The sequence below is a fragment of the Clarias gariepinus genome, chromosome 8, assembly GCF_024256425.1.
Source record: "Clarias gariepinus isolate MV-2021 ecotype Netherlands chromosome 8, CGAR_prim_01v2, whole genome shotgun sequence".
In the NCBI taxonomy this organism is placed as follows: Eukaryota; Metazoa; Chordata; class Actinopteri; order Siluriformes; family Clariidae; genus Clarias; species Clarias gariepinus.
The window spans coordinates 31544637-31606807 of NC_071107.1; the positions used below are offsets into that span (position 1 = coordinate 31544637).

At 38.1% G+C, this 62171-nt stretch overlaps 5 protein-coding genes across 6 annotated transcripts; 1 reads left to right on the forward strand and 4 right to left on the reverse strand.

The window, feature by feature from the left end:
• Nucleotides 1-3893: 3893 nt before the first annotated feature.
• LOC128529529 (glycine N-acyltransferase-like) lies at nt 3894-9512 on the forward strand. Of its 2 annotated transcripts, none has more exons than XM_053503080.1 (5): nt 3894-4074; nt 5947-6057; nt 6160-6268; nt 8140-8263; nt 8890-9512. In XM_053503080.1, exons 1-5 carry the CDS (start codon nt 4000-4002, stop codon nt 9299-9301), a joined length of 831 nt encoding a protein of 276 aa, XP_053359055.1. In that variant the 5' UTR covers nt 3894-3999; the 3' UTR covers nt 9302-9512. The 2 variants fall into 2 exon arrangements, with proteins under 2 accessions (XP_053359055.1, XP_053359056.1); XM_053503081.1 differs by lacking the exon at nt 3894-4074 and adding an exon at nt 5193-5403.
• Nucleotides 9513-11630: 2118 nt separating this feature from the next.
• Nucleotides 11631-14087, reverse strand: LOC128529534 (cystatin-like). The gene is made up of 3 exons (XM_053503086.1): nt 13784-14087; nt 12179-12289; nt 11631-12076 (listed from the first exon to the last, which is right to left on the reverse strand). Exons 1-3 carry the CDS (start codon nt 13982-13984, stop codon nt 12002-12004), a joined length of 387 nt encoding a protein of 128 aa, XP_053359061.1. The 5' UTR covers nt 13985-14087; the 3' UTR covers nt 11631-12001.
• Nucleotides 14088-20699: 6612 nt separating this feature from the next.
• On the reverse strand, nt 20700-22679 carry LOC128529533 (cystatin-like). Its single transcript, XM_053503084.1, has 3 exons — nt 22372-22679; nt 21175-21285; nt 20700-21081 (listed from the first exon to the last, which is right to left on the reverse strand). Exons 1-3 carry the CDS (start codon nt 22570-22572, stop codon nt 21007-21009), a joined length of 387 nt encoding a protein of 128 aa, XP_053359059.1. The 5' UTR covers nt 22573-22679; the 3' UTR covers nt 20700-21006.
• Nucleotides 22680-30590: 7911 nt separating this feature from the next.
• LOC128529535 (cystatin-like) lies at nt 30591-32047 on the reverse strand. Its single transcript, XM_053503087.1, has 3 exons — nt 31672-32047; nt 30878-30988; nt 30591-30783 (listed from the first exon to the last, which is right to left on the reverse strand). Exons 1-3 carry the CDS (start codon nt 31870-31872, stop codon nt 30709-30711), a joined length of 387 nt encoding a protein of 128 aa, XP_053359062.1. The 5' UTR covers nt 31873-32047; the 3' UTR covers nt 30591-30708.
• Nucleotides 32048-38310: 6263 nt separating this feature from the next.
• LOC128529027 (cystatin-like) lies at nt 38311-40151 on the reverse strand. Its single transcript, XM_053502325.1, has 3 exons — nt 39843-40151; nt 38597-38707; nt 38311-38503 (listed from the first exon to the last, which is right to left on the reverse strand). Exons 1-3 carry the CDS (start codon nt 40041-40043, stop codon nt 38429-38431), a joined length of 387 nt encoding a protein of 128 aa, XP_053358300.1. The 5' UTR covers nt 40044-40151; the 3' UTR covers nt 38311-38428.
• Nucleotides 40152-62171: the final 22020 nt, after the last annotated feature.

The window sequence follows — 62171 nt, forward strand, 5'->3', positions numbered from 1 at the left end:
TTATTATTGTGACACACTTGAATTGAGACAAGATAGTGATCTGAGATAACTTCAGATAGTGGTATTGTGAATAAATTTCTTATACTTAATCCAAATAATATTATTAAATCTAAAGTGTGACCTGCTTTATGAGTGGGTCCTACTACACACTGATTTACTCCTACCGAGTCCAGTATGGACATAAATGCAGTTCTCAGAGGGTCTTCTGGGTTTTCAAAATGAATATTAAAATCTCCAGCAATTAACACTTTGTCTACAGAAACGACTAGATTTGAAAGGAAATCTGCAAATTCACTAAGAAATTCAGAGTACGGCCCTGGAGGTCTGTAAATGACAATTAGCGGGATCGACTGAGCTGACTTAATATAGTTAAATACACTTATGTTACTATAAAGAATTTCAAATGAATTAAATTTGTGTCCGTGTTTTTGTACAATAGTCAAATTATCATTGTGAATAACTGCGACGCCTCCTCCTCTACCAGTTAACCGAGGCTGGTGTATGTAGCTGTATCCAGGAGGACTAGCTTCATTTAGAGCTACATACTCGTCCTGTTTAATCCAGGTTTCTGTTAAACAGAGTATATCAAATTCCTGATCTGTGATAATATCATTAACTATAACTGCTTTAGATGCGAGAGATCTAATATTTAACAGTCCTAGCTTCAGATCAGAGGTGCCGGCTGCGCATTCAGTCTGATCCAAGTTTGTGGTCTTTATGTTAATTAAATTACTAAAACAGACTTTTTGAGTCTTTCTAAATTTGATTTTAGCTCGGGGAACAGACACAGTCTCAATAGAGTGAACCCTGAGTGACGACTCTATGCAGCTAGCAGACGGTTGGTTTAGCCTGTCTGTCTGCTCCCTGGCCTGGGCTCTGGATTGTCACCGATTAACTAGGCCTCTTCTGAGACTATGAGCTATACTACAGGAAATGAGAGCAGCACCTTCCCGAGTGGGATGGACACCGTCCCGCCCTAACAGGCCAGCTTTGCCCTCAAAGGTCTTCCAATTATCAATAAAGCCCACATTGTTTTCGGAGCACCACCTGGACATCCAGCGGTTCAGCGACCATAACCTGCTGTAAGTTATGTCACCACGTCTCATTGGGATGGGACCAGAGCATACTACTCCATCGGACATCGCCTTCGCTAATTTAAACACCTCTATAAAGTTATTCTTACTAACCTCTGACTGACGAAGGCATATCTCGTTATCTCCAGCATGTACTACTATCTTGGAGAACCTGTGCTGTCCTAGAGCCCTAAGATTACCTGCTATGTCCGGTGCTCTGGCTCCCGGGATACACCTAACCACTGCCGCTGGCGCCCCTAAAGGTCTAGCTAATTTCACGTGCCTCAGTATAGAGTTTCCTATAACCAGTATGGCAAGCCGTTTTAACATTTAATGGCAAAATTTTACTATTTGGAATAAACCTTACAGATATCAACAACATATTTTTGACAAGTTGTAATTGCATTCTGACAAGTCAAAATGACAGTTAGAGATATCTGTAATTCAGTTTTGGATAGTCACAATGAAAGTTATGGATATCTGCAATTAAGTTTTTAAGAGTCAAAACTGAATTATGGATATCTGCAATGATATCTGCAGATATCTATAACTGAGTTTTACCTAGGCAGAATTAAAGTTAAAGATATCGTAAACGTCAGCATTCTTGTGTCCGACGTTGCTCGTGAAAGACTTCTCATTGGATATTTGCCCAGCAGACAAATTATTTGAACAGTTAGCAGAAGAAATGGCGGTCACTGTTGTAGACAAATTATTAAGAATGCCATGCCATAGAACTTATATACAATCAAGGAATCTGTGGGGAACAAGAGCTTAGTTGTGGGAAAAATTTACGTCGTATTTGAACAGTAAGCCGCTCTTGCCAATATCAAACCCGTCCCGTCCTCCTATTTGCCGTAACTTGTGACACAATTACAGATATCTGCAACGTTATTTTGCCTAGTCAAAGCTCTATATTCAAGATATCTGTAATTACAATTTGACTAGGCAGAATGAAAGTTAAAGATATCTCTCATTTGAGATATCTCTAATCAAAATTCATTTAAAGATATCTAAAATTTAATAACAGATATCTGATTCTAAATTATGTCTATTCACAATTCCTGTTAAAGATATCTACAATTTCATTCTGACTAGTGACAATACCAGTTCAAGATATCTATAATCCAGTTTTGACTAGTTAAAGTAGATTTTAAGATATCTAAAAAGGACATTATAAATATCTTTAATTGAGGGGAGTTGATGATATCTTGAATTGGAATTGTGACTAGTCAGAATTAAATTGTAGATATCTCTAACAGGAATTATGGATAGTCATAATTTACTTGTAGATATCCACATTTCACAATGTGAATATCTACAACTGAGTTAAAGATATCTGTTAAGGAAAGCTCCATAGACATGAACGGTAAAAGTGACGTCATTCCTCCTAGGAAGAACGACGTTGTGGATATCTGGAATGGTCGTTGTTGATAGGAGGAATGCTATTGTGGATATCTGAAATTTTCATTTTGCCTAGGAAGAACTGAATTACGGATATCTGTAATACATATCCAGACTTGCCATTAAATGTTAAAACGGCTTGCCATAAAACGGCTTGCCATAGCCGAGTCGTCACCCACTCGCCCCGCTGTGAGGGCTTTAATGCCGGAGTCAGGGGGCTGGTTATCTCCGCCTGTGGCACCCAGACTGTTCGCTACAGGAATAACACTGCTCTTGCGCTCTCTAACCCTCTCTAAAGTCTGGATGCGCTCCTCTAACGCTGATATCTTCTCCGTCAGAGTGCTCACTAACACACACCTATCACAAATAAAATTATTACTAACGACGGAGGAAGAATGTCTAAACATCCTGCATTCTACACATTGAACGAGCTGAATGTTAGACATGATAACGTACCTGAGTCGGAGTTGTAGTTGTTTGGAGCTGAATTCCGTTTGTTGTTTTTAGACAAAGAAACTTTAATGTGTTTGATGATCAAAAAACATTTTGTGACAATATATAATATATTGGTCTAACTTCAAATCTTGATAAATGTGACACTTGCTACAAAAACCTGTAACCCCTATACAATATTCCTGTTAAGTCTCAGTGAAATATTTGAATGTAATTATTAGTTGGGTGTGCCAATGTGAGAGTATAATTACATTTTGATCTTGCTGAGGTTAAGAAAAAGTTAAATTCCTTACCCAAATAGACTTATCTTTAAGAGGTAGAGCTCTCCGCATCAAAACTAAGCGCATTTATAGATTAGGTTGCTCTCTCTCTCCTTGCAGATGGACAGTTTAATATGTGCAGATGTTGATCGAATGCTTTTTTGACTTTTTATAGAAACACGAAAGACATTACGTAAAAGAATTTGTCCTAATCAGGACTATTCAACGTTCGTGGTTTTTTTTAAAGGCAACTCTTGATGAAGGGATGGATGAGAAGGTCACCCATCTTTTCTAGGATTTAATCTACGTTGCTAGCTTTTGGAGAAAAATCTGTTTACTCCGAAAAAATGTTACCTCATTTTGTTTGTTTGTTTGTCTTTTTAGGATGTTTTTTTATTTTATAAATGTGACAATAATTAAAAAATAATAACTAATTCCCAATAAATGCATTATGTTTATTTTTCGGCTTAGTTTTTTTTTTTTTTTTTTTACACCTAAGTGTACATTTTAATCAGATTTTTTTTTACTTTTCTTTGAAATCGCTCAAAGCGAAGAAACGTCAGTCTGTCACTCCCGACTACATGTGACGACACATTATTGAAAACGAACGGGGCACGTGCGGCGCGGGCGCGTGTGAATCCAGTCTAAGTCCTCGTGGGTGTGTGTGTGTGTGTGTGTGTAATCTGCTGGCGCTAGCTGTAAATATAACGCCATTAACAAGCATCAATTCGAAGGAGTGAGTGAGTGAGTGAGTGAGTGGATCTTCATCTGAAATTGATTCTTTTGTATTTGGTGGAGCATAAAAAACAGATATGAAGGTGCTGAGCAGGGAAGAGCTGCAGAAAGCTGAGGAAGAGCTCAAGCATTACTTTCCCCAGTCACAGCAGGTTTGAAAACCATCCACTTATGCACTTTAAAAAGTGTTGTTTTTTATTATTTTTTTGTTTGTTTTTACATATGCATCAGTCTGTGGATGTTTAGGAGAAGGACAGATACAATGAAAAGAGGGATCGGGGGGAAATTCCATTTGTCAGTGCAACAAATCATGGGATGATAGCAAATGTACCTGGTCTCTACAGTGTATATAGCAATATCTCCTAACTTTTCTTCTTAATTAGCACCTGATAACTATAAACTTAATTACTGTATTTAAACATTAAGAAGTTTGGCAAAATAATTACACATAACGGTCCTCATATGAGCATTATTTAAGGACATATTGACATTGAAGTTGGAAAAAAAAGGACATATAAGTCCTCATATATGGACATGTGGGTCTCTAGACGATCTAATTTATAGTAATATATGTTGCCTTTGTCCCTCGTAAAACATCTAATCTGTGGAATCAGTATAGTCAGTAACTAACTATATGGAATATAAAGGTCCTGGGCATTTGTACAATAATTTACAAGCCTAATTCTAGTATAATGAGGTCTTTCTGAAGTCTTTTGTGCGAATCACTCTGATACAAAAACAACATGTTATTGGTCACATACACTCACACAGTATGATATGAAGTGAAATGCTTACACATAAATTAAGATGAGAAAAATGAGAGATACGTATAAGAATAGAATATAAAGTGAGAGAGATGAGAAAGAATATAAAGTATGAAATAAGATAATTTTTTACACTTTTGAACAGTTGTTCTCTATGCCCTTTATAAAGAATCGAACTGATTTATGGCAGCAATGTATAGTATTAAGTTTCCTCTAAAAATGTCAGTAGTCACACCATCGTTGATGCTATCATGTGACAGTCAGAAGAGAGCCATATAGTTTTCATGTTGAAGTCTGTATACATTTTTTGACTCCCCTAGATCTAGAAGAGAAAATTAAACAACAGTCAAAATTAAACAAAATGTCAAATTTCTTGTAATTTTTTTCCCTGTGCTGAACTTTGTTTTTCATAGTACTACTTCACTTCTACTACATTATATGATTTTCACTCTCTCATCTTCTATACCGCTGTATTCAGGGTCGCGGGGACCTGGAGCCTATCCCAAGAGGCATAGGGCACGAGGCAGGGTACACCCTGGACAGGGTGCCAATCCATTGCAGTGCACACACATACACAGACTCATTCACACACTACGGGCAATTTGGAAACGCCAATTAGGAAACCGGAGTACCCAGAGGAATCCCATCAAGCACGGGGAGAACATGCAAACTCCATGCACACAGAGACGAGAATCGAGCCTGGCCGAGAATCCTAAAGTTAATTCTAACTTTATACACCGAAAATTAATATACAACTGTTACTGTTCTTACTTCACTTAGCTAAAGTCTCATTAACACAAAGTTCCCTAAATCAGACATAACATAGAAAAACAAAAGTATTAGTTCATTCAAAAGTTTATTCTGTAGGTTAAAGCCATTTAGGTACATGTAGGTATCAGAGATGACTATGCAATTGTTCATTCTGTATTTTAGTTAATAATTGGCAAACTGAAATAAAGAGTGTTTAGTGGATACTCTCAGTGCGATTAATTGAATATTGTGTAAATTGCATTCGTATACAATGGTTTTTATAAATACAAATATCAAATGCTTTTTAGGAGCATCACATGGTCATACAGTACGATGACCATACTTGTAAGATTTGTACATTGAGCTCTGAAATAGCAGGCTGCTCAATAGACGTTCATATTTCATTAAGGAGGATGATGTATATATTTAAAAATCGTAGATAGTTGTAAACTGTGTTCTGTTTGTTTATTGTATTTTGGTAGGACAATAACTCCATAGGTTTGTCTCTAGGTATATGGATATGTTTTTATAATTAACCGAGTAGAAGCTCGCCCCGTGAATGTGCTGGTGGACCAGTGGCCGGATTTTAACATGCTGCTCATCAGACCACAACGCCAGGAGGTATTGGACGACATAACTTGTATAACTGGTATAAATTATCAACAAAAATTAGCTACTTTTTGGATATTTTTTTTTATACTCACCTGCTTCTCTCACCCACAGAAGGCAGACCATTTCAAAGACATGTGCATTTTTACCAAGGACGAAACTTCTCTCATCAGCATACTGATTAGGATGGACATTTTTGACTGGAAGCAGTTTCTTAGCCTAAGTATAAATCGACTTCTCAGTACTGTATTATAAAGGTTTTCTCACATAATCGCCATACAAAATGCCTGTTTTGTATGTAACTGTAGGTCTCTGAACATAAGGCAATCATCAGTAATTCTGTGAAACACCTGTGCACCTCCCTGCTGAGATCTTTCTTTTCAAATTAGTCTTGTACCTTTTCTGTTTGATTCAGTATTCTGCATGAATTCAAAACACATTTTTGTGTTTAATTCACAGCTAACTTGACATCAACAACCATGCCAGGGTGAAAGAGCTGGTTGGGGTGCCCCACTGGGTGGTTTGAAGTCAGTGATATCCTGAATTCCTTTCTATATGCGTCAGGGGTCAGCAGAGTGTCCGAATTCAGTCAGCTGTTTGTGTTTGTGTTTGCAGATTTCCCTTCTCAAATCATCCGTAGCGATGCTGTAGGGCTCCTGTTTTGCACCCACACACATGTTAATGTATTTCAGAAAAGTGTTGGTAGTTGGTATAGATGTTGGTGTGGTGGTTGATGATGATGTTGGTGTCTGCGTTGTCGCCTAAGCAGCAAATTCACTCTAGTCTGTATGTGAGAAATGCTGAGTGGCATCAGCCCATCCCAGCCAGACATTAACAGTTTGATGACTGGAGAGTACTCGGGCATCCAGGGGCAAATACACTGGTATCACAACAACGTATTTGAACTCACATGGTAAATAAAAGAGCCTGCACTCAATAATCAGGTATTCAAGATCAACAGAGAAGTGAGATGAAACAGTGATAGGGGTTTGGTTTAAATAAATGCATAACCTCCCACTTCTGTGTTTACCTGTGGCTCCTGCTTCTCTATCAGCCCTGAAAAAGCTGCGCCCCTCATGCTCCTACAGCCTGTTTGGGTTAAGCCAAGTTTCCGAAAAAATCATAATATTACAGTTTATTATCAGTCTCTGCATGAGGGTTCATGTCCACAGCTACCCAGTTTATATGTCAGGGTCCAACATCGTGTGTCTGATTACATTGGCCCTTACTACAGTTGTAAAACCTTCCATGTAGTTATCATAAATAGAATAAGTAAATCAATAGAATACACAAATTGGCATAGTTTCACCTACAGTTATGCAATAGACGAGGTTCTGTTGAAATAACAAAGAGCTAGGTCTCCCCAAATCAGCAGTACTGATTAGAGTACTGTGGAAGTCAAGGTTGTGTGTACATATTGCCTCCAAATTGGGTCTGCTGATGCTGTTAATTTTTATTTCTACTTGGGAACAGATGGCTGATTAGGTCATCCTTTAAACATAGGATAGTTTTCGATGGTCCACTGTCTTATCCAGCTGTAGATAATAGACTCACTTTATCACTCTACTGATAAGATTCACATCTTACGCAATCTGAATGGATTCTCCCTATGAGAATTAAGCCATTTGGAGGTTAAGGATGCACAATTCTATTTAGAGTTTCCTTGGTGCCATACCTCAACATCTGTTAGAGCAGAACCATACCAGAGAAGTTCAATCACCAGGATTAAGTCTGCCATAAAGTGTGGAGGGACTGCTTAGGGATTGAGGAAGACATGCATCTAGACTCTTTTCTGTTCTCGCACCTAGGTGGTGAAATGAACTTCCTTAAGATGTCCATACAGCTAAATCTTTGGCAATTTTGGCAATTTTTAAACAATGACTTAAGACACATCTGTTTTTTCAGTACTTGCCCTAAATGTAAATATGTGTCATAAAACTGACCTCAGCATGCTTGTACACATGCATGTGGCATACACTTCCCCTGGTAATTAGGAGCGGTGGACTACTAATGTTCTTTCTTCAAAGAATATTACTTCGTGAGGATGTAAAATGTGGTCCTCTAGTCTAATAAACCAATACAAATTCTGTTTAGGTGGTGACCTGTGCCATAAGGAGATGATGAACAGTGTGGCTTTGAACAGAGGGGTGCCAGATATAAAAAATTACGAGTACCACCTGTTGACACTGCAAGATGCATCTAACCTTAAAAGTGAAAGGTAACTGATCTACTATTAGGCTTCTCTGTAAAACCTGTAATGTGTCAACTTGCAATAATAATAATAATAATAATAATAACAACTTTCGGGTTCCTAGTAGCGCAGTGGTAAAGCGCTCACCCTATCATCCAGAGATCGCTAGTTTGATTCCTGGGTGATGCTGTAACCTCTCGCAGTCGGAGGTCTAGCGAGAGCTGATTGGCCGAGCTCTCTCAGAGGGGAGGGATGAAAGGTACTTAGTGCTCCCACATTAATCAGGGCTCTACAGCCAATCAGGCGTTTGTGAGCTTGCGCAAGCGGAAGGAGCGGATAACGCTGTCCTCGGAGTGTGTTACGCCGCCCACAACGGTGCGTGAGCGAGCCGTTCGAAAAGATTCGGTCAGCTGGCTTCACGCGGCTTTAATTATTATAATGTTAATAATAATAACAACTTTCAGTGAGTTTACTTGGGGTCAAAATGATGCATTGTAATTGTTATTAAGCTCTTTCCATGCATGCTATTTGTATTGCAGCAGCCGAAATTAAATGATACACTACAGTATAAATAAACAAATAGTTTCTAATTTTTACATTTACAGTGCAACTTTTGCAAGGTACTTAATCAAACTCCCCTTAACTCTCTACAGGGTATCCTTACAAGTGTCCTCTCTCAATGAGTCTCATATTGCTCTGGTCAATAGCATGTGGAAGTTTGGCATGGGCCAATTCAGTGAAAGCTTCATCAGGGACACTATTATGAATTTCCCATCGTGTTGTGTGCTGGACTCAGAGGGTCAGCCAGTATTATGGATATTGATTGATGCTTCTTGTGCAATAGTCATGCTATACACACTGCCGGAGCACAGACGGAAAGGTTATGCAAAAGCTCTGGTCACGATATTTGCAAAGAAATTACATTCAGAGGGTTATCCAGTGTACTGCTGCATTGAGGAAGAGAACAAAGCATCCTACAGGCTCTTTACCAGTTTAGGCTTCACTGCAGACCCATCTTATAGGGTTAATTGGGTTGTATGTAATCAGGCTAGTATTGGTGCATGATGAATTTGGGACACATATACAAAACGTATGACCTACATAGGCCTGTCCCATGTAAAAAGTATTTTGGATTAATTAATTCAGATTAATTTATTGACTAATTCATGATTTGTTGGATGATCTCACATTAATACCACATTTGTCCCAAGCAATGCTAAAAGATTGTTTAAGAAAGGTCCCTGTTGATATGTGCTGGTTGTCTAGAAACCAGCACATATCAGCATTTTTGTATATGCTATAGTATATCTGCCTACTACAGCAGCACATGGTGTCCACGATGGGGCGGGACACCATGTGCTGCTGCAGTAGGCAGATATACTATAGCATATACAAAAATACCCTATGGTTTTAAAGAGCATGTGTCTATATCAGAGGTTCCCAACTTTTTTTCTTGAAGCCCCCCTGTTTATATCTAAGAAATGCTGTGAAATCCCGGTTCACAAAAAAAGCCTCCCACAGCATATACACAAAACAAATAGATTTAAAAAAAAAATAGTTTTCTATACACTTTCAATGATACTGTGTGTAATTATGGTCTTATTTAACATATGGCCTTACTGCCTCAAAGCACCCTGCGTGATATTTGGCGCCCCCTTGAGGAGGCATATTTATCTTTGGGCTTAATTTATCAACCTGGATACAAACAGATTCATTCTTAAAAATTATGAGCATTTTTTTAATGTAAACCTTGATTATTTAAATTAAATTATGTATTTTAATATATGCTATTAAGCTTAAATCAGATATGAACTCACCATCCTTTTCAATAAGAACACCTGTCCACTGTTTGATTTGAAGATTAACTAAAACTCTTCACATGAGTCTGATTTTTTTCCTATGCTTATTTTCTATGCATTTCTGTGCATGCCAAAATCTTGTCTGTGCTTAAATTTCTTTACTGCCAGCACACTTTAAAGCAAGCTATCTGACTGTTCTGGTAAGCCTCACTGTCTTCAGCACATTCTTTTGTTTTTCTTACACTGTTAGCAGAGTGGTGCAAGTTATTTCTGTCGGATAATTGCCAGGACTCTGGCGATAAAATGTTAAAATTTCATAGTCTTTAAAAAGATATTAGCTTATAGAGCATATTTTTTGCAAGTGTCTAAGCCATTATTTAGATATGCATTTATTTGACTTTACTGTAATGGGGCTCCATATTTTGTCCTTTCTGCTAATACAGTACATTGTTAAAAATCTATTTTTATCACTGAGTATGATGAAAATATTAGGTTTTAAAACTTTTTAATTTTTGTAATCTTGTTTTGTTTATGTCTTCAAATGAATACTTTTATAGATTTATATTCATCTGAATGTAAACAACGGTCCATGTGCCTTACACAGACCGGTTGCAAGTGACTAAAGTAATGTTTGAACATTTTCAACTTGCTTCAAAAAACTCTTGTCAGCACTTTCAAACTATACATTTTATGAGAAAAATGTATGTACGTAAATTTTGAGTGATCAAAGATCTCTTATAATAATAATAATAATAATAATAATAATAATAAATAATACTAAATCATCCATAAACCCAGATACATTTTGTCTCCTTTTTTTGTATTAACAAACAACGTACAGGCAAAGTGTCCGATTGTTACACATATTCTGTAATATGTACATTGCTTGAGAGTCAGTTTAAGGGATTTGTTAAATGTTTGTGAAATGACTGTAGATGCATTAACAGACAGACTTTTGAGGACCTCTGGGAACTGTGTTACCTTGTTAACAAAATAGCAAAATATAGGACCTTTAATCCATAATCTTTGTAATTTAATACTTCAATTTAATAATTTAAATAATTAGACTGACTGAGAGTCATGGAGTAGAAATACACAAAAAGGTCCTAGACCTATATAGAGAGAGGGACAATGACTGATCAGCCATAACGTAGGTTCCTGTTTTGACACCACGGCAGTTCTGGTTTCTCGTATTTTTATTATAATTTATGTTCGTTTACAAAGTATAAATTCACAGTAATTTCTAATATAGGGGTTTTATCAAGCCACACAAAAGATATTCAATCGTTATATGGCTGTTATATGGCAATATCTACATCAAGTGTTTTGTTTTGTTACATATCAATAACATACCAGGGGAAGGAAGTGGTTAAGGTCGTTTTTTTCTTCCTGAATTTCCAGGACTGGTTAAGAATATTAATTTAATACAAATATAACAAAAACTAAACTAAGAACTACAGTGAGTAAATTTTTTATCTATAAAGGTTAAATAAAAAATTATAGTGAGTATATTTTCTTAGTCATAATTCTAGATGACATAACTTTAAGATACAGTAGCGATAAAATGCCTGCAAACAAGACATATTCAAACTGAGTCAAAGTTAATTATTTATTGATGTACAGCATTGTTTTTCAGTGATTAATATGATGCATCATATCATGTGGAAGACATTTTGCATTGTACTGATGACTATACAAAATTAAACGTTTTTCATGCAACATTTTAAATTTAAACATTTATGCAGTACACAGTTTTGATAGATTTAATACTAAAGCATATTTGAATGTTTTAAAGTATGTTTGAAGGTTATTGCATAACCATGTGATAGTGTTAAATCATTCTTGCTAACTGCAGGCAAACTAATACTAATATGTGTGTTCATGCAATGTTAATTACTTTATAAAGAAAAATTATTGCAGTTGTTTAAAAGGCCAATTAAATCTAGGCTTTGTTGTTTAATTTCTACTAGCAGGTGTTCTTTGTAAGTTTGATGAGGCCTGTCCAGGGCTGACTCCACACATTGAGATTGCACTCGTGGGGCTTTAGGGAAGACAAAAAGGCATAAAAGTCAGCTTGCATTAACATCAACAGTATAAATAGTAATCACCATGAAGGAAAGAGAGTGTAATAATACTAACTTACCTTTGCCATTTCTGGGTCTGAATGGGCGGCGCACTCATTCTCAACACCACCTTTTTTGCAGTTAGTTCTGACCATCTCGACATTGAAAATATAGTTAGTACCCGAAACAACCTACAGAATGAGACAAGATGAAATAAATGTAAACAGGCATTTGTCACTGGGTGGGGGAGAAAAGAAGAACCACGTCATTAGGATTACTCATGCAGGACAAGACTTGTCATGTTTTACAGTTGTGTGCATTTTCTGTGGAGCTGTTAAAGCCTGCTTGATGTTTACTGATTATTTTTCAGCCATTATTATGAAGCTCAAATTGTGATTTTGGAAGACTTTCAGTCTATCCACTTTTAGGATTCATGGCCAGTTTTGTAAAAGCACAAAAGTGTGTTGGCACAGGCACATTAGTTGCAGTATAGTGCCAAAAATTCCTTGCTGGAGAACAAGTGGGCTATTATATCCCAAGTTCCAGGAAGAGGTAAGGAGATTCCAAGGCATTATGTTAATCTCTCTCTCTCTTTTATTTCATTTCAAGATGTATACTGGAATATTCTACATGTCCAATGTTCTTAAATTCAGTATGTATATATTAAGTACTCTACAAGTGTCTGCTGCCAAATACCTAAATATAAAGCCACTGTGCCACCTGCTGAAATTTATATTTTAGGAAATATGTTTTTGGTTTGGATCCAGACTTCTGGACAACCATCATCTTCAGTGTTTCAAATGGGTCTGAAATATACTTGCGATGGTAGCCCTCAGAACATTTATAGGGCTTTATAGCATTATAGATGGATACTGTAGATAGATAGATAGATAGATAGATAGATAGATTGTGCACTATACAGGATACAGGATGTGCAGTACAGAGTGGCGTTCCTTTTTTTTTATTCAGCACAACCTAGAGAATATGATAGGGCTAATTGTATTTACTTTTAATATTTTTAATATTTTAATCATTGTAAAAAATCAATAAATAAAATGGGTCGCATAGGCAACAAAATAGCACTGATTCACGTGTTTTTATTGTTGTTTTGGTTGTGTCTGTGACCTAATAATAACAATATTAATATGCGAATTTTTAGTTCTGCATTTTTATGATGTCATTCCCATATTCCTACAGCAGTACAATTTACACGTTTTGAAGGTAATGATAACTTTGGATTTATATGACATATCAGAAGCTCAAATGCACAGTGTGATGTCTGAAGCCTCCCTCCTTAACACACACTTTTTAACGATCGGCAAATTTATTTGGGAGGCCAGCAATATACTCTATGTGTGGTACACACTGTTCTTGATAGATCTCTATAAATACAGACAGACTGACATAAACCATATGACGTAACCCGTAAGTGCAGGCCCATTTGTCTACAGCTATTTCCCAACCCTGGTCTGGACATTTTAGTATATTCTCATCTCCCAGCACACCTGATCGCACTAATCTGTACTGAACAGAAGTGATTGTGGTAGATTTGGGAGAATACTAAAAGGTTCATGGCGAGGAGGGCGGGGCAGGGTGTCCTCCTCTGGGACCAGGGACACGTTTAATATGCAGGATGACCACGGCGTGTTTTGTTGGTGATCTCGGTCCCTCCTCGGTTCTCCTACCTGAGTCTGCGCCTTGATCACTCTTGACACCTGGCTGAGGAACACGTCATTGCTGGCTTTATTGTGCTGAGTGACTGCGAACTTCAAAGCATTCTGCACATCCTCCCGGTTCTCGTCCACCTCTCGCGGGCCTCCCATAATCCCGGTTCTCCCTACGGTCAGGAAGACCGCCAGGAGCAGAGCTACAGCCTTTAGAAACATGTTGTATTTCCCGTTTACTGTTGAATCTACCTCTGCGAAACAGCCGCTGCAATAAAGGAAGGACGAGAAAAACACCGTTATGTAAACAGGGAGCTGGTGGGCGGGACGGGGCGGGGCGTCATCGACTCACGTGACACGATACAAACGGGGTCAGTTTTCCTCAGTCGTGTTGAGAGGGTAAAAAATAATAGTTTTTAAATAAAGCAGTTTGGACTCTATTTTTTTCTATTTATGTTTTCATCTTCTTATTTACTTGGGGAAGTTTTCGATCTACAATATAAAAACAGAACTAAAGCTGAGCAATATCTTATACTTTCAAAAATATGATTAAACACGTAATAATAATCCATAAAAAAAATCCATTAAATACTGAGTGGGGAGAGGTATATACATTTTTGTTAGTGTTACGTTTAAAAACAATGGTTAAGTTTTAAAATGAATGAAAAGAAGGAGAATTGCTTGTTAATTACTGGTGCTCTAACAAACATACAAACATGCACAGACAAACCTGCAACACATAAACACACACACACATATATATATATATATATATATATATATATATATATATACACACACATACACAATGTCTTATACACAATTTTCTTCACAGGCTACTCGTGTGCTTGTTCAGTCCCTTTTTATTTCATGACTGGACAACTGCAACTCACTCCTGGCAGATCTGCCTCTGTCCCTGATTCAGCCTCTGTAACTAATCCAGAATGCAGCAGCACGTCCCATTTTCAACCTTCCCAAGTCCTCCCCACTTCTCCGCTCCCCCCACTGGCTTTCTGTAGCTGCCCGCATTGAATTCAAAACCCTGATGCTTGCCTAAAAAGCTAAAAATGGCCCTCCACCCACTTACCTCTCTGCTCTAATCACACCATGCACTGCACAACGTTCCCTCCGATCCTCCAGCACTGCTCGCCTGTCCCACCATCTTTCAAGGAACAAGGACAACATTCATCCAGACTCTTTTCTGTTCTGACACCTAGGTGGTGGAACGAACTTCCTCTAGATGTCCGTTCAGCAGAGTCTTTGATGATCTTTAAATGACAACACAAGACGTATCTGTTTTACCCCGCAAAAAAAAGAGAATATGTTGTGTTTGACTGATGGCACTTAGTTAGGAACCTAGTAAGTCAGTGTAAGTATCTGTCCAAAGTGTAAACTTCAAAGCACTTTTTGTTAGTCGCTCTGGATAAGAGCGTCTGCCAAATGCCTAAATGTAAATGGAAATATCTAAAGATCTCTGTTTATTATCAGCAAAGAGGGCATATTTAAGCATTTGGCCAGGTGCCATGTCACATACAAGTCCAGCATGAAGAGAACCAGTAATTAACATGTAAGTCATAGAGAAACCTGGAGATAGGAAACACATTTGCATTTTCTGGGTAAACAAAAGAATTCTAGCAGACAAAAGCTGTTTGGATGTATATTTGTCTGAATACAGGTTATAGGAAGTATTACCGCATAAGGAGACAGGAAGCGCAATGAGGGGATTGTTTAATTTGTATAGGAACCTTCTTATCATATTATAATACCTTGCAGTTAGCTAATTTAGAATAATTATGCAAGAGAAAAATGTCTCTTTCCTGTGGGTCCCACCCCATGCTCCAATGAGAGAGAGCAAACGAGTTGGCAAAAGAAGCAACCATAAAGTGCATGTTGAGGTCAATATCAAATTATTAAAGTCAGCGGGGAAATGTATGGTGTGTAGAATAGCAACAAAAGTGGCATAATGAACCAAAAGTAAGACATTTGCATTTAACACAACAAAGTACTGTAGATGTGTTAAGGAGGAAGAAAAAAAAAAAAAAAAGAAGTATTAATTAGCAGACTAAAAATTTGAACACTGCAACCTTTAATAGGTATCCATTTATAGTAGGTAAACACTTAATGGAACATTGCTCATGTGCAGGTAATATATACAGTGAGGTCAATAATATTTGATCACCTTGTGATCACCCAAGTTATCTTACTTAGAAATCATGGAGGGGTCTACAATTTTCAGCATAGGTGCATTTCCACTGTGAGAGACAGAATCTAAAAAGAAAAATCTTGGGGAATCACATTGTATGATTTTTTTAAACAATTTATTTGCGAATTACTGTCTCAAATGAGTATTTGATCATTTGCTTATCAGCCAGATTTCTGACCCTCAATGACCTGTTATTTTGCTTTTAAATAGTCCATTTGCTTCTTACGGAGCCACTCCTTGGTTTTTCTGGCTGTGTGTTTTGGGTCGTTGTCACGTTGGAAGTCCCAGCCACGATCCATCATTAATGCTCTGACTGACGGAAGAAGGTTTTTGCCCAATATGTCACAATACATGGCCCCATTCATCCTCTCCTTAATACAGTGAAGTCGTCCTGTCCCCTGTGCAGAAAAACACCCCCAGAGTATGATGCTTCCAGCCCCATGCTTCACTGTAGGTATGGTATTATTGGGATGATACTCATCATTCTTCTTCCTCTAAACACGGCGAATGGAGTTAAGTCCAAAAAGTTTTACTTTGGTCTCATCTGACCACAGGACTTTCTCCCATGACTCCTCTGGATCATCCAGATGGTCCCTGGCAAACTTCAGACGAGCCTGAAGATGGGCTGACTTAAGCAGGGGAACCTTCCATGACGTCTTAGTGTATTACTGTTAATAGCCTTGGAAACTATGGTCCCAGCTCTCTTCACGGCATTGACCGTGCAGAGTCCTCCCTTGTAGCTCCTCCCTTGTAGTTCTGGGCTGATTCTTCACCATTCTTAGCATTATAAATACCCCATGTATCTACTTAAACTTTTGCTGATTGTGGGGTGCACAGGTGTCTTTATGACAGCTAACGACCTCAAACAGGTGCTACTAATTTAGAATCATGAGCAGAGTGTAGCTGGACTATTTAAAAGCAAAATAACATCTTTGAAGGTCAGAAATCTGGGTGATAAGCAAGTGATCAAATACTTATTTGACACAGTAATTCACAAATAAATTGTAAAAAAATTTTTTTTTTAAATCATACAGTGGAAATGCACCCATGTTGAAAATTGTAGACCCCTCTATGATTTCTAAGTAAGAGAACTTGCAAAATTACAGGGTGATTAAATACTTATTGACTTCACTGTACAAGAAAGGCTAGATGTGGTGGCACGGTTCCAAGAGCTGGGGGGTGTAACTGAGGAGAGAAATGTTGATGAATAGTTCAAGACACAGAACAAGTTAAGACAAGATCAGGGAAAGAAGCATTACATGTTTTTATAGAAGGCTGGTTTTGAAAATCAGATTTGAAGGGCTGAGAAGATGAAGATGTGGGAGAATGAGATCTACAGATGATAGAAATGTAAACTACTGGATTCCAACCACCTTTGAACAACAAAGAAGAAAGAAAAAAAATGAATATATATATATATATATATATATATATATATATATATATATATATATATATAATGAGAGAGTGCAAACGAGTTGGCAAAAAAAGCAACCATGAAGTGCATGTTGAGGTCAATATCAAATTACCAAAGTCAGTGGGGAAATGTATGGTGTGTAGAATAGCAACAGAAGTGGCATAATGAACCAAAAGTGAGACAGTTGCATTTAACACAGAACAAAGTACTGTAGATGTGTTAAGGAGGAAAAACAAAAACAAAAAAGGAGTAAAAATTAGCAGACTAAGAATTTGTACACAGCAACCTTTAATAGTAGGTATCCATTTATAGTAGGTAAACACTCAATGGGACTCTGTGAGGAATGCCATGAAAGTGAGACTGTCAAGTATGCTTTGCTCATGTGCAGGTAATATATACAAGAGAAGCTAGATGTGGTGGCACGGTTTCAAGAGCTGGGGGGTGTAAAAAGCAGTGTCAAGAGTTGTTTAATGTTGTATTTGAGGAAGACTGGCCTGAAAAGTTGGCGTTGAAGGGAACTGAGGAGAGAGGTGTTGATGCAACCTACAGAACTCCAACTAGATGTCGAGTTGTCAAGTACTGAGAGGAAACTTGTCGAAAGGTAAGAGTGTGTGGAAGTAGCAGATAAAGCAGATGAACAGTTCAAGACACAGAACAAGTTAAGACAAGATCTGGGAAAGAAGCATGAGATGTTTTTAAAGAAGGCTGGTTTTAAAAATCAGATTTGAGAGGCTGGAAAAATGTGGGAGAATGAGATCTACAGATGATAGTAATGTAACCTACTGGATTCCAACCACTTTTGAACAACAAAGAAGAAGGAAAAGAAAATGCATAGATTAAAAAAAAAAAATATATATATATATATATATATATATATATATATATATATATATATATATATATATATAATTTGCTGTGATGTATCTACAGTATGGCAAGGTCCTCAAGTTTGAGTAAATCTTTTTTAATTATTTTTTTTTTTTTACAAATTTTATTTATTTATTTTTACATTTTAGAAAAGAAGATCTTTTAACTTTTCTTTCTATTTTTTTTATCAAGAATATAACCATTATAATTATATTATTCTTTAATCAATAAAGACTACAGAGTAGAAAAACAAATCACTAATACAGTATCTGATAAATTCTAATTTAGAAGAAATATGTAACAAAACCCCAAGATTTAAATTTTATAACTGGGTTACACTTTCAATGCTATATAGGTTGTGTTATGTGTTTATATTCCCTGAGCAAACACTTTAATGATGCACTACTTTTAACTTTACTCCCATTTGATAGCATTTTGAATATATAAATGTCTAATCCACACTGGCATGCTACTAATTTTCATCCTTGTCACCTTAGCCTTTAGCATGCCAATGCACTGTCATATGTCTCACAAGTCTTGTACACATTTCCTGACAGCTCACAATGTCAGAGCTCTTTCATCTCCTCTTCTGTGTAACAACCAACAGAGGATTTCTGGAATGCTCTCGATCAGCACTAACAAAAGTATGTTCCAGGCACAGCCAAAAAACTAACCCCATCACACAACTGCAGTAAAAAAGGAAGAAAACAACCTTCCACAGGCCACAATCAACAACTGAATCTACACTGTATGAAGATAATGTGCTGCGGAAATAGTGGTCACTTTTTATTCTGTAAGTCACCTTGGGCCTCTAGTTTACTTAGTGTTCTTAAAATCACCTCCCAGTAAATTATAACTTAAAGTCATGACATTAAGGTTACCATAGAAACATATGATAGTATAACGTTACTATTTCATGATCGTTTAGATAGATGATAGATGGTAGGAGATTTGCCATTAATCATGAGCTGTCTAGGTATTTTTTTTGCAGTCCATGGTGACACTGTATGTGAGTCACCTGCAGTGTAAGTGGGCCAGCACTGCTATCAGGGCCAAGTCATGCTGAATGTATTAATAATCTCATACTTTAATCATGAAGATATTCCAACACTTTTTTAAGAGGATTTAGCAAAGGCATTTAAAGCAAACGTACTTTACTGTAGGTGACAGACCACATTATGCATAGTGTGATGTCTGATTTAAATACATACATGCAGTACATACATATAATTTAATATGGCTTGTATAAGTATTCATCGTCATTCCAGTTGGATTAGGCTAAACTGTATGTACTGAAACTACATAAAAAGGACATTATATTAATATAATAATATATTACAAATAATAATAATAATAATAAAAGCTTTTAAAAAGAGTAATGCTGCATAGGTTAGTACTCATGTTGTAAAACCTGTAAATAAGTTCTTTTGGGAAACGTGTAATGTAGCTCTTATACTTTTGTGAATCTGATTGATGTAATTTAATTGACCATGTTTATCTCATTTAATTGACCTCGTAGCTGGAAGAATCTTTAACTGCAGAATATTATCTCTAAAACCATTTCCCCACTAAAGAAACTCAGTTTTAATAGAGAACACTGTCCAGGTTATGTAGATTTCCATTTTGGGAGGTTTTTTTTTGGAGACACCTGAAGATGTAGATAAAAAAAGTCATTTTATGTGGGTAACAAATGTATTTAGTATGTTTTGGTACCCAGGATGGTGCTTCTTTATGTGCTAACACTTGCTTAAGTTTTCTCTAGACTTTCTCTAGACTTGCTGTATGCTAATGTACAGGAAGCACACAGCTCCATAGCGCTTCCCCCTCTGGATGGATTAGATCACGACCTGTTCACCTCAAGCCCTCATATACCTGCAGTCCAACGGCAACCTGTGATCACCAGAACTGTACAGAGATTGTTACAGAAAGCTACCGAGATCCTACAAGGGTGTTTAGAAGTCGCAAATTGGGATGTTTTCTGTAATACTCATGGGGATATTGATGGTCTTTCAGTTTTTTTCAAGAAGTTTGTTCAAGATTAATGAATTTTTATCTTATCTAATCATGGCTTTAGTGCATTAAGAAACCATTCTACCTTGATGATATCCAAGCACTAGTAAAGTGCTGGGATGAGTGCATTATTGTTTAATTGTTATTGTTAGGAGATTATATAGAGAAATTAAAGGTTGTTTTTACTCTCATAACTGTTTTGCTATTCTGCACAATCAAAAGTCCTTGTTTTAACACTATCAATAATTCACAACCCATCTGTAGCCCGAACTCCAGTAGGCTTCCTCACCGGCTGCATATCTCTGTGCTTATAGTGTAGTTAACTAGTTATTCTTTTTTAAATTGGAAAAACGCATCATAACAATTGCCTAATCCTGATTCTCATCACAGCATTTGGTATCTAACAAAATATGATTCAAGCATGGATTAAAGACTGAAAGTATTCATAAAGTCATTTTATTGAAATGAATATGACAAATGACAGTATTTCATAGCAGAGGCAGGTTACTAAATTTACTTTTAAAGTGTTCATCAGTTTTAATGATAACTGATCTTTCTTAGCAGGTAAAAAAGGTAATGCCATAGATTAGTACTCATATTGTTGTAAAAGCCAGTAAAATATGATTAAAGGAAAGCATTCATAAAATCATTTTATTGAAGTAGAAAAATGACATTATTTGATAGCAAAGGCAGGTTACTAAGTTTACTTTTGAAATGTTTATCAGTTTTGATGGTAACTGATCTCTCTTAGCAGGTATTTTCAACCAGCTCCATGCGGTTCAACCAAGGCTGACTCCACACTGCAAGTTTGCATTTACGAGGCTTGAGGAAAGTGATAAAAGGCAGAGAGGTTAATATGGATAGCAAAACAGAATTAAATATGTACATGAATAAGACAACTTTTGTGTAACTAACTTTTGCAATTGCTGGGTCCGAATGGACGGTACATTTCTTTTTCGCATCAGCTTTTTTGCAGGAAGTCGTGGCCATCTTAACAGTGATGATATACTTAGCACCAGAAACAACCTAAAGCAAGAAAAAACAAATGTGAAATTATCACTAACTTCAGACTACACAATTTAGACTTATACTCATGTATGTTCAGGCCTTAAAGCATATTTATTCATTCATCTTTAGTATTTTTTCTCATCAGGGTTGTGATGCACTCAGACCCTATCTAGGGAATGCATAAAGCTGCTGGAGGGAATTTATTCACACATTTGGGCAATTTTAGAGGAACCAATCCACATAATGGTAAGTATTTGGAAGAGCTCAAATACATGAAATACATGGTTTTACATGTTCATGAGGTGAACATGTAAAACCTGCCACATAGACAGTAACCCAAGTTTGAACTGGATGTTTCCTGCTGTCAAAATACAACTTTAACTCACCCTTAAGAAATAATGCTGGTGTTTTATATTTGGGGCATTTCAGGCCCAGATTTAATCCAAATACCAAATGGCATAAAACGTACAGAACATTACAGTTCCATGGTCTTAACTGCTATGTGCCGTAAATAACACACCCAATGCATATAAAAAAAAAAACAGTTGTGTGAGTAAGTGGTTATGTATGAAGGATCACTTCTTACTTACTCACACAACTGGATGTTGGGTGTGTTGTGCTGGTTTTACTAAAAGAGCCAACAGCATTTGGTTAGAAATTTAAATGTTCAATTCTGCGTATGCGTGTGTGTGTTTGTGTTGTTCAGAAAATTGTTAAAGATAGACTTCATAAATACACAAAAAAATCAAAATGTAACTATTTACACTCAGAGTTATGATATTTTCTGAATTCTAATTTGTTCTTCTTTTTTGTTAATGATAAAGTCAAAATTTTGCGAAAAAAAAATCTCATCTAAACTCAACTATCTTTTAAATGCTCATAATAATCCTCTTCTGCAGACATCAAGTGTCTTTTTCTTTAGATGTTTGTTTGCCCTATTCTTCTGTAAATTCCTGTGTACATTTACACTGTACCTCTGCGAATGGCAAAAAAAAGCTAAATTCACACGCTTCACAGACTCGCACATAGTCAAGAGAACGTTTATTTTTGCCATTACTGTATCTTCAGCTATAATTTTAAGAAATACCCGCAAAAAGGCCTTACCTGTGACTGAGCGCTGATCACCTTAACGACTTTACTGGTGTAAATGCTGTTTGATTTCGTGTTATACTCAGCGACTGCGAATCGCAGGGCCTGCTTGATGCTCGGGTCGTTTATGTCTGCATCCTCTGGGGCTCCGACGAGCTTCTCACTCGTCACCGCCAACACGAGCACCAAGAGTGGGACTACAACCTTAACGAACATGATTCTCTAAGTTAAAGGTTAACCTTTGATATAAGAATGCGAATCTCTCGGATGAACTAAACTGCGACTGTTTGTAGTGTAAATCTGTCTGTCTGTCAGTGGGCGGGGCGTGTCCGAACAACAAAGTGAAACGACGATGGTTACATAGTTGCCAGTTCCGCTTATAATACGCGGTTCTGGGCTTCTTTTTCTTTACACTCATGTTTTTTTTTTGTTTTTTTTTATGGGGGTTGTTTTTAGGTTGGTTGGTTGATTGTCTGCACAGTCCTGCACCAATAATCAGCACTTTAGGGCGTTATATGTGTTTATACATATAACGTGTTTATACGTATAATGCGTTTGTGTGTATATAGTATCAGTCAAAGGTTTGCACTCACCTTCTAATTACATGATTTTGTTTATTGATTTATTTTCTAAAATCCTGAACAATACTGGATTTTTTCTAAAACTATGAAATAACATATGCGATTAGGTAATTAAGTGAACAACAACAACAACAACAACAACAGTCAATTGTTATTTCATTAGGCACGAAGGTCAGCAGTTCTGGAATGTTCTAAGAAAACTTAGAACAATGTTCTAAGTGCATTTGCAAAACCCATCAAGCACCATTATGAAACTGGCTCTCATGAAGACCATCACAGGAAGGCAAGACCAAAAGTTACCTCTGCTGCAGAGACACATCTCAATATCTACTGTTCAGACAAGATTACAAGGTAAAAAGAAATGAAATCAGGAAAGACCATTGAATAAAAAGATATGGGAAATTTTGACTGGTATTGCGTATGTGTGTGTATATTCTAACGCACACCTAATGTGTTGCCCCTTTAAGACGATCACTCCCGATAATTGTTTGAGTGAAGCAAACGCGCATGCGTATGGATGAGTGCGCGTGAGGAGAGATATGGTCGTTGGAATGGAAAAGCTGTCCAGAATCCCCGCCCCCTTCCCAAAATCCACCTCGGGTAAGACTTTCTCTGGCAGACGTCACAATATATCCATACAGAACAGAACAACAATATAATAAATCATTAGATCAACATATGTGAATGTAGTGACATAAGAGAGTAGTACAAAGTAAATATGAATCAGGTTTAATCCTGCACAATATCAATGCAGCACATTTTATAAGAATACTCAGGCTAACAAACCTTCTTTTTTCAATTTTTAATTGATGATTTAATTTATTAAGGGAACAAAAATGTTATGGTTGGTTTAGTCCAATTGGATTTAAGTCCAGACTTTGACTAGGGCACATAAAAATCATTTATTTTTTATCTATTCAGAGGTGGACTTGCTGGTGTGTATCGGATCATTGTCCTGCTACATAAGCCAAGTCTGCGTAAGCCAGAGGTCACAAACTGATGTCCATACATTTTCTTTCAGGGTTTTGCTGTGGTAGTTTTAATGCTAGATGTAACAGAACACACACACACACACACACCTTCCGAACATTTGTCTTATCATTCCACAGAGTATTGGCAAAAAAGTCTTGCGGTAATCAAGATATTTTTTTGGCAAATGTGCAACAATCATCATTTGTGCTCTTTTTGGTCAGCAGTGACTTTTTGCCTTGGAATGGATGCCCTTTTTGCCCAGTCTCTTCCTTATTGTTGAATCATGAACACTGACCTTAACTGAGGCAAATGAGACCTGCAGTTTTTCAGATGTTGTTCTGGATTATTTTATAAGTTCCTGGATGGGATGTTGTTGTGCTCTTGTATATTTTCTTTATGTAAAATTGAACAAAGCTTTACAAAAATTACAGTTTATTCATGATTTAGCAAAGGGGCAATTACTTTTTTACATAGGGCCAGGTAGATTCGGACAGTTTTTTTCCCGTAATAAATTAAATCGTTGTTAAAAAAATGAAATTTATATTTACTTAGCTTGCCTATGTGTAACATTAAAATTTGTTTGATGATGATGTCAATCGTTTAAATGTGACAAATATAGCCCTCCCGACTGAGTGGTAGTAGTAGCCTTAATGTGGGACAACTGAAAAATCTTGTCCTGATTTTGTCCTGATACTCAGCAGTCAAAATGTTTGCAGATGATATTGTATGCTTTGGATCATGAGCCCCCACAACTGGTCCTTACTCAACTGTCCAATAATTTTTGAGTCTATTAAATGGAGGTTATTGCATTATATTTGTTAAACCTCTTTGAATTAACCCTAAAGGTGTACACTTTACAACACATCTGGATTGGTTAATTTATAGTCCAGTCTATTGTGGTGGTGTACAGAGAGAAAAAACATTGCTACTGTCCAAATACTCATGGATCTGCCTCTAGATGTAGAACATTATTCTGAGTTTAACAAAGGTACCACAGATATATGTTGCTTACTTAGCACATTTAACTGCTTAGTGCCCTTTTAAAATTGAAGTATAGTGAATTTACATCTATTGGGATCGGTTTTGTTACTTGCCATTAATTAAACAAAATACTTAAACATATGATACATTTGATGACGTACATTAGTCAGAAAGTCAATAAAAGGACTTAAGTCCTACTTATGAGATCAGGACTTACTAGCTCATAGATAAAGTCTCTTAAGTATTTTTCACTCCCACAAACAAACACACACACACACACACACACAAAATGCATGTAAAAGATCCAGTTGTGTGAGTAAGTGCATGTGGATGATGGAGTGATCTTGGGTGTTGTGCATTTTTTGATTGAAAGAGTCAAAAGGTCATCAATATTTGGTTAGTAATGTAAACGCTAGGTTCTGTGTCTGGATGCGTGTGTGTGCGTTGTTTAGAAAGTTGATAATAGTTTTACTTTTGCTCTCCAGGATTGTTACATTACATCAGAAATATTAAGATTGTATATGTTAAGATTAAAATATACCAGATAAAAAAAAAAAGTTCCCTGGTACCGTGGTATTAGACAACTTTTTGCTGAGTATATTTATTGATTAATTACTTTAGGAAGGGTGGTTTTGTTTCTCTTGTGTTCTTTCCTTCAGTGCTTCTTATAGTCAAACCTCTGCATTTTTTGCTTTTTTATTCTTTGTTTAAAACTGTTGACCATTGTTGGTGTTATGTGCTTCTATTTTTTTATTTGCATTCTGGGACATTTCTCTAGTGTCTACTGACTCCTTTTGGTTGTAGGTTGTTCACTTGTTTAACTTTAGACTTTAGTCAGGATGTACCATCAGTTAGAAATTACAGTCTTAAAACCTTTTAATAGCAGTAACAACGTTGAGTGTATTTAAAAATCATGAATATTTTTTAAATGTATAACATGTATACGTATAAAAGTCAGTAATGTGCCTAAGTTTATGCTGTTAATCTTCACCCAGTGGTACGAAAATGCAGATCTCTTGGGAAACTGTGATTATTTGCAGTCTAAATTTCACTGTGTGGGGTGTGTCTGAAAAACAAAGTGAAATAGGCTTGTCTATTTGCATCAGGATTTCTATCCTTAGACAGAAGAAAGCTGTTTAAATAAGCAAAAAACGATGTTTGGCTGATCAAACAGTATATCAAAGACTAATTTTTTTTGTCTGTGTCATATGATTAATTGTTAAATTCTCATTTCTCAAATGTCAACTGTTGCTTAATGAGTGTGGACTGTGTGTCAACTGTTGCTTAATAAGGACATGGATTTGAAGTGAATACTGAATGTTTAACATTTAAATAGTAGATCATTTAGCCAGTTTTTACCTTTGTACCTCAACAACAGTTAATATAAAATGAAGCAATCAAGATGAACTAAAAGTATAGATCTTTAATTTGAGGGGTTTAACAGAAATAATGTATTAATAGTTTAGGAATTACAGCCATTAAATTATTAAAAGAGTTTAATTTTCGAATATATAAAATTTAATGTACAGTATCTAATATGACTTGGTCCCTTAGCAGTTAACACAGTTGCCTCTCATCTATGAGGTTGGTGGTTCAAATCTCACCTGTATTCTGTTACACGTTTTTCCGTACTGGTACCCTGGTTTCTACCCCATTGTACAAAGATATGCGTTGTAGTCTGATTGGTATTTCTAAGTTCCCTATAGTGTATAAAACGGTGTATCGGGGTTAAGGAAGACTGTAATTTAGATTTAGCTACAGTGCATGGCAAACAGTTCATCTGTGTAATGATTTGATACTTACAGTGTAGAAAATCTTATGGTTGTCTGGTTACCTTTCACCTCCCGAAAACGAATGGTTATGACTATAACGAATACCTCTCTACCGAAGAGGAGACAGCGTCGCCTCGGCGCACTTCGTGAACGTTCGGGGAGCTAGTGACAGGCCCAACCGGCAGCACTAGGTACTTGTAGGCCACGCCCTCGAATGGAAACCTCAGAAACTTTCTGTAGCGCGGAAAGATCGCTATATGAAAGTAGGCATTTGTGAGATCGATCGTAGTAAACCAATCTCCCGGGCCTATTGCATTTAGCAGTTGCCTTAGGGTAAGCATTTTGAACTTGTACGTTCTTAGAAACGTGTTTAACATTCTCAGATCCAAAATAGGACGCAGTCCTCCCCCTCTCTTCTGAACGACAAAATACCGGCCGTACCAACCTAAGTTTGCTTTCGAAGGAGGCACCACTTGAATCGCCCCTTTGCTCAGAAGAGAATTTATCTCTTTCCAAAGCACCACTGCGGTAAGCGGGAAGCGGTATCCCATAGCGACTGTGTTTTGCACCCATGTAGAGACTGCGCATGCGCGCCACTCGAGAACGGGTGATGCCAACCGGCTCACATTGATCCCCGAAAGAGGGCTGCTGGCGTTTCGCCAGAGTGCAGCCTCATCGATGGCACTGGGCTTTTTTGTTTTGCAACATTGTAAACAGGAAAACTTTTCATTGGTTTTAATAATGAAACATTCACATGGCTTACAAAAGGCACCATTTTTGGGGCAATCAAACTGCCAGTACACCTATCCTGAATGGCAACTACGCTAATTCTCTCCATCTTTTCTATATTTTTCTACCCATTCCGAGGCAGCTGGAGATTGTGCCAGCTTTAGTAGACAAAGGCCAACCCTGCGAAGTTTCTAAGGCATCCAGAGAAGGACCAGCTCCAGCTGGATTCTGCTTTATGATGGCTGGAGCTACACATCCTGCTCCTGTGCTTCCAGTGACCCAGACCACATCTGCCCTCTGCACCTACTGACTCCCTGTGCTGAACTGGACTTCATGTTAATCTACACAACTTCTGTTATATTGAACTTTCACCTGCACAACACACATGATCTTATTTCTATCTGTTATCACCCAGATGAGGATGGGTTCCCTGATTGCCATCCGTCGCCGTCACCCTTGGCTTGCTCATCAGAGACATTTCATTCATCATTCATTCATCTAATTATTATCTAGACACATTTTTCTCACACATACACACTTCCAAATATTTTCTTTTCTTTTCTAAAAAAAATAAAAAAAATTCTTTAATTTTTGTGAAGCTGCTTTGAGACAATGACCATTGTTAAAAGTGCTATATAAATAAAATTGAATTGAATTGAATTGAATTTAAAGCGCATAAACACAATAAAACAATATTGTTTTAGGCTAACATACATTTTTCTATTCTTGGTGTGTTACAATAATAATAATAAATTCGGAGCACTACTACTACTAATAATAATAATAATAGTACTGAATGGAGAAAGCGCAGTTAAAGAAGTATCATCATTGAAGGAGAGAAGAAAATGAAAAATAAATACATATCAGTATTTACAGTTTGAGCTCGACACGTTTATGAGCTCTGTCACTTGCTGTCAATGGGCGCCTAAGAGAGATAACACATTTTCGGCTTCAGTAGCCACACAATACTTCAGACTGAAACACGAATGCCCCCTACAGGTAATGAAGGGTATTTTCACAGCTTGCTGCGGTGAAACTCGAAACGTGCGTTCTTAATGGCCAGATCTGTATATGAAGAACAGCAGAAGTCCTTAAACTGACCCTTGTGGGACCCCATATTTTACTGGCATTACACCAGACAGTTTTGCGTTCAGATCTACAAAATGGTATCGATTAGACAGGTAGGATCTAAACTATTTTAATGCCTGTCCCCGAGTACCAATGTGATTTTGTAAGCGATTTATGAGAATATTATGATCTATAGAGTCGAATGCAGCACTAAGATCAAGTAAGACTAGTATCGAGATGCAGCCTTTGTCTGAAGCTAAAATACAAATAAAGTGTGATTTTAAATAGTAAATTATGACTTAACCATAAAGTCATGACATTGAAAGTGGCGTAGGCATATTGGCATTAATGATGAGCTGTGTAAGTGTTTACGTAGTCCATAGTGATATGTGAGTCACATTCAGTTTAAGTGGGCCAGGACTGGGCCCTTACTAAATTGCATTCAGGGCCAAGCCATGTTGAATGTATTAATAATAATCATACTCAAATCTTGAGGATCCACCACTTGTTTAAGAGGATTTAACACAGACATGTTGAACTTAACAAAGGTCACAGACCCCATTATTATTATTATTATTATTATTATACACATCATCAGAGTGATGTGTAATCAAATATATATGGTTTAATCACAAATGTGCCGTGCATAATCAAGCTTGCATAAAGTATACTATATGTACCAATCCTACATTTAATCTTATTGCATTAAGGCAATAATATAAAAATTGCTAAATTATTTCTCATAATAATAATGTATATATAATACATATACACTTTAAAAATAGTAATGCCATAGGTTAGTACTCATGTTGTTGTAAACATACAACCTAAATTAGTTCTTTTCTAGTTCTGGTTACAACATTAGTATTTTTTGTTCTTCCCTCTCATGGACCAATAGAGACAGTGCATTATATCTTTAAATTAAGAATAGAAAACATGATTAGCATTTAAATAAGGAGATCTACATTATTTCAGTAGGCCAGATTTTAACTGTATCAGACTGGTTGTGGCTCCCTGCTGTTCTCAAACTGTGTTTCCTTTTCCTAATTCTAAAAAAAATTAAAATTTATTTATCATACTTTTTGTGAATCATCATTTAGGCTTCCACCTGTTTATCTTATTTAATTGATCATGTAAAGGAAAGAAAAAAACTTAAACTGCATAATATTATCTTTAAAACCATTTTTCCCATTTGAATGACTCAGTTTTAATAGAATACACTGACCAGGTTTACAGGTACAGATTCCCATTTTTAAAGGTTTCTTTTGGAGAGAAAAATGTTGATTCAAGTGTAATTTTTGGTTTGTATTAAAATTATTCAGTATGTTTTGGTACGTAGATTTGTGCTTTTTCGTGCTATTACTTGCTTAAGTATTTTTTTTCTTTTTATGTACTTCTGATAGCACTTACGCCAGACTTTTTTTTTAAAGGTTTGCATTCTGTCCTTTTCTTTAACTCATCTTGTACCTGTTCTTGATAAACTAGTGCAACAAAAAAAAAACATTGTGTCTCACTTTTAGCTCCTTTTACAAATGATTCGATTGTAACAATCTGCCTGTAATCCCTGATCCTTGAAAATCGACTGATAACTTGTCACCAATTTTGCAGAAGAGACTCATCTCTCTGTGGGAACTGACACACAATGATTGAGCAACACCACTTGCGCAATACAGGAAATCAGCTGGGAGTTATTGCCACATGCGGTGAACAGTCCTGACCTCCCTCCAATCCATTTCTACATGTTTGGGTCATTAACAGAGTACTTGGGAGGCCAATGGTTCAGACGTAAAGCAGGCCGTCTCCATTATTTATCTGATCTGGATAGATCAGATCACAACCTGGTCCACCTTAAGCCTTCATATACCTGCAGTCCAACGGCAACCTGTGATCACCAGAACTGTACAGAAATGATCACAGGCAGCTACGGAGACCCTACAATGGTGTCTTGGATTGGGATGTTTTCTGTAATGCTTATGGGGAAGTTGATAGTCTTTCAGTTTGTTCAAGAATCCTGTCCGAGATTAATGAAGTTTTAAGAATCTGATCATGGCTCTAGCGTACGAAGAAAAAAAGTGCTTAATCCTGATTCTCATCACAGCATTTGATAGTCAATAAAATATGATTAAAAGAATGCATTCATAAAATCATTTTATTGAAATGAATATGCCAAATTACAGTATTTGATAGCAGAGGCAGGTTACTAAATTTACTTTTGAAGTGTTTATCAGTTTTGATGGTACTGATCTCTCTTAGCAGGTATTTTCAACCAGCTCCATGCGGTTGAGCCAAGGCTGACTCCACACTGCAAATTCGCATGTACGAGGCTTGAGGAAAGTAAAAAAGAGGCAGAAAGATTAATATGGATAGCAAAACAGAATTAAACATGTACATGAATAAGCCAACTTTTGTGGAACTAACTTTTGCGATCGCTGATTTCGAATGGACAGGACATTTCTTTTTGGCAAGAGTCTTTTTACAGGAAGTCGTGGCCATCTTAACGGTGATGATGTACTTTATACCAGAAACAATCTAAAGCAAGAAAAAACAAACATGAAAAGTTTAAATTATCACTAACTTTAGACCCCACATCATTTAGACTTTTGCTAATATATGGTGTATGCTGCTGTCAGAATACAACCCTAACTCACCCTTAAGAAATAATATGCGTGTTTTGTATTTTGGGCATTTCAAGCCCAGATTTAGTCCAAATACCAAATGTCATAAAATGTATAGACAATTACAGTTCATATGATCATAACTTATAACAGAACTTGAAAAAGGTTGCTTAATTTGAAATATTTTTTCGTATTTTAGAGGAGGATTTCTACAGTGGATTATGGTTATACTGACTTTAATCCCAGAATCCTGGCATTTTCCCTCAGAATTCTGACTTTAAACTCAGAATTCTAACTTGGAGGGGCGGTGGTATGGATGAGTCAGAACTGAAATATTTTTAAATGGTAACCATAATCCTCTTTTGGACCTTTTTCCTTTAGATTTCTTTTTGCACTATTTGTGGTTGTGTGATCGCTTCTGTCTTAATAACTGACTGAGAGAACAATGTAAAAATTCCTGTGTGCATTTACAAATGCCAAAGATAAGTTCAACGACACACACACACACGCACAACATGCAGAGAAGGATTATTTTAGCAATTAGTGGTGTGTAACCTTAGTTATAATTTTTAAGAAATACCAGCTAAAAAATCTTACCTGTTTCTGTGCGCTGATCACCCTAATGACTTTACTGGTGTAAATGCTGTTTGATTTCACGTTATACTCAGCGACTGCAAACTGCAGGGCCTGCTTGATGTCCGGGTCGTTTATGTCTGCATCCTCTAGGCCTCCGACAATTATTTGGCTGGTCACCGCAAACACGAGCACCAAGACTGGGACTACAACCTTAACTAACATGATTCTCTTAGCTAAAGGTTACTGTGTGATATGAAAATGCGACTCTCTCGGATGAACTGCGAATATTTGTAGGATAAATCTGGCTGTCTGTCAGTAGGCGGGGCGAAAGTGACAAATAGACAAAATATGTATTTAAGTGTTATAGCTAATGTTTGGCTAAACAAAGTCTACATCTAAGGCACAGATATTTACCCAGAGCTGCCAATTCTCACGCATCGAGTTGTGAGACTTACCCAATCACTTATCATGCTTTCATATTCAAAGCAATTGTCTGTGAAAGAGGTGAGCGAAATGACTGAACTCCATACACAACAGAACATGAACATATCAACAATATAATAAAATACTAGATCAGCATTCAAATGCATTAAAGAGTGATTGGTGTCATAATATTATCCAAAAAGAGAAATACACATCAGTATTTACAGTAAATATGAATCAGGTTTAACCATAGACAAAAGGAATGTAGCACTTGTTACTTTTTTCTTACACTCAGGCTACCAAACGTTATATTCGGTATCTTTTTTTCTTTCCCTTTTTTCTTTTCCCCCTCTTCGTATACAGTAAACAGTAAATACTGATTCCTTTTAGTGTATTTTGGCTTTAACAAAGGGACCACAGATATACAATATGTTGGTTATTTACAACATTTAACTGCTTGATGCCATTTTAAAATAGAAGTATAGTGAATTCATATCTATTGGAATCGGTTCTTTACTTGCCATTAGTTAAACAAAATACTCAAACATATGATACATTTGATGTCAGTCAAAAAGTTTATAACAGGACTTAAAAGGAATTTCACAAGAATATTACTTGCAGTTAATTAAACAAAATGGTCAAACAAAGGATATATTTAATGACGTAAATTCGTCAGAAAGTCAATAACAGGACTTAACAAGAATGTTGCAAGAATGTTACTTGCCCTCAATTAAGCACAATGCACAAACAAAAGATATATTTAATGCCATAAATTAGTCTGAAAGTCAATAACAGGACTTAACAAGAATGTTGCAAGAATGTTACTTGCCCTCAATTAAGCACAATGCGCAAACAAAAGATATATTTAATGCCATAAATTAGTCAGAAAGTTAATAACAGGATTTTGCAAGAACATTACTTGCCATTAATTAAGCAAAATACTCAATCATATGATACATTTAATGGCATAAATTAGTGAAATATTTAATAACATGACTGAGTTTTTTCTTTTGTTAATATAATGTTCTTCCATAAAGAATTGTGAGCAGCAATATGGTTTTATGCCCAGAAAGAGTACATCAGATACAGTATTTGCTTTGAGGATTCTGGTGAAGAAGTACAGAGAAGGTAACAGGGAGTTGCATTGTGTCTTTGTAGATTTAGAGAAAGCGTATGACAGGGTGCCAAGAGAGGAGCTGTGGTATTGTATGAGAAGGTCTGGAGTGGCAGAGAAGTATGTTAGAGTGGTGCAGGACATGTATGAGAGCTGTAAGACAGTGGTAAGATGTGCTGTAGGTGTGACAGAAGAGTTCAAGGTGGAGGTGGGTCTGCATCAAGGATCGCCTCTAAGCCCCTTTTTGTTTGCTCTGGTGATGGACAGGATGACAGATGAGGTAAGACAGGAGTCCCCATGGACTATGATGTTTGCAGATGACATTGTGCTTTGTAGCGAGAGCAGGAAACAGGTGGAGGAAAATTTGGAGAGGTGGAGGTATGCTCTGGAAAGCAGAGAAATGAAGGTTAGCCGCAGCAAGACAAAATACATGTGTGTAAATGAGAGGGACCCAAGAGGATCGGTGAGGCTACAGGGAGCAGAGGTAAAGAAGGTGCAGGATTTTAAGTACTTAGGGTCAACGGTCCAGAGCAACGGAGAGTGTGGAAAGGAGGTAAAGAGGCGGGTACAGGCAGGTTGGAATGGGTGGAGAAAAGTGTCAGGTGTGTTGTGCGATAAAAGAGTATCAGCGAGAATGAAAGAAAAGGTGTACAGGACAGTGGTGAGACCAGCGATGCTCAATGGCTTAGAACTACAAGGCTTAGGCAAAAATAGAACTACACGTCAGCATTTAAATATATGGAAATATGAATCAGGTTTAAGCATACACAAAAGCAATGCAGCACTTGTTACTTTTTGTATCTAGATGTAGAAAATGTTTCTGGCTTTAACAAAGAGACCACAAATATACAATATGTTGGTTATTTACAACATTTAACTGCTTGATGCCATTTTAAAATAAAAGTATAGTGAATTCATATCTATTGGAATCGGTTCTTTACTTGCCATTAGTTAAACAAAATACTCAAACATATGATACATTTGATGTCAATCAAAAAGTTTATAACAGGACTTAAAAGGAATTTCACAAGAATATATTACTTGCAGTTAATTAAACAAAATGGTCAAACAAAAGATATATTTAATGACGTAAATTCGTCAGAAAGTCAATAACAGGACATAACAAGAATGTTGCAAGAATGGCTTAGAGACCGTGGCGCTGAAGAAAAGAAAGGCAGAGTTGGAGGTAGCAGAGCTGAAGATGTTGAGGTTCTCTTTGGGAGTGACAAGGATGTATAGGATCAAGAATGAGTTTATCAGAGGGATAACCCACGTTAGATGTTTTGGAGATAAAGTCAGAGAGGCCAGATTGAGGTGGTTTGGACATGTTCAGAGAAGAGATTGTGAATATATCGGTAGAAGGATGCTGAGGTTGGAACTGCCAGACAGGAGGTCTAGAGGAAGACCAAAGAGGAGATTTATGGATGCAGTGAGCGAGGACATGAATTTAGTTGGTGTGAGAGAAGAGGATGCAGAGGATAGGGTTAGATGGAGGCAAATGATTCTCTGTGGCGACCCCTGAAAGGGAACAGCCGAAAGACAAAGAAGAAGAATGTTCTTCCATAAAGACAACATCTTCGGCCTCCGAGTGGCGCAGTGGTAAAACGCTCGCCCTATCATCCGGAGATCGCTGGTTCGAACCCCGGGTGATGCTGTTTTCCTCTCACAGCCGGAGGCACAGAGAGAGCTGATTGGCCGAGCTCTCTCAGGGGGGAGGAATGAGAGGTACTTGTGCTCCCACATTAATCACGGCTCTACAGCCAATCAGGGGCGTCTGTAAGCTCGCGCACGCGGAAGGAGCGGCTAGCGCTTTCCTCCGAGTGTGTTACTCCGCCCCTAACGGTGCGTGAGCGAACAGGTCGAAAAGATGCGGTCGGCTCGCGTCACGTGGTTCCGAGGAAACACGGGATAGCTTTCGTCCTCCCGACTGAGTGGTGGTAGTAGCCTTAATGTGGGAGCCTCCTAGTGACGGGGAGGAATTGGCCACGACTAGATTGGAGAGAAAAATCGGGGGAAAAAAGAAAAAAAAGACAACATCTTCTACAAGTTTAAATATTGCGGAAAGCATGTGAGGGTGCGTGGCTTTTTTTTTTCATGCTGCTCCCGACATAATGCCTGAGTACACCTGTACATTTCACCACACAGGAAGAGCCTTTCTTTCTAAGCACTGTTGTTAATAGGTGGCCATCAACTATTGTATTTTTTGCTAAAAGCAAGAGTAGAACCAACAGGCTCTTATGTTTTCTCTTTTGTTTGTTGTTAGATAATCACTTCAGGGGAGCTGGTTTGTTCTCTTCTTAAGCACTTTCCATAGTCAAGCCTCTGCCCTCTTCTCTAGACCCCACATCATTTATACTTTTGCTTGAATACGTTACATTATAGCACATTTATTGATCTATCTTGGAATTTATTTTGGGAATACATAAGGCTGCTGGATGGAATCCAATCACAACTCTGGCCAATTTTAGAGCCCATCCACATAATGGGAGGTATTTGGAAGAAACATGGATATGAGGCAAACGTCCAAAATGCCACACAGACAGTAACACAAATTTGATCCGGGTACATTAATGTTACCTACCGTCAGAATACAACGTTAACTCTCCCTTAAAGACATTAAGTATTCACCATTATGTGAGCCTTTACTTTTACCACAGATGTACAACATTACTAAGAAATAATGCTGGTGTTTCGTATTTGGGAATTTCAGGCCCAGATTTGGTCCAAATTCCAAATGGCATAAAATGTACAGAACATTATAGTTCCATGGACATAACCTGGGTCTGGTATGTGCCCAGTTACATTTATTTGGTTTGTCTGAAATATCACACACATAATGCATGTAAAAGATCCAGTTGTGAGCAAGTGCATGTGTATGAAGGAGTGATGTTGGATGTTGTGCATTTATTTACTGAAAAAGTCGATTATTAGAAAATTAGACAAAATTCTCTCATGTAACCTTTATACAAGTGTACAGCAACAGTATACTTTTTAATCTGGTATATTTTTTCTTAGCTTAAGAGAGTATACCAATGGAAGAAGATTGTGGCCACCATTAAAAACTTTTTTTCTTTCAGTTCCTGATACACACTGTTCATTTTTATCCCCGTCACCACAGCCTATGACAACTCACAGTCACATGTCTCATGAGTTTGCACATATTTCCTGACAGCTCACCATGTTGGAGCTCTTTCATCTCCTCCTCTGTGTAACCACCAACAGAGCATTTCTAAAAGGCTCTCAATTAGCACTTACAAAAATATGTTCCAACTGCAGCTAATAATGATCCCCAATGCACAACTGCAGTAAAAAGAAGAAAACAACTTTCCACAGGCCACAGTCAACAAATGTCTCAACACTATGTCAGGATCATGTGTTGCTTTAGAGAAATAGTGGTCAGTTTTTATTCTCCAAGTCACCTTGGGCTTCTAGTCCACTCAGTCTTCCTAAATTCCACTCCCAGTAAATGATAACTTAACCGTAAAGTCATGACATTGAAAGTTTTTGGCATTAATGATGAGCTGTGTGTTTTCTCAGTCCGTGGTGATATGTGAGACACATGCAGTGTAAGTGGGCCAGCACTGGGCCCTTACTAAATTTCTATCAGGGCCAAGCCATGTTAAATGTATTAATAATATCTTAAAAGGATTTAGCACAGGCATGCCAAACTTACTTTAGGTGACAGACCACATTATTTATAGTGTAGCATCTGATTGAAAAATATATTGTTTAATCATTAATATAAAGTGGCTTGCATAAGTATTCACCCACACCCCAGTTGGATTAATGCACACTGTATGTACCTAAACTACAGTACATACAAAGGCCATAATATTAAAATTGCTAAATTACTTGATAATAATAATAATAATAATAATAATAATAAAAAGTTTAAAAAGGGCCATAGGTTAGTACTCATGTTGTTGTTAAAGCCCTAAATTTGTTATTTTATTAAAAGACCTGGTTACAGCATCTGTATTTATTGTTCTATGTTGCCCCCTAATGGAATAATAGAGACAGTCCATTTTATCTTTACACTTAGAATACACAACATGCTTAGCATTTGAAAAAGGAGATCTACATTATTTCTGTAGGCCAGATTTCGACTGTATCAGGCTGGTTTTCCTGCTGTTCTCAAACTTGTTTCCTTTTCCTAATTCTCAAAGTGTAATGTATTTATCATACTTTATGCGAATCACAATTTAGGCTACCACCTGTTTATCCTATTTAATTGACCATGTACCTGGAAGAATCATCTTCACTGCATAATATTATCTTCAAAACCATTTTGCCCATAAGCTCAGTTTTAATAGAATACAGTGGGCCAGTTTTGCTTTTTCGCTATGCAGATTTCTCTTCTGGAAGGTTTCTTTTGAGGATACCTCAAAGACTTTTGTACTTAATAAAAATTTTTTTTTGTTTGTTTAAAATTTTAGACTTCTTTTTTAAGGGTTTGGTTCTGTCCTTTCTTTAAATTATCTTGTACCTGTTTTTGATAAACTAGTGCAAAGTTATTGTTTCTCACTTTCAGCTCCTTTTACAAATGATTTTATTGTAACAATCTGCCTGTAATCCACAATCCTTGAAAATCAACTGATAACTTAAAGACGCATCTCTCTCACAGGAAGCTACGCAGACCCTGTTTTGGATTGGGATTTTTTCTGTAATGCTCATGGGAATAGTAATAGTCTTTCAGTTTTTTCAAGAATTTTGTCAGAGATTAATGAAGTTGTATCTCATCTTATAATGGCTCTAGTGTACTAAGAAAACATTCTACCTTGATGGTATCCAAGCAGTAGTGAAATGCTGGAATAAGGGCATTAGTGTTGCAGGGGATTATATAGAGAAAAAAAAGGTTGTTTTTACTCTCATAACTATGTTGTTAATCTGCATAATCAAAAGTCCCGGTTTGACTTAAACACCCCTTATTTTTACCACTTTTCATAATTCACAGCCAATCTGTAGCTCTAAGTCCAGTAGGCTTCTTCACTGGCTGCATTTCTCTGTTCTTATAGTGTAGTTGACTAGTTATTCTTTTTAAATCGGAAAAACGCTTTATCACAATTGCCTAATCCTAATTCTCATCACAGCATTTGGTATCCAATAAAATATGATTAAAGGAATCATTCATAAAATCATTTTATTAAAATGAATATGCCAAATTACAGTATTTGATAGCAGAGGCAGGTTACTAAATTTACTTTTGAAGTGTTCATCAGTTTTGATGGTAACTGGTCTCTCTCAGCAGGTATTTGCAACCAGCTCCATGCGTTTTAGCCAAGGCTGACTCCACACTGCAAGTTTGCATTTATGAGGCTTGAGAAAAGTAATAAAAGGCAGAAAGGTTAATATGGATAGCAAAACAGAATTAAATATATACATGAATAAGACAACTTTTGTGTAACTAACATTTGCAATTGCTGGGTCCGAATGGACGTAACATTTCCTTTTAGCATGCATTTTTTTACAGGAAGTCGTGGCAATCTTAACGGTAAAGGTGTACTTTATACCAGAAACAACCTAAAGCAAGAAAAAACAAACAGAAAAAAGTTTAAATTTTCACTTTAGACTCCATATCATTTAAACTTTTGCTCATACACAGTATGGTATTTACATATTTATTCATTTATCTTTAATAAGTACTTTTCCTCATCAGGGTTGTGATGCACTCAGGCCCTATCTAGGGAATGCATTAAGGCAATATTAGAGAAACCAGTCCACATAATAGGAGGTATGGAGGAAACCAACATAGACATGAGATAAACAAGTAAAACTGCCACATGGACAGTAACCCAAATTTGACCTGGATGTTACCCGCTGTCAGAATCCACCCTAACTCACCCTTAGGAAATAATGTGGTTGTTTTTTATTTTGGACATTTCAGGCCCAGATTTGGTCCAAATACCAAATGTCATAAAATGTACAGAACATTACAGTTTCATGATCATAACTGGGTCTATATACCAAATAAACACATAATGTTTTTACACTTGTATAAAGGAACATAACTAACAAGTTGCCTAATACTGGTATTTTTAATACGGTATATTTTCTTCCTGCATGTCTTTTTTTTATTATTAATTATTGATAATATAATTAATTAATATTAATTATAGAAATTAAAAATTCTGTAGGCTGAAGTGCAAAGTTACCCCAGCAATAGGCAACTTTTTCTTAGATTATGGTACGTTATTTATTTATTGATATATATATATATATATATATATATATATATATATATATATATATATATATATATATATATTTAATTTGGTATATTTTCTTTATATCTTATGGTAAGATTTCTACAGAAGAGGATTTTAGTAATACTGACTTTTATCTCAGAATTGTAACTAGGGGGTAGTCAGAACTCAAATATTTTTAAATGGTAATTATACAGTATTCCTCTAATGCAGACCTGAAGAACATTTTTCTTTAGATTTTTGTCTGGCCTATTTGTGGTTGTGTGATATCGTCTGTCCTAATAACTGACTGAGAGAACAGTTTAAGAATTCCTGTGTTCATTTACAAATGGCAGACAAAAAAAAGTTCACCGACACACACACACACACCGTAAAAAAAAATAATTACTTTAGCCATTAGTGTTGTGTATTTTAGCTTTAATTTTAAGAAATACCTCCAAAAAACGCCTTACCTGTGACTGAGCGTTGATCACCTTAAGGACTTTACTGGTGTAAATGCTCTCTGATTTCGCGTTATACGCAGCGATTGCGAACAGCACGGCCTGCTTGATCTTCGGGTCTTTTATGTCTGCGTTCACTGGGGTTCCGACAAGCATGCTGCTCGTCACCGCCAACACGAGCACCAAGAGTAAGACTACAACCTTAACGAACATGATTCTCTGAAATAAAGGCTACCCTGTGGTATGAAAATGCGACTCTTTCGGATGAACTGCGACTATTTGTAGGATAAATCTGACGGTCTGTCAGTGGGCAGGGTGTGTCCAAATAACAAGGTGAAACCGTCGAGACAAAGTAAAACAGACGAAAGCTGTATTTGGGTATTATAGCTAATGTTTGGTTGATCAAAGTCTACATCTAAGGCACAGATATTTACACAGAGCTGCCAGTTCTCACGCATCGAGTTGTGAGACTCACGCAATCACTTATCATGCTTTCATATTCAAAGCAATTGTCTATAGAAGACGTGAGCAAAATCACTGAGCTCCATACACAACAGAACATGAACAGATCAAGAATATAATAAAATATACTAGATCGGCATTCAAATGCAATTGAGTGCATTAAAAGAGTGAGTGATGGTAGTGTCATAATATCCAAAAAGTGAAATACACATCAGTATTCACAGTAAATATGAATCAGGTTTAATCATACACAAAAGCAATGCAGAACTTGTTACTTTTTGCATCTAGATGTAAAACATTTTTCAGATATATGCAGATATATTAACTGCTTAATGCCATTTTAAAATAGAAGTATAGTGAATCTATATTTATTGGAATCGGTTATTTACTTGCCATCAATTAAACAACATACTCAAACATATGATTATGTAAATTAGTCAGAAAGTTAATAACAGGACTTAATAGGAATTTCACAAGAACGTTTTTTGCCATTAACTAAACAAAATGCTTAAACAAAAGATACATTTGATAAGGTAGGTTTGTGAGAAAGTCAATAACAAGACTTAACAGGAATTTCACAAGAACATTACTTGCCATTAATTAAGCAAAATGCTCAATCATATGTTGCATTTGATGGCGTAAGTTAGTCAGATATCTAATTTTTTTCTTTTGTTAATATAATGTTGTTATTTACACCTTTAAGATTCCATCCACATAATAGGGAGGTATTTGGAGAAACATGGACATGTGGTGAACGGTTAAAATGCCACACAGACAGTAACACAAATTTGATCTGGGTACATTAATGTTGCCTAATGTCAGAATACAACCTTAACTTTCCCTTAGTGACTTTAACTATTCAGCATCATGTGAGCCTTTACTTTTAATGTTCCACAGATGTGCAACATTACTAAGACATAATGCTGGTGTTTTGTATTTGGGAATTTGGTCCAAATACCAAATGGCATAAAATGTCAAGTCAAAACAAATAGGCTTTATTGTTACTTTAACCATATACAGTTCACAGTGAAATGAAACAATGTTTCTTCAGGACCAAGGTGCTACCTGGTACATAAATTTTCAACATAAATTAACAATAAACTAACTAGCTAACTATGAAGCGTAATTGGCTTGCTAGCTGAGGCAAGACAGATTGACATAACATAAATTAACAACATAAAGTAACAAAAAAAAACAGCTAACTTGGAGACGTAATTAGCTGGGAAGACTTGGAACTGTCTACATTTTTATAGCTGTAAACTGGGAACTGTCTAATTTTTTTTTTACAACATAAAGTCCCCGTGCAAATGTGCAAACAAGAGCGACAAACTGACAGTGAGACAAATATGACATTGCAATACTCTTCGGTGATGGGTTAAGGTAGTGGAAGGAGAAACAGTATACAGTAAACATTCCATAAAAAGTAGCAAGGATTAAAATAGTTTTCAAGTAATTTGAAAACTATTATCAAGTAATGAATGTTGGTACATTACAGGTTGGTGTGTACAATGGTTTAGTAGTGTAGTAGGAAGAAGAGACACTGTTGGGCTTTCTTGTGCAGAGAGCTGGTGTTGAGGGACCAGGGGCCTCATGTATAAAACTTTGCGTAGATTTCATCCTTAAAGTGTGCGTACGCACATAAGGCAGAATTTGCGTATGCACAAAAATTTTCAGATTTATAAAACCATACGTACGCCAGAACCTGCGCAAGGTTCACTTTATAAATCACAATTATCTGAATATTGTGCGCAGGTGCACGTGCTTATAGCTTACCCCAATCTCCTTCTGAAATAACCATATTTGGAGGTTAAGACCACCTATTTTGAATATGTATGATCTCCCTGCATATTAATACAACCAATAATTGTCATTGATCTGTTTGGCTAAAAGTGGAAGAACAGAAACGAAAAGCAAAACAAAGAAACTTCACCGACTGCGAGATGGAGGTACTGCTGTCTGAGGTGAAGGGCCGAAAAAAAGTTTTATTTGGTGGGCTCTCTGCGGGCATTTCAAATAAAAGAAAAATGTTAGAATGGGAGCAAGTAACAGAAGCAGTCAATGCTGTTAGCTCGGTGCCTCGCACAGTCCAAGAGACAAAAAAAAATGGTCTGACTTAAAAGTAGTCGTAAAAAGAAGAATATGTGCACACAGGCGCAGTAACAACTGGTGGAGGTCAAGGAATCACTGACCTCTCAGCCTTTGATGTAAGGGTGGGTGCGATTATAGGGGAAACAGGATTACATTTTTATTTAATCATATTTTAATCATACATACAAGTTTTTGTCTGTTTAAAATTCTGCTTTTTTATTGTGGATAATTTAAATCAACCAATTCAAATTCCGCGGAAGTGAAAAGTCCTAAAATATCCAAGTGACAAATCTAGAAGTAGATGCAGCTGTCCTTAAGATATACGTTTATTAAAATAGTCGATTTTCCTGTTTATTCATATGCAAAAAATTTAACTTAAAAAGACAAAAGCAAGTCATCAAGTGCACATTTTATTTTACACATTTACAGATATGCAATACAACCTTTTATTTAATTAAACGTTTTTTTAATGATTAAAGGAAAAGTTAATTCTGGAATGCCTTCAAGCCCGGTGAGTGGTCCAAGTGGGGTAGACAAGGGATGTAGGCTTAGACACATCCCTATGTGCCACCGCCGCTGCCATCCTGTGTGTCTTCACCACCATCCTGTGTGCCACCGCCGCATTCCATTACATTCCATTTATTACATTTATATGTCACTGTATTGCCATAGCATTATGCACTGCATTAGGAGGGCCAGGATCGGGTTCATTATCTTCAGGATGGGCGTTCGATGGAACAGGTATACCATATTTTTGAGCAATTGTGAGCAGTTGTGCAACACTGCGCGAGCCACCACAATGCGGCAAACCTTTGTAGGGCTGTACAATACTGTGCCACCAGACGTATCCAAGCACCTCCAGCGTCCTTTTAGCAGACCAATAGTGCGTTCGACCACTGAACGCGTCCGGCAATGTTACTTGTTATAACATCGTTCTTGTTCGGTTTGGAGTCTAGTTAGTGGAGTTAGCAGCCAGATTCTAAGGGGATAACCACTGTCTCCTGACAGGTAAAACATTTACATACTATAACAAAACAATGAATGTAAATACAATGGGACAATTAATATAACATTTCAAGTGCTAGACAATAAGGTAACAATTATAAACAATATTATAAGAATACTTTAAAGAAAGTACATGCTTGTAAAATAGCCTCCAGATAGCTTTTTGTTTTTTCCAGGGCAATATTGATTCAATATAACATTTCCCTTAATTTTTAAATGCTATAAAACATGTTTTGTTTCCGGAAAATTTGCATTGATTAATGTGAAATTTTGCATTAAAAAATATTAAAATAAGTGTGGAGATTATAATTATACCTAAAAGAAAAAACATTTTAAAAGGTATGCTTTAAACACATTTGCATCATTACTCAATTACAATTACATGCGCATTCCTGCCGACTTACCAAGGAGCCATCCATCACACACAGCTCCTGTTTGCAGTCTGTTCCCTACACTGTTAGACAAAATGTTGGAATCATGAGTTGACCAAGGCCATCTCGCAACTACATTTGTCAGAGACATATGCGCATCACATACGATCTGCACGTTCAAAGAATGAAAATGTTTTTTCGGTTAACAAAAGCAAATTCATTCTCAGATGGTGCCTTTATTGCAACATGAGTGCAGTCAATAGCACCGATTACATTGGGAAAATAGGCGATTGCTGCAAATTGCATTTTGATGTTGGCCTGTTCAGCTTGCGTGTAAGGAAAACGGATGTATCGGGGTGCCATCCCCACTATGGCATCCCATACATATGGCATGACACGGCTCAGGGATGACTGCGACATACCCGATCGGTCTCCCAACTCTCGCTGGAAAGTACCAGTGGCCAAGTGGCCTAATGTGGTCAATACTTGTACAGAAACACACAGCGCATGGTTTCTCCGCGAGGGTCTTTCCAATACTGGCCGTAATTGAGAACACAATTCCAAGAGGATGGCTCTTGGGAATTGAAATCGGCTCATGAGCCAATCATCATCATGAGCAAGGAAATCTTCACGGTCTCTGAAAACACCCTCTGTAGAGCGTCGTTAGCAAGGTCTTCTAACAGCGCTAGAGCATCCATTATGATGATATGTTATATATACGCACATACCTTTTTATAGCCCATTCATTAAAAAAAATAGTAAATTCGAAGTATTTGCACCTGGTTAAGAATGCTGATAATGATAATTCAGGTTGATGCAATTTGATTAATTGGGTGATGTAATAGGATAATTTAGAAGTTTTTCATTTTAAATAGTTATTGCTATTTGGGCCAGTTGGTGTCGCCAAAACACATACTCTTCTAAAAGAGTGCGTACGCACGGTCACAAGCATCCTTACGGTGCGCACTTATTTACGCCAAGTTTATTTTTTATAAATCCCGATATGTGCGTGGAAAAATGCTTACGCATATTTCTATGCCCATTTTGGGTGTACGCAATGTTTATACATCAGGCCCCAGGTGAGGTTCTTCTCGGGTCGGCTGATCAGGGGTTGGGGGATGATAGTGTTAAAAGCTGAACTAAAATCTATGTACATCATTCAAACATGGGTGTTCTTATTGTCCAAGTGTGTAAGGGCAAGATGGAGTTCAGCAGGGTCTTTATGTGCCGCTTGAAGCACTTCATGATGATGGGTGTAAGTGCAACAGGACGGTAGTCATTGAGACAGGACACCAAAGACTTCTTTGGCACGGGGATGATGGTGGTGAACTTTAAGCACGAGGCAAGATGTTAAAGATGTCTGTTAGGACATCTGCCACCTGATCAGCACATTTTCTGAGCACTCTGCCAGGGATATTGTCTGGTCCAGCAGCTTTACGTTTGTTGACTCTGCATAACGTTTTCCTTACATTAGCTGCGGTGAGACACAGCACCTGCTCGTTCGGAGGAGGGGTGGTCTTCCTTGCCATCACGTCATTCTGCATGTCTAACTGAGTCTAAAAGTCGTTCAACGCATCTGGAAGGGAGCCGTCACCAACACCGGAAGGTGATGTCGTCCTGATGTCGTAGTTTGTGATGGCCTGTATGCCCTGCTACATGCGCCATGTGTCACTGCTGTCCCTAAAGTGTTTGTGGATTCTCTGAGCATGTGCGTGCTTCGCCTTTCTGATGGTCCGGGAAAGTTTGGCCTTGCTGTTCTTAGGGCCACCTTGTCCCCTGCTTTGAAGGCGGAGTCTCGGGTCCTTAGAAGTTCACACACCTCCGCAGTAATCCACGGTTTCTGGTTGGGTCGTGAGATGATGTTCTTGGAGACAGTGACATCATCTGTGCACTTATTGATGTAGCTGGTCACTGAAGACGTGTACTCCTCCAAGTCTACAAAGTCGCCGTAAGTTGCAGCCTCTCTAAACATGTTCCAGTCAGTTTTCTCAAAACAGTCCTAAAGAGTCAAGATGGCTCCTTTTCACCTGCTTCAGAACCGGTTTCGATGCCTGACGAGTGGTCTGTATGCTGGAATTACATGCTGGAGCATAACAGAGATGTGGTCTGAGTAGCCGAGGTGGGGGAGAGGCTCTGTTTGTGTAAACAAAATCTAGCATGTTTTCCCCTCTCATTGCAAAGTCCACATACTGATGGATTTAGGGAGCACTGACTTGAGATTTTGCATGGTTGAAATCTCCAGCAACAATAAACAGTCCATCCAGGTGTGTGTTCTGCAGTTTACTGATCTTTGCATACAGTTCCCATAGCGCTTCCTTAGCATTAGCGCTAGGTGGAATGTACACTCCGGTAATATAATAATAAATAAATAAGTTACAAACTCCACGAACGATGAGCAAAAACTAGATACTAGCACATAGTTCTTGCACCATTTGGTGTTAATGTTAACACACAAGCCACCACCGCGGGTTTTACCAACCTGCATTTCTGACGAGAAAAAACAAGATTTAATTGTGATGTGTATATGTATCAAGGAGTGATGTTGGGTGTTTTTTACTGAAATAGTCGAACTTGTTAAGAATAGTTTTAGTTTACCCCTCGATGATTTCACGACCCAGTTCCAATGGCTTCAGGTCACTCTGGCGCCAGACAGGGACTCCTACATGCAACGTTAACCATATCTCCCTGTACCCCACACCTATGAAGGAGATCCAGGCATTAGCCGCGTCTTCTTTCAATTCTCATTGATTTTTAATGAGAATTGAAGCTGCAGACCTATACCTCCACTTCCGAATAGTCCAAGTGATAAGTGATCACACTCCTTTCGAGAAGAGCCAGAGAGTGAAGCACGGCACTCTGGGAAGCCCATGACCCTTTGTTGCTCAAACTTTGAGTTTTTTTCTAAAGAGATGAGGAGGGTATTTGATTGCTTATGTCACGACAGAGAAGTGGGATGCAAGCTGTTTAAACATCACCAAGGTTCCCGCTCGGGTATGGGAATTCCCCTCCTTGGTCCAGGAGTTTATGGATCTGGCTGGCCAAATGGGTTCACGTCTTCGCCTTTGGACATCAGCCAGGACATCACCACTCAAACCCATGCCTGCAAACCCATGCCCATGCAACTGGACAGGACCCGCATCTCCCCTGAGAAGGAACGATGACGCAGAGTGGAAGGGGCCTGTTTCTACTGCGGAAAACCGGATCACCTGCGGAAAGCCGATCATCAACCTAAGTTCTGTCCAGTAAAGAGGGGAGCCGTCTAATTCAACTCAGAGCGCTAGAGCCATCAACGGAATTCACCTCACCTTTATCACTCACAGAACTCCTCCGAAAGGCTGCATTTATTCATTGTTATCCAGGGAACGCAAAGCCATGGGTGACTACATCACAGAGTCTCTCGTGGCAGGGATCATTAATACTTCCTTCTCCCCCACGACGGCTCCCTCTGTCACTGCATCGACTATAGGGGCCTAAACAAAATCACAATTAAAAAACGGTACCTTCCACTGATGGCTACTGCATTTAAACTTCTCCATGGAGCCTGGCTATTCACCAAGCTGGACCTACGCAACACATACTACCTTACCTGTATTCAAGAGGGTGACAAATGGAAGATTGCCTTCAACAACCAAACGGGTCACTATGAGTCCCTGGTGGTTTTGTTTAGTCTGACTAATGCTCCAGCAGTCTTTCAGGCCCTAATCAATGACGTTCTCAGGGATTTTCTGAACTTATCTCTGTTTGTCTATCTGGTTGATATCTTGATCTTTTCCTAGGATCGTCAACGTCACATTTGTCAGGTGCTGCAAAGACTCTTGGAGAACAATTTGTTCATCAAAGATGAGAAATGTGAGTTTTACGCTACGTCAACTACGTTTTTCGTAAACCATGTTAACTCGTAAACCAAGCAAATATTCTCATAAGAAATAATGGAAACTAAAATTATATGTTCCACAGCCCAAAAAAATAAAAACATGAAAATAATTAATACAAAATATAAAGTAAAAATAAAACAAATTAACCTGCACTTTACCCTAAAAAAAAAAGTAAAAATAAATCCCGATAGATAATTGTTTCTGTTTATGGGCGCAGGCGCTGTGTGTGTGTTTGGGTATGTGTAAGTAAGGGGAGAGGAGGAATTAGACCCCCCTCTCCCTCTTCTCGTCTTACACAGTAACCCTTTTTCCTCTCTTATTTGAGTTTTTTTTGTGTGTCTGTATCTGTGTGTGTGTGTGTGTGTGTGTGTGTGAAAGTGAGGGGAGGAGGGGTGTGTGCGTGAAGGCGGGAGAAGACGTGTGTGTGTGTGTGTGTGTGTGTGTGACTTCTTTTGCTTTACATGCGCGCACACACGTTTGTTATAATAAACAGCACACACACACTGTACACACATGCATACACAAAATAAAAGATGTTTTACACGCACACACATGGTCACAGTGTTATAGTAAAACAGTACACGTGTGCACGGATGTTGCTTATACCTGTGAGAGATGCACAAAGAATAAGCAGGGGAGACAATTACCCACAATTCCGCAATGTATTCCGTTTGTATTGTAATTTTAAAATGAGTGGCATGCACATTCAACATGCTGGGTCTCTACTGTCTATTGACTCTTGTTTATTTCTGGACCTTGAAAATAAAATGGGCTTGTCTGTTTGCCTCAGGATTTTTTATCTATGGACAGAAAAAAGCTGTTTATATATGCAAAAACTCATGTTTGGCTGATAAAACTGTACATGAAAAGACCAATTTATTTGACTGTGTCATATGACGTGTAGTTAAATTCTCATTTGTCAAATGTCAACTGTTGCTTAATGAATGTGGACTGTGTGCCAACTGTTGCTTAATGAGACCATTGATTTGAAGTGAATAGGCACTTTTGCCCAGTCTCAAGCCCTGGTAAAATGGGAGGGTTGCAACATCAAGGATTCCAGTGTAAAACCTGTGCCAAGCTTTTATGTGTGGATCAAGTATCTGCCGTGGCAACCCCTTGCCGGGAGCAGCTGAAAGACCAACAACAACTGTATATTTAACATTTAATTTAAGCCAGTTCTTAAAAGCTTAGTATTTTGCCTCGGTACCATGTACATAACACCATGTATTTTCAACATTCTGCACTGTGGCCCACATTAACAGACCTTTATCACCATAATCAGCTTTTTTGTAATGCAACACACAGAAATCAGACTACACAATGTTTTCATATTTACTGATGGATACAGACATACAGATCTTCACTCCATGGTAATCAGGTATAAACTGTAGTAATTACTTAAGTCCGTAGTAATTACTTAAGTCATATTCATAAAAAGTGTATGAAAACCTCCCCTGTGATGTTTCATAATTTGTTGCATTAAGGGGCGCAAAAAATGCTTGTTCTTTAAGATAATATTCTCTAAATTACATTTTATTATAATAAGTCTGAATCAAATGACACTTGTTGTTTATTTACTATCTATTATTTATTAATTTATGCATATACATACATACTGTATAGCTGTGCTCATATATGCAATATGTGCAATACCACATATATATATACTCGCACTCACTTGTTCATATACACACGCAGACACACAAACAAGTGTGCTGGCATATACTGTACACACATACACTCACGTACACGTCTATACAAGTTGACTAGGCCTTCAGTTTTTTATTGTTTTATTGTCTCTTGCGCTGCGGAATTATAGGTAATCGTCTTCCCTGCTGGGTCTTAGTGCCCGTCTCTTACTGGTATAATCAACATCCGTGCACGCGTGTACTGTTTACCATAACACTGTGACCACATGTGCGTGTAAAACATATTTTATTTTGTGTTTATAAACACGTTTGTACAGCGCGCGTGTGTGCGCATATAAAGCAAGAGCGAGTCTCATTAGAGGGTAAAAAAAAAATTTCTCTCAGTATCAGCCTGTCGTTTCTCACTTTACCTTTAAAAGAGTTTCTGTGTAAAGCAGAGAGAGAGAGAGAGAGAGTGTGTGTGTGTGTGTTTGGGAAGCCGAGAGGAGGAGGGGGTGGTACGGGGGCTGTAAAAGCAAGAGTGTTTGTGTGTGTGTGTGTGTGTGCACGTAATTTGACACCATGCTCTAACACACATACACACTCTCTCGCCTTTACAAAAACCCCTCCCACCCCCTCCTCCTCTGGGCTTCCCACACACATACACACTTTCGCCTTTACAGCACTTTAAAGTGCAGGTTAATTTGTTTTATTTTTACTTATATATTACTATATTTTGTATGAATTATTTTTATGTATTTATTTATTTTTTGGGCAGTAGAACGAATCATTTGAGTTTCCATTATTTCTTATGGGAAAATTAAATTTGGTTTACTAGTGTTTTGGAATACGAGCCCGCTTCCGGAACGAATTATGCTCGTAATCCGAGGTTCCACTGTATTTGAGAGAGGGGAGGACTACTGTGCGGGACGGGTTTTACACACACACACACACACACACACACACACAAACACATATATACTAACGGATATACTATAATCTGAAAAATAAACAAGAAACCTCTCTAATGACACTCAAGCGTGCGCACTAGCTAACAAAATCACTGCTGTAAAGTAAAAATAAAAAGATATTAACCTCCACTTTACCTTTGAAAAGAATTGCAACCGAGCAATGTCTTCATTAGAGAGTGTGTACACACATACACAGCGCGTGTGCGCACAAACCCTAACGGAAACATTTATCTGTCAAATTTTTCAGGTTAAGTGCGGGTTAATTTGTTTTATTTTTTATTTAATTTTTACTTTAATTTTTACTTTAATATTAATTATCTTTACATATTTATTGTTTTTGGAGTGTCCATTATTTCTTATAGGGGAATTCCATTTGATTTAAGAGTGTTTTGATATACGAGCCTGTTTCTAAAACAAATGATGCTTGTAATTCAAGGTTCCAGTATATATTTTTTATAAAAATGTTCTTTTCTTTTGTTTTGGTGCACCTTTTAGTTTACTTTTTGTATAATACACTTTTGGGTTACTTTAGTGGAAGATAAATACCTCTCGAAGTGTAAACTCGGTTAATATTGTTTTAGCAGAGCGTTACATTAGGGTTGTGCATCCTTTGATAATATAAATATATATAAATATATATATATAAATAGATACTAAACACAACTAATTTACATACTACCTAACCCAACTCTAATAATTTAACACCAATTAGCAAAAAAGTTGATACAAACCAGCTTAAAATTTCAGTGATTCTATAGAATATATATATATATTGTAGCGTTTTTACGCCGAGAAGAATGCTGGAGAGACGAGTGAGCTTATTTGCTACCCAATGCAATGGCTGGGAGTACTTTATTTAGCACACAGCCGGTAATGGCATGAGCAGCACCTTCACTCAGGAGCCTACCTCTGATTCAGCGTCAGCCTGAACTAGAGCACATTTCACACGTCACACACCCCTCACACAAACAGGGCCGAAGCCACCAACCCAAACACCTTTCCCCAACATGGTGAACACACACCGACATCCCCGCAAGGCATGCTGGTCGTCAGCCGCCGCCCCGCCCACGCCACACTGCCCCCACCCGAGCTGTGACCGTCCCTGGTCACCATGACGAACTCCGTTTCGGAGGCGTGGAGGCGGTCGGCGCTGGCGGTGGGAACGCCGGCGTCCTTTGGCAGGTGAGGAGTGAACGCGAATGTAGTCCTGAGGCGGTCCGGCCTCCAGAGTTCGATGGTTCCCCGGCGTGCGGCTGTGGAGGCGCAGGACGGTCCCGGTGGGGCAAAACTCGTGCCCGCCCTGCCAACCGCACCCGGTAGATGACATCGGAGAGCCGAGCTGGCTGTGAGTGTCCACGCCCATTCGCCCCTTCTGCCTGGCGATGAGCGGTTCACAGTTCCACAACCCGTGGGAAACAGTGGAGCCGGTGTCCACGAGCGCCCGCAGTAAGACGCCGTCCGGCACACAGTCGATGTAAAGCCCCGCGGGGCTCCCCAACCGTCCACCCGGCGCTAGGTTAGCGGCTGCTGGTGTACGCTGTCCCTCAGGCCTGAGAATGTTAAAGCGGTAGTCCGGCTGTCCCTCAGGCCTGAGAACGTTGCAGCGGTAGTCCGGCGGTCCCTGGCCTCGGCGTCGTCGCGGAATCTCGAAAGCGGTGTCGAGGCCTAGCCGCGACGGGTAGCCCTGTCCCCGGCTAGGTTCACCTACCAAGCGCCACTGAGCTGCGGGCGGTCGCTCGGCTCTTTCGCCGTGATGTGCCGCCATTATGGGCTCAGCGCGCTCGACCTCGCACAGCGCCTCCTTACGGTCACCCGCGCCGTCGCCTCGCCGCGAAACGTCGGAGAGCTGCTCGTTGCCTAGCCGCGACGGGTAGCCCTGTCCCCGGCTAGGTTCACGAACCGAACGCCACTGAGCTGCGGGCGGTCGCTCGGCTCTTCCGCCGCGATGTGCCGCCAATATGGGCTCAGCGCGCTCGGCCTCGCGCAGCGGCAGTTCGCTTTGCCGGCTAACAGCGCACGGAGCTGTATTTTGCTCCGCCGCTTGCGCAATGCCAGCCTCCGCCCTGAGATCCAGCGCCGGGATTTTCTGCTTCCCGCTCCGTGTTGGTTGACGTGGTGTGCTCGCGCTAGCTCCGCCGGAAAAGCGCTTCTTCAGCGCGAGTAGTCGCTCCGCTACTCGGCGGCCCGCTTGGATTTTTAGAAGGTCCTCCTTTGTGCGCTCGAACCCGTTATTCTCCATCCCACTTCTGACACCAATGTAGCGTTTTTACGCCAAGAAGAATGCTGGAGAGACGAGTGAGCTTATTTGCTACCCAATGCAATGGCTGGGAGTACTTTATTTAGCACACAGCCGGTAATGGCATGAGCAGCACCTTCACTCAGGAGCCTACCTCTGATTCAGCGTCAGCCTGAACTAGAGCACATTTCACACGTCACACACCCCTCACACAAACAGGGCCGAAGCCACCAACCCAAACACCTTTCCCCAACATGGTGAACACACACCGACATCCCCGCAAGGCATGCTGGTCGTCAGCCGCCGCCCCGCCCACGCCACAATATATATATATGACCATATTTGCTTTATCTGGGAAACAGTGGTCTGTCAAATAGGGGAAGCTCATTTTCGGCCTACATCATAAAATTGTTTATTTATTTAAAAGTAAATTCTGCCCTACGTTCCTTTACAAGAAAATGGTCTGTGACCCTATCGTACCAACTAGGCGTCTTTTCCAGTGACTTGACCAGTGTCCTCTCAATGGCCAGCAGAGCTAGGCTGCCTAAACGGCCTTGGCCCATTGTGTTTAGGGACTTGTAGGACTTGAAAGGCCTCCTCTGGAAATACTTGTTTTAAGTCATCAAATTTCTCTGGATTGGCTAATTCTAGGAAGAGCATGTTTTCCAAATTTGAAAAACGTCAAAGAATCTGCTCCAAGATGTTATCAAGGATGGCCATGTACAGATTTCTGTATCGCTCTTGGGGATCCTGTAATTGGGTCAGACGACGCTTTCTCATGGGCTCATCTCGTGGGTCTGATGTGAGATCTGCTGTTTTGGCATAAACGGCTTGAAAAGCCCCCTCTGACCTCTTCTCTTTGACAAATGCAAGAAGAGATTCAATTCTTTTCTTGCAGTAAAGAACATCCATCGCCCTCTGCTGGACAATATCAAAGACCACATCAGTCTCAGAGAAGATTTGTTCATATGTGTACAACATGAACACAAACTCAAAATCCTCCAGTTTCCTCACAAAGCCTTTGGCACAATCCAGTGTATCATCATCCATTGTTGTATCTGCAATGATGTTCTTAAATGTCTGCAGGAGGCCATCATAATTGTTTGCCACAGTTCTCACTATCCGTGATGTAAAATTCCATCGAGTAGGAGCGTTTCTGGGCAACCTTGAAGAGCCTGCAGACTCCAGAAAAGATGTCCTCTTTGTGGATTTTACAAAAAATGTTCCAGATTCAGTCCGTGTGCATAGCAATGCACAATCATTGCACTGGGGGCTATTGCTTTCACTTTGGCCTGCAGACCATCTGAAGCCATCTGAAGCCAGATCTGAAGCCATGACATCAGCCCCATCATAGGTCTGTGCCACAAGCTCATCCTTAAAATTGTAACCCTGCATGTTCTCATTTAATATTTCAAAAACAGACTTGGCATCTCTCCCCCCAGAAACATCAAAAAAAGCGCTCCTGAATTTTACCTGCACTATCCACATAGCGATCAATGACAGAGAGTTGGGCACAGCAGGATATATCAGTTGTTTCATCCACCTGCCATCCGAAAAAGGGAGCATCCTGAATTTTATCTCTGATCTGATCAGAAATGGTGGCTGCAAGAGCAAAGATCAAGTCATTTTGAATAGTATGGGACATACCAGAAAACACAGTTGAGGACTCGAATGGTGTGGACAGGACAGAGTCATATTTAGCTAACGTTTCTGTGAACTTCCTATAATTTCCCTTGTTGGATGATTCACTACTCTCATCATGTCCCCTAAATGACAGCTCTTGCCGGCCTAGCAAAGATGTCAATAAGGCGGTTTAGGAAGGCCCTGTTTTGTTTGACTGTTTCATTATGTTTAGCCACTTGAATGCGAGCACCTTCATTTATTGCATGCTCAACCCTTATCCTTCCCATGCAACTTAATCTTGCACATGCACCCACATGTTCATTGCTCTTTTCATGTCTTTTATATGCCCTGTCAAAGTTAGACAGATCTCTACTATTCAATTCAATTCAATTTTATTTATATAGCGCTTTTAACAATGGTCATTGTCTCAAAGCAGCTTCACAAAAAAAAAAAATAAAAATTTTTTTTTTACTAGCCAGCCCACTCTTCATTTGCTCCTCATTCACCCCCAGAGACGCTGAGCGTCCATTGGCGGGACATAATTGCAGCGTTTATTCAATGACCGTCTAGTTTCAAAGCACTGAAAAAAAAACGTTCAAAGCAGCCGCATTGAAGTCAATGGACGCTGGGCTTCAACAGGGAAATGCACTGTGAGCCTACGGGAATGTATGAGAAGAAAATCAAGGCAGCCGACCTGCTATATCTAACTGATTCTGAACGAACTCGTCTTTAAGATGAACGTTTTCTAACGCATTTTTAGTCAATAAAATGTTAAAGGGGTCATACGGGTCTACATGCACTTTTTTAAGCTGCTTGGGCTGAACTGTGTGTTAGGAGAGTGCGTACACAACCACCCTACGATGATAAAGAGCCGCCCAGTAATTTTCTTTTCATTTATTGAAATAACATGCTCCTTCTGAAATCAGGCCATTCTCAAATGCCTTGCAGTGCGACGCCACACCAAAAGAGGCCGCTCCTACTATAGTTGATTGACACTGGTGTTTTAGCAAAGACCCGCCCCGAGTGAGAAGAAGCTGTCGGCCATTGTTTTTTGCCGCTGGAGCAAAATGCGGCCTAAGCGAGTGTGGTGTACAGTTGTTGGGTGTAATAGCGAACACAGCAGTCGTCATTCACTACCGACATCTGAGCCGCTGAGGACGCAGTGGCTGAATTTAGTTTTTAAAGCTAACGTCTCCGCCGATTTACCTAAATGCGTTCATGTTTGCGCTAATCATTTTTCACCAGACTGCTTTATAAACGCGGGTCAATATATAGCAGGTTTTGCTAGGAAGCACTGAATTGTGGGCAATGCTTTGTGGGTAATGCAGTCCAAAGCATTGCCCGCGCTGGACTACACTCCCGTGGCTATACCCCACGTGTGTTGTGAAGACACGCCCCACAGAACTGGGGGGGCGGGCTCAGCAGAGATCATAAGCATTTAAAGGAACATGTACTGAAACAGGTTGCTGAGAACAGAGCTAGTTTTTACCAGTTAAAAGTAGTGTTTTTTTACACAACCATTGAGAATTTTTAATTAAATATATTACAAACTTTTCATTAGGACCCTAAAGATCATATTAACATTTAATGAAAAATGTTTCTGGATGACCCCTTTAATACAATAGTACATAATTTGACCATTAATTTTGTGAGCTTCCCTTGCAGTCTTAAAGAAATCGCCACTGCTGGGCAAATACAATACCTCTCCTGACTAGAGTCGGGGACACACACACATACACTGCCCAGCTGATGTCTGTACGCTGTGAAACCGCTGCATCCCCTTGCTTTTAACATCATCCCTTGTGTCCTCCAATGTTTCATTAGGTTTGACGTGTTTCTCACTTGTTGCATGTCACGGTGTCTGAATCCTTTGTTGTGAAATACAGCCACACTTTAGAACATTTTAGGCGTTTTAATTTAAGCGCGTGCTAACGCTACCTCCTGCCTGACCCTTGCTTAGAATGTGATCCAACGTAATGATGCAGCTCTCGGTCAATACTAAATGGTGTATACTGAATTGACTAACTGGTAAAAACTACCTCTGTTCTCAGCAACCTTTTACCTTTACCATGTTACCATGTTCCTTTAAATGCTTATGATCTCTGCTGAGGCCGCCCCCCAGTTCTGTGGGGCGTGTCTTCACAACACACGTGGGGTATAGCAACGGGAGTGTATTGACAGCCAGTGCCAATTCTAGAGTCTATTGGAGCAACAACAAAAAATGCATGGGCCCTCTGTAACCAGCATTGATCACATTATCTTATAAATAATTTGAAGGCCTGCACATTGCTACTGGGACAGTAACAAATAATTTTAATATATTGTCAGCTTCTATATTTTAATGGCAAAGTTCTACATTTATAAATGTCAATTTTATAAATCATCTCCTAAACTATCACCTTTTCTATGTAAAATACAAAACGTTTTGAACTCTTTAAGTCTTCTCTGCTATTGTCTCGACAGTCTGATTTACCCAATGGAACACTGTTATTATTTTTTCCTGCTATTTAGTTAGTCTATTTCTTTATCCCCCGCCCTTTTTTTAGTTATTTATTTGTCTGTTTATTTATTTATTTACTCTGTCTACTGTTATAATTTATTTTTATATTTTTGTTAAGTTGTCCAGGGTGTACACCGCCTTGTGCTCTAAGCCTCCTGTGATAGGCTCCAGGCCCCCATGACACAAAATACATGAGTGAGTGAATTAGTATCGTAGTATCTTCTATTTAACTGTGGATAGTTATTTGTATGATTCAATACCTGAATCTTGTACTTTTCATATTGTAATTGTATTTTTTTATGATAAAATATATATATTTTAAACCGTGTTTTCGCTCCTGTTGCTGATTGTCTTTAGCAGTGCATAGTGCCTCGTGCCTCACTGAGTGGCTCAGGTGAGTGTGTATCTTCTTTTAGAATAACAGAATTCTAAGTGACTTTACCCAAAATTATATTAAGAAGAAAATAAACGGCATGCCGAAAGACCAACAACAACATTCTGATGCTGTGTGTATGAGAGATCAGAGATAGTGAGTCAGAGATAGTGACTGAGTTTAAATGTTTCATTAATCTTCACTGGAGAAAGCAAAATTGAGACATTTTTCTGTATATCAAATAGTGCATTGTTTTCAAATACAGAAATTGTCAGGGATAACCCCTAGAGGGCGCCTTGTGCCCAGAGCCTTTTCGTGTTTTGTCTTGCGTTTGTATTTCATGTCCCAGAATGCACCTCGGTCTGGTGATGGGAGCGCTCACCTGAACCGAGCAAGTAGGGATAACTGCAGGCTGGAACAATAAGGCCGGGGCGTGCCGAAGGGTAGAGGGCATGTCAAAAGAAACTGGTGGGTGAATGGAGCTTTTGCGTTGGCTAATTAGCGGTAATCCTATTTATATGTAAGTATCTTTATTTTAGCGTGGAAGAACATGGCGGCGGTAAGGCTTGGTGTGGTTAGTCAATATAATATATAATATATATCTTTTTTTCTTTATTTTCGTCATTTAATTGTTTGTTTAATTGTTGTCGACAGACACATATTACTGTGAGACGAAACACAGACAGGTTTTCCCTCGAAGTAAGGGTTGGCAGTTTGTATCGGTGTCCTTTTTGCGCTACATATATTTTTAGGCCTCGTGAAATGTTTTAGGCCTCGTCATTTTATTCTGACCAAGAGTTTGAAGGATTCTGTTCCATGGACTGCTACTAAAGCATAAATAAATGAATGAATGAGCAGATAGAGTGTACAGGTTGGGTGGAGCTCTGCCTCTAAATAAAATGTTTTATTGGCTAAAATTGTGTCTGTTTACTGAATAAGTGCCACTTCAAAGGTTACTAAACTGTACCAATCCTCCTCATTGTGGTGTTTTATGAACCATATTTGTCCTTATCAGGCAATGTCAAAGTCAACGCCATTGTCAATTCTGCTACATGTACAGTGCATACATATAGAGAATTAAAATTACATTTCTCTCAACCCTTGTTACAAATAACACTGAAAAAAACTTAAATAAACGGAATAAAAGGAATATTTGTAATATTGATATTTTACAGGAAAAGAATGGAATTCTAATATGGAGGATTATGTTGGCTGCATTACTTAAACACATTAGAAAGAACAATAGCGTTTAATATTAGCTTTTAAACAGGCAACTTGTGCAACCAATCATGAAACCCTTTTGGCACGCCCCCTACCTTTCGGCACGCCCCAACCTTTCGACACGCCCATTACTCCGATCTGCAGCTACCCCTGTCTCGAACCGAGGTGACTGATTAGTTTGGCTCATTAGTTTCTGTATATAAGTATGTCTTTAGTTAGTCCTTTGTCTTGCATCTGTTTTGTTTTTTCCGGCGTTTCTATGCGGTTATGTTATGAGATGTTTTGGTCTGTTGGATTCTGTGTTTTTTGCCATAGTTCTTTTTTTGTTTTGTGTTTATTATTGTTTTTTTTTAGATAATTAACCATCTAAATCTTAACCTCCTGCAATTATGCCTCGCCTACATCCCTACTTTCGTGACAGAAATATACAGAGGGTGCCTAAAAGAGTGTTATTAAAACACTGTAAATTGAGTATTGAATAATTACATTAAAATGTAATACACAGTATACTGTACAAATAATGTCTCTGAAAAAGATTGGCATAAGCCATCAAAAACATTAAGTATACATTTTGACCCCAAATGTATACTATTTGTATTGATACAAAACAGTTCTGAATTGTGTAACTGTTCATTTTTTTAGTTTTGCTTGTTTGTTCTGTTACTTGTTTCTACAGTGTTAGGTTTAAATGAAGAAGTAGTGTGTCCGAGCAAAGTTTTAAGCTAAGAGGAGAATATTTTTTTTTTGTTGGGTCCGCCACACCTTGATACACTTACCGGTCCGGGCCCGATCGACTGGGAGAGAAAACCACACACACGCAGGCATGATGTCTGAAGATCTCACTTTATTCTCAGCAAAAAGAGCACATTTAAGCGGTGCTACGTCCCGAACATCAAAAGAACCAGTCATTAACATGTCAGTCATAGAGGGACCCGGATACAGACAGGTGAGAGGGAATACCTTTGCATTCTCCTGATTAAACAAAAGGGTTCTAGCCATTTGGATGGATATTCATCTGGGCACAGGATATAAAAGGTGTTACCACAGAAGGCATGAGGAAGCACAGTGAGGGATCTGTTCTCAAGGCACAGGAATCTTCTTATTAGATTATAATGTCTTACAATATTATAAAACCTTTCATACAGGTTAACCAGCAAACTCATTTTGTGCCTATCCTGGAGTCTGCATTCCAAGGAAAAAAAAAATCAGAACGTCAGAATATTTTTACATTGTTACCATAATCCTCTTTTGCAGATATCAAGTCTGCCATCTATCCAACATGTCTGTTACTCATCACCGCCAGCTGAGCTCCAAGAGTGGGCCAATAACCTTAACAAACATGATTCTCTGAGCTAAAGGCTACTCCAAGCTAAAGGCTACCCTGGATGCGATTAGAGATAAGCAAATCGGAATTCATCCGATAACCAAACTTTATATGATTCACGAAACATAAGTATTATCTTGTTGCTAACAACAACACAAATAAATACAAACTGACAATTACACCATTCAGTAGTTCTACATAGTTTTTAGCTAGTAACTGTAGGAACAAATAGCTGACTGAGTTGTTTAGAAAACGTCCTGGATGGTCAGAAACATAAGGCACTCAAATTTAGTATTTAGAATCAGAATTTAGTTGGTAACCTAGTAACCCAGTCAACTGTAAGTATCTATCCAAAGGAGTGAAACTTTAAAGCAAAGTCGCTCTAGATAAGATCCTCTGCCAAATGCCTAAATGTAAATGATTTATCTAAATCGTGGGTGTTGGTGTGATTTAAATGTGTATTATGACAAACTTGGATAAAAAAACAGTTCTTGCATTTCTATCACATCGGCCCGGTTTCCAACTCCACAACACAAAACTTGACCAAAATGTGATGCTTTACCCTAATGGATACATTGGCCATATTAACTCCTGGGGTCCGTTCTTCTTACGGCACGAAGTTCATCGTGCTAATTACGATGTGGCTAAGTTGGTTCTTCGAGCACTCCTGTTGTTGATGATTAGTATAGCTGGATTGAGTTGTCTAGGATTATTGTGCGTTTGTGTGTCAGTTTAAAAGGCGATATGCGGCAGTAGAAACACTGATCACAAGCCCTTCAATTGGTTGATGAAATGGCAAAAGAGCAAACTAAATTTTTTTGGTAACACGTGCTATGCGCTGAAATGCCCCCCTGCAATGGATTGCACCCCCACATAATCGCTATCAAATATTATATTAGAACATAAATTTATAGGTTAATGGTTTACAAATTACATAAGACAATAAAATAAGCAATATGAAAATGTTGTATATGAAAAAATAGAAATATTAATATTTTTTCAAATGCAACATATACACTTTTATATTGTTTATTTTATAATAAAATTAGTTTTGTCCAATTTTTCATTATAAAAAATATTTATTTTTATTATATATAAATATTTATTTGCATTTTCATGACAAACCCCTGAAAAATAAATGTGTTACAAACCAAACATTATACAAACAATCCAAGATCAGGACAAATCCACAACAATCAAATCCAGCTAACAAAGTCCTTTTTTTTTTGTTTTTAAATCAAAACATACCGATAGCCTATACATTTTAACCCATAAAAAATACTCAGATACTCTTGATATAGTTGTAATTATTTTATTAAATTTCTTTATTTTAAAAGGTTGTGCACATTTTTAAAAAAATGAAGGTAATATTTTTTTATCTTTGTGTTTAACATATTCATATTAGCCTACAAGCCAAATTATGAGTGATTTGTATTTTTTACATTTTGGCAGGATAAATCTGCCTGTCTGTCAGTGGGCGGGGCGTGTCGAGCAACAAAGTGACAAACCATAGTTGCATAGTTGCCAATTTGTTTTATAATACAGGACTTTTGGCTTCTTTTTATTTGTAGTCGCATTTTTTTGTATATTTTATACAAATATATATGTATGTATATATGTGAATATCTTTTTAATGAAATAGCAATCAAATTCATGTACAGTGCCATGAAAAAGTATTTGCCCCTTCCTGATTTCTTGGGTTCTTGTATGAGTTCCTGTATGAGTTGTTATTGTGCTCTTGGAGTAATTTTGGTATCTTGGCTACTCCTGGGAAGGTTCACCACTGTTCCAAATTCCATTTGTGAATAATGGCTTTTGCTGCTTTTTTAGATCTTTTTGCATGGTTCACTTTGTCAGACAGGTTCTATTTAAATGATTTTCTTGATTCAATAGGTCTGGCAGTAATCAGAATGGCATGTAAAATTGAACTCAGCTTTCCAAAATCACAAATTATGTATGATTTAGGAATGGGGGCAATTACTTTTTTCACATGGAGCTAGGTAGTTTTGGACAGCTTTTTCCTTTAATAAATGAAAAAATAATTTAAAAACTACATTTACTTGCGTTATCTTTGTGCAACACGACAAATTAAAAAAAAAAAACAGAAATGGGGCAAATACTTATTTACGGCACGGTACATGCATATAATTGTGTGCTGTAGTCAAAAACATGCCACACTGAGATTCAGTTTGTAAGGACGATCTCAGTGGTACGGTAATAAAAGTATAATTACAAACATTACAAGGTGCTCCATCATGCTGGACAAAGCACAAAACTGTTCTTGGATGGTTGGGAGAAATGACTCTCAGTGGATGTTTTTTTACCAATATTTATTCGGCTGTGTTCTTAGGAAAAATTGTGAGTAAGCCCACTGCCTTGGCTGAGAATCAACTTCACACAGCAATGGTTTCAGAATGGTTTATTGTTCTGTTATTGATCATGAGAACTTTCATTAAAATAATAAGACCACAACTGGTTGTTTTTTTAGTCTGTTAAAATAAGGTTAAGGCATTATTTTTGAGTTAAAGCTCAAGGCGCACACTTCACATAACATCTGGATTGGTATATTTTCAGTCCATTGTGGTGGTGTACAGAGGCAAAAATGTGCAAATTGTCTTACTGTCCAAATACTTATGGATCTGTCTCTAGGTGCAGAACATTGTT

Excerpts from the sequence above, each read along its gene's own strand:
- LOC128529529 (XM_053503080.1), top strand. The coding sequence starts at position 4,000 with ATGAAGGTGCTGAGCAGGGAAGAGCTGCAGAAAGCTGAGGAAGAGCTC. Across the intron at positions 6,058-6,159 it reads TCAGACCACAACGCCAGGAG|AAGGCAGACCATTTCAAAGA; the intron begins GTATTGGACGAC and ends TCTCACCCACAG. Across the intron at positions 8,264-8,889 it reads TCTAACCTTAAAAGTGAAAG|GGTATCCTTACAAGTGTCCT; the intron begins GTAACTGATCTA and ends AACTCTCTACAG.
- LOC128529534 (XM_053503086.1), bottom strand. The coding sequence starts at position 13,984 with ATGTTTCTAAAGGCTGTAGCTCTGCTCCTGGCGGTCTTCCTGACCGTA. Across the intron at positions 12,290-13,783 it reads TGATCAAGGCGCAGACTCAG|GTTGTTTCGGGTACTAACTA; the intron begins GTAGGAGAACCG and ends CTCATTCTGTAG. Across the intron at positions 12,077-12,178 it reads CAGACCCAGAAATGGCAAAG|CCCCACGAGTGCAATCTCAA; the intron begins GTAAGTTAGTAT and ends TCTTCCCTAAAG.
- LOC128529533 (XM_053503084.1), bottom strand. The coding sequence starts at position 22,572 with ATGTTCGTTAAGGTTGTAGTCCCACTCTTGGTGCTCGTGTTGGCGGTG. Across the intron at positions 21,286-22,371 it reads TGATCAGCGCTCAGTCACAG|GTTGTTTCTGGTGCTAAGTA; the intron begins GTAAGGCCTTTT and ends TTCTTGCTTTAG. Across the intron at positions 21,082-21,174 it reads CGGACCCAGCAATTGCAAAA|CCTCGTAAATGCAAACTTGC; the intron begins GTTAGTTACACA and ends ACTTTCCTCAAG.
- LOC128529535 (XM_053503087.1), bottom strand. The coding sequence starts at position 31,872 with ATGTTAGTTAAGGTTGTAGTCCCAGTCTTGGTGCTCGTGTTTGCGGTG. Across the intron at positions 30,989-31,671 it reads TGATCAGCGCACAGAAACAG|ATTGTTTCTGGTATAAAGTA; the intron begins GTAAGATTTTTT and ends TTCTTGCTTTAG. Across the intron at positions 30,784-30,877 it reads CGAAATCAGCGATCGCAAAA|CCTCGTACATGCGAATTTGC; the intron begins GTTAGTTCCACA and ends ACTTTCCTCAAG.
- LOC128529027 (XM_053502325.1), bottom strand. The coding sequence starts at position 40,043 with ATGTTCGTTAAGGTTGTAGTCTTACTCTTGGTGCTCGTGTTGGCGGTG. Across the intron at positions 38,708-39,842 it reads TGATCAACGCTCAGTCACAG|GTTGTTTCTGGTATAAAGTA; the intron begins GTAAGGCGTTTT and ends TTCTTGCTTTAG. Across the intron at positions 38,504-38,596 it reads CGGACCCAGCAATTGCAAAT|CCTCATAAATGCAAACTTGC; the intron begins GTTAGTTACACA and ends ACTTTTCTCAAG.